Source organism: Schistosoma haematobium, chromosome 1 (genome assembly GCF_000699445.3).
Source record: "Schistosoma haematobium chromosome 1, whole genome shotgun sequence".
NCBI classification, from domain to species: Eukaryota; Metazoa; Platyhelminthes; class Trematoda; order Strigeidida; family Schistosomatidae; genus Schistosoma; species Schistosoma haematobium.
Genome location: NC_067196.1, coordinates 91,536,543 through 91,608,631, shown reverse-complemented (window position 1 = coordinate 91,608,631; position 72,089 = coordinate 91,536,543). Strand labels below are relative to the sequence as shown.

The window sequence follows — 72,089 nt, the reverse complement described above, 5'->3', positions numbered from 1 at the left end:
CAGTCATTGTTACTTTGGTTGTTGTTGTTGTTGCTGCTGTTGTTGTTGTTCTACATCCATCTCAATGATTTTCATTTAGTCCTAAAGAGATGATAAAGTTGTTGGATTAGTTGAACTTAGACATTAACACCATTAGATGCCGGCCGGCTCAATGGTCTAGAGGTTAAGCGTTCGCGTGCGCAAGACCGATAGGTCCTGGATTCGAATCTCGCGAGGTGAGATCATGGACAGGCACTGTTGAGAAGTCCCACAATAGGAGGAAACGGCTATCCAATACTTTCAGGTTTTCCACAGTAATGTAGCTTCAATTGACTCATGATCTCAACTATTAAAATTACTATAATACTCACAAAACTCCTTCTGATATTAGTATAGTTGGCAATTCAAGTATCATCATTACTTTCACGTAGATTCTTCGCATAATAATGTAGAATCGATTACTTATTAATTGTTAGAACATATATATATGGATGTTTATGTTTGCCTAACTACATATTCAATCCGATTAAACTACGACTGAATATTAAAAATTGATAAGAGTTTGTTCTAATAAAAAACAATTAAATCTATAGTATCGGTTACTATGTTAAGCCCACACAGCTTATTCTGGCTTCTCGATGAACCAATTTATTGATTCTAACAGTTGAGATCACGAGTCAATTAAAGCTAGACCACCAAGGAAAACCCGGAAGCACTGGACGGCCGTTTCATTCTATCTTTGGAATCGTCGACATTGCGCATCCACGACCCCGCCACGCGAGGTTCGAACACAAGACCTACTGGTTTCGCGCGCGAGCATTTATCCACTAGACCAGTGAGCCGGCATTCAACGATGTTATTATCTAATTTCAATCGATTCATGACCTTGCTCTGCCTTTCATCCCTGATCTCAATAACTCATGAATTCAAGTGTTAAAATGCTACAATCTCCCCACAAACACATAACCGTATACTCATAATAGAATTATGTTTTTAATTGTAAATTATTATTGAACTTTTAATTGGTTGTTTCTAAGCGAAGTGGATAGCGGTTAACAGTGGAATCCAGTTCGACGCGCGTTTTGTCCTATTTGGGGCTCGTCAGATAGATGTACGAGCATCCGAGTTGATGTTCACCCCGAGACTCGAACCCAGTACTGTTCGCTTCGAACGCTATTGCGTTCTATACTTAATTACTGGCTCCTGATAGCCACTTGCTTGTGCAGTGTGGTGTAGTTTAAATTCACTTGGTGTTGTTTCACTCGTATCTTATTTATGACGGCAATTGATCAGTCTCATGTTGGCATACATGCATCCTGTGCGAATTGCTTCGATATACCCTTAAGTCAAAAGTCACAGTCCTAAATAACAATCGGAAGTTACAAGTAAAACAACAATTCAATTTTAATTGATTGATTCGTAAAAAAATTACTCTGCTTTATCAACCACCAGGTATAGACAAATCATTAGAATTCATTCGTCTCATGTGTATATCCCAGATACAAATAAAGGAAGATGAAGTCATGCTTAAGTAAATACCATAATTGACTTCGCTTTCCATTTATAAAATAAATTGTTTACTGTATAGTCAATAGAGAAAGAATTACCGCTACTACTACTACTACTACTACTACTACTACTACTACTACTACTACTACTGCTGCTGCTGCTGCTGCTGCTGCTGCTGCTGCTGCTGCTGCTGCTGCTGCTGCTGCTGCTGCTGCTGCTGCTGCTGCTGCTGCTGCTGCTGCTGCTGCTGCTGCTGCTGCTGCTGCTGCTGCTGCTGCTGCTGCTGCTGCTGCTGCTGCTGCTGCTGCTGCTGCTGCTGCTGCTGCTGCTGCTGCTGCTGCTGCTGCTGCTGCTGCTGCTGCTGCTGCTGCTGCTGCTGCTGCTGCTGCTGCTGCTGCTGCTGCTGCTGCTGCTGCTGCTGCTGCTGCTGCTGCTGCTGCTGCTGCTGCTGCTGCTGCTGCTGCTGCTGCTGCTGCTGCTGCTGCTGCTGCTGCTGCTGCTGCTGCTGCTGCTGCTGCTGCTGCTGCTGCTGCTGCTGCTGCTGCTGCTGCTGCTGCTGCTGCTGCTGCTGCTGCTGCTGCTGCTGCTGCTGCTGCTGCTGCTGCTGCTGCTGCTGCTGCTGCTGCTGCTGCTGCTGCTGCTGCTGCTGCTGCTGCTGCTGCTGCTGCTGCTGCTGCTGCTGCTGCTGCTGCTGCTGCTGCTGCTGCTGCTGCTGCTGCTGCTGCTGCTGCTGCTGCTGCTGCTGCTGCTGCTGCTGCTGCTGCTGCTGCTGCTGCTGCTGCTGCTGCTGCTGCTGCTGCTGCTGCTGCTGCTGCTGCTGCTGCTGCTGCTGCTGCTGCTGCTGCTGCTGCTGCTGCTGCTGCTGCTGCTGCTGCTGCTGCTGCTGCTGCTGCTGCTGCTGCTGCTGCTGCTGCTGCTGCTGCTGCTGCTGCTGCTGCTGCTGCTGCTGCTGCTGCTGCTGCTGCTGCTGCTGCTGCTGCTGCTGCTGCTGCTGCTGCTGCTGCTGCTGCTGCTGCTGCTGCTGCTGCTGCTGCTGCTGCTGCTGCTGCTGCTGCTGCTGCTGCTGCTGCTGCTGCTGCTGCTGCTGCTGCTGCTGCTGCTGCTGCTGCTGCTGCTGCTGCTGCTGCTGCTGCTGCTGCTGCTGCTGCTGCTGCTGCTGCTGCTGCTGCTGCTGCTGCTGCTGCTGCTGCTGCTGCTGCTGCTGCTGCTGCTGCTGCTGCTGCTGCTGCTGCTGCTGCTGCTGCTGCTGCTGCTGCTGCTGCTGCTGCTGCTGCTGCTGCTGCTGCTGCTGCTGCTGCTGCTGCTGCTGCTGCTGCTGCTGCTGCTGCTGCTGCTGCTGCTGCTGCTGCTGCTGCTGCTGCTGCTGCTGCTGCTGCTGCTGCTGCTGCTGCTGCTGCTGCTGCTGCTGCTGCTGCTGCTGCTGCTGCTGCTGCTGCTGCTGCTGCTGCTGCTGCTGCTGCTGCTGCTGCTGCTGCTGCTGCTGCTGCTGCTGCTGCTGCTGCTGCTGCTGCTGCTGCTGCTGCTGCTGCTGCTGCTGCTGCTGCTGCTGCTGCTGCTGCTGCTGCTGCTGCTGCTGCTGCTGCTGCTGCTGCTGCTGCTGCTGCTGCTGCTGCTGCTGCTGCTGCTGCTGCTGCTGCTGCTGCTGCTGCTGCTGCTGCTGCTGCTGCTGCTGCTGCTGCTGCTGCTGCTGCTGCTGCTGCTGCTGCTGCTGCTGCTGCTGCTGCTGCTGCTGCTGCTGCTGCTGCTGCTGCTGCTGCTGCTGCTGCTGCTGCTGCTGCTGCTGCTGCTGCTGCTGCTGCTGCTGCTGCTGCTGCTGCTGCTGCTGCTGCTGCTGCTGCTGCTGCTGCTGCTGCTGCTGCTGCTGCTGCTGCTGCTGCTGCTGCTGCTGCTGCTGCTGCTGCTGCTGCTGCTGCTGCTGCTGCTGCTGCTGCTGCTGCTGCTGCTGCTGCTGCTGCTGCTGCTGCTGCTGCTGCTGCTGCTGCTGCTGCTGCTGCTGCTGCTGCTGCTGCTGCTGCTGCTGCTGCTGCTGCTGCTGCTGCTGCTGCTGCTGCTGCTGCTGCTGCTGCTGCTGCTGCTGCTGCTGCTGCTGCTGCTGCTGCTGCTGCTGCTGCTGCTGCTGCTGCTGCTGCTGCTGCTGCTGCTGCTGCTGCTGCTGCTGCTGCTGCTGCTGCTGCTGCTGCTGCTGCTGCTGCTGCTGCTGCTGCTGCTGCTGCTGCTGCTGCTGCTGCTGCTGCTGCTGCTGCTGCTGCTGCTGCTGCTGCTGCTGCTGCTGCTGCTGCTGCTGCTGCTGCTGCTGCTGCTGCTGCTGCTGCTGCTGCTGCTGCTGCTGCTGCTGCTGCTGCTGCTGCTGCTGCTGCTGCTGCTGCTGCTGCTGCTGCTGCTGCTGCTGCTGCTGCTGCTGCTGCTGCTGCTGCTGCTGCTGCTGCTGCTGCTGCTGCTGCTGCTGCTGCTGCTGCTGCTGCTGCTGCTGCTGCTGCTGCTGCTGCTGCTGCTGCTGCTGCTGCTGCTGCTGCTGCTGCTGCTGCTGCTGCTGCTGCTGCTGCTGCTGCTGCTGCTGCTGCTGCTGCTGCTGCTGCTGCTGCTGCTGCTGCTGCTGCTGCTGCTGCTGCTGCTGCTGCTGCTGCTGCTGCTGCTGCTGCTGCTGCTGCTGCTGCTGCTGCTGCTGCTGCTGCTGCTGCTGCTGCTGCTGCTGCTGCTGCTGCTGCTGCTGCTACTGCTACTACTACTCTACTACTACTGCTACTACTACTACTACTACTACTACTACTACTACTACTACTACTACTACTACTACTACTACTACTATTCACATCTAATCAACTTTTATTGAATATAAATATAAGAATCATAATAACCACATATACTACTATTAATACTACTAATCTAACTATACAGTGTTTTGTTTCCTTTTTTGTTTTGTTTTTTTCTCAAATTAATGAAATATACAATATGTCAATCAAATAAGCATTATGGAAGTTTTGTTATTACGTTTACAATTAACCATTTTTACATTTGTACTGACTACTATTGCTAGAAATAATGGTAGACATAATAGTCATTGTAATCTATGCATGATTCTTAGCATGAAATCTGTGATTAAAGTAATACAAGCAACAAATGTATGTATCTATGTATGTATGTATGTGTGTGTGTGTGCCTGTATGTGTATTACACTGATGTACACAGACGGATAGGCAACTAGTTTTCTTTATATTTTGTCCTTTCGTATTTAAAAGGTTTCACGCTCTATAAGACATACAGAGGCGTGTACTACTATTATTATTATTATTATTATTATTATTAGTAGTAGTAGTAGTAGTAGTAGTAGTAGTAGTAGTAGTAGTAGTAGTAGTATCATTCAAAGTAATGAAACAGTTTTAGTCGGAAATGGTAGTTTTATTCATTTACCCATGTTTGTTTGTTTTTCATGTAAAAATACAATTCTAAATGCACACCAGGATATGAGTAACAAAATATTGTTTTTGTGTGTGTGTGTGAACTAGAAGGAAGAGGTAAATCAAACATGGCGACTGTTACAGAAAACTTCTATTGTAACAAATAAAAATGAAATATAAGTAACATCATACTTTATAGTTAATCATTTATAGTTATTATTTTTGCTTACTTACTTAAACCTGTTACTCCTCGTGAAGAAGCATAGGCCTCTCACCGGCATTCTCCATCCAACCCTGTCCTGGGCAATCCATTCCAGATGTTTCCAGTTGTTATTCATCTGTTTCATACCTGCTTCAATATCCAGACGTATTGTGTTCCTTGGTTTTCCTATTTTCCGATTCCTTCCAGGACTGCCAGGTTAGGGCTTGTCTGGTGATGCAGTTTGATGATTTCTGTAATGTATATTCTATTCATTTCCATCGTCATTTCATAACTTCTTCTTCAGCCTGTAGCTCTTCTAGAGTTAGTGCAGGTCCTAAGCCCGGGTAAAGGATGAGAGTTGGGCATGCGGTTAGCGACCCCATCCTGTAGAAAACTAACTCTTTAAAAAACACTAACCAGAAAAAATTATTGTTTCAACATTGAATAACTAATAAGAAGAATTGTCTTTATGTTCAATACAGTTAAATAACAGTTGGTTCTCTATTAGCGCTTGACTTCTTTAAAAGTATATACTGATGATTATGGTATGGGAAAAAAGGAAAATCGCGATACCGTATTACAGAACCATTCAGCACAAAGAATACAATACTTTTAAGATCCTTCTCTGACACAATAAATATTCTTCATGACACCTATCTCATTCTTCCAAATGAATGAATAACATTTTATTGATGTTGTGTTATCTGAATTGGATAGTCTAATGTTGAATAAGTCATTTACGATGGAGTTTTGTTCTCTGAGCTAGATGGTTTGGTCGTGGAGCTTTCATCGTTCTTCTGAACGACATCATCAGCATAAACTTCAGATAAGTCATTTTCTTTTGGAATAGCACCATCAGCACATACTTCAATAATAATTATACTTTCACTTTACTTTTTGTCAACTAAAGCGATAAGCAAAATATATTTCATATTTAACATCACTATTAAAAGCCAGAAAGCATTGAACAACTGTTTCGTCTTAACATGAGATTCCTCAGCAGAGAACATTCAGAAATCCATAAGAAAAACAGACAATTCAGATTGATCTTAAGACAATACAGTATGTACAAGGTCTTATTGGTTAAAATTGCTGATATCTGAGGGCGTAAAAGCATATTTTATCTTATTGAAAATAAATAAACGTTATGGTGAGGTAGGTAACCCTCACATTGTTTCCTATTAAGCAGCAAAAAAAAACCATGTCACTATAATAAATCAATATATATAGAGTAGAAAACAATAAATAGACTTCAGTATATTCATTCAGAAACAAACCTAATGAATGTACCACACCCTGTCTTAATGTTCAATATTATACACAAATACCAATAGTCAAAACAATGATGATAATAATAATAACCATAACAAGGTTAATCATATGTAACTGACAATAGTTTTCAGGATTTTGATACAAATACACTACCATTATTTTACATCCATCTATTCTGAAATATGTAACAATCATTGACAGCAAACATCATAGAATGATTTTAGTTAAACAACCATGCGATAATCAGGAAGCAATGGATAACTGTTTTATCTTAGTATGTGACTCCACGGAAGTGTGCATCTGTAATGTCTGGTCTTGTATCGAGCCTACTAGCTTCTGGACAAATAAATTTATTCAAGCTACTCAAGCTACATGTCGACCTTGTTAATCATTCACTTATCAATCTTGACTGTTATTATATGAACAAATGTGTATGTACATCTTATCCTACTCATCACACATCTATAGCTTATTTTTATGTGACTATAAATATCGATTAACGTTTGATTAAATCGAGTTGGCTCACATGTATTCTCCACTGCGCATCGTTTCGCATCACTCTCTTCTCTTCCGTTTCTTCGCTTCCTCCCTCTGATTGCCTGTCCAGATCACCAAGTGTAGATAATATATGTATTCAAAAACGCATTCTCGTCCTTGACTTCTGTGATTCCGTTATTCACTGAATCTCCCAAGTTTGGGGAAATTTTGGGGAAATTCCCAGAGCCAAATGACCTTCACCAAGATTTAAGGGAAATTTTGGGATTTTGGTGCTCTTCCCCCAAAATGGGTAGATCGGGTCACTAACGTAATTTAAGTCGATAATTATATACGACGATAACCGACATATGTATTTCAGTAGAAATAATTCGTACGATCTACTTGGAGTCGAATGCGGGGCCACTAAACACCCATGATGTGATAATAACAGATCGAATCCAGAACGTTTAGTCTTTCTCATCAACGCTTGACCTCGAGACCACTGAGCACTGTATTTCATACATGTATTGGATTTAACAGAAGACGACGCAAGTCATGTGAATTCATTAGAATGAATTCGAAAGACTAATGGTGGACAACACAATACTTTGTCTGTAAGATAGTACACACTATCTTCAAGCCAACATAAATCAGTAAAGTGAGGCTTCGTTAATAAAAGATCAAATGCCACATTTGTGTAGACGAAATTTCGGATCTAATAACACCGATGAGATTTCGATCCAGCCTATATAAATGATTTTACATCGCAAGTATTATATCTTGATATATAACGGTCTGTATCAGTTGGCTGATTTCGTACTAGTTCGAACTTCTTAGAAGAATATGTATAATGCCTCACATAAACCTCAAACAACTGATTGCCATCCTTTTTATGAAATGATCAACTAAATATTCGACCGTAGCTTCTGCATTGACAAACCAATCAAATTCACTAAAGCCATTACCTTAGCTTACCATACAAACTAGACCCATTGTTTTTTATATATTACCACTCTAGACTGGTCGATTGTAGAACTCAAGCTTAACAGTGAACCCCCAGTATACTAGTAAGCTGTTTTCCATGAATAATCGGTATCACTATATATGTATATGTACAGAGAGAGAATTTGAAACTTTTGGTCACTAATTTACTTTGTTGTTTTGTTTTAGCTACTTATGAGTAGTCTAATCACCGTAACCGATTTTTACTCAGAAGTACTCGGATAAGTGGAACATTAGGACTTATGTTGGATCAAGGTTAACTTTCTAGGAAACTCAGCTAAAGAAAGAATAGTAGACGGAATATATAGAAAAATTTATAAACAGAATCCTGGTTTGTGAAATCAGCACATTATATTGATAAACACCTCATGTCATAACAACTATAATGATTAACAACTCACGAACAAGAAATACGTAATTCTGTAAAGGAAATCTCCTCTTCCATAAAGTCATGTACCGAAACTCTACAACCCACCGACAGACCATTGTTTAATGACCTAAAGATTAGTTAAGAACAGGAAGATGAAAATAATTTACCGGTCAGAAACACCATAGACACTTGTCCACTCTACTGATATGAAGATATGACAATTGTAAAGACGATAATTACAGTGAAATTATGATGATTATAGAAAATTATAACCGGTCAATTATATTAACTGATAATTGATTAAAGAAGTACAACACTAAACCAAAGCAAATTACACAAACACATTGGAAGGACTATCAGGGTCATGAATGAATCAAAGATTTCATTTGATATATTTGTACACAGAGCTCATACTTTTATTGTTAAATTTTCACAGTCACACTAATCCTAACATTTCTGATTTGATTTCCCTTCGATGCTGTTCATTTGGTTGTGTAGATTATTTTTTTTAGAGAATATTCTGATGAAACAACATGCTCAAAGTCGATGAGATGTTCGTGATATGTCTTGCCGACTGAACGCTATATTCGTCTCCTAAGCTATTCTGTAACCTACAAGCTAGAACTATACAGCGACCTGAACACGAGAGAGAAGACTCAAAGTATGCGAGAAGTAGTTTACTCCAAGGTTCATTTCAACACAGAAAATATAGGGTTTTTATAATATTTTTAGATGTCCTTGGGTTGATAGAAGATTTTGGAATGCTACTCAACATAGTAGCAGTGTAGCAACCAGCCAATCAGAACCTCTACATGTGACGTTTCACTTCCTTGACATTTTTGGCAAAAACTTCAAATGGACGCTGATTGGACGAAACGCATCTTAGTGATTCCTGATGCCTGCTTGTCTTTTGCAAGCAATTTTCTGGATCACTCCAACAGTTTGTGTATTCATATACTGATTGTTTGACATGCTTCTTCGAGATGCATGTAGAAAGTATTGAGTTTACGTGTTCGAAGTAAACTACTCCCATAACTGCAAGGAAACTCATTGATTTACATCAGTTTAACCCAAAATTGAATTTTATCTCCTACATATCTATGAATGATAGACTAGTTGTAGAGGACAATATGACATACAATGTATATCATAACGAATTCAAGTGTTGAATTTTTAGAATTTCTGTTGCACTATTGCGCTGTTTTCATGAAACCAGTTTTCTTTTGAAGTACAGGTGTTATTTCAAATTGTAGTTTTGAATTGAGGATGGTGTTAAATGAGCCTGAATGGATATCTACTTTTGGGGTGTATATAGTGTTGGTCAGTATGTTAACCCCACACAGCTTATTCTAGTTTCACAACAAACCAATTTATCCACTCTTCTACAGTCACGTTGTGACCTAGTTAATTATTCACTTATCAACGTTGTGTGACTATAAATATCGATTCACGATTAATTAAATGGAATTGGCGTACGCGCATTCTCCACTACACGTCGTTTCGCTTTGCTCTCTTCCCTTCACTTCATTTCTTGATTGCCTGTTCAAATAAATGTGTGCATGAAATATACATATTCGAAATCCGTTCTCGTATTTGACTTATTTAATTCCGTTATTCCCTAACGCAATCTAAGTCGATAAGTATATACAAGGATTGGCGATATATATATTTCGACAACTATATCTTGATAACGATCAATCATTCTATCTAATTGGAGTTAGATCTTTGGCCACTCAAATGGCAAACCCGTCAATAACATTGTCCGATCTAATTGATGTCAAAATAAAGCGCCACACATCATAAGTACTTCTTTGAATCGGAATAATTCATCGTTCACTAAGTTTTCGAAGAATGCCAGGAATGACTAAGGAAAATCATTGTTTCTTGTCAATTTCTAGAATATTATGACCTTGGACCAATTCATTAAAAAAATTCGTTTTCAATTAACAAACACTTTCCTACATAAATTCATGCTCTTTCAATCAGTAAAACTGTTATTTTGATAATAAAACGAGGTTGAGCGTTCACACTCGAGACTGAAGGCCCTGGGTTCCAATCCTGCAATCGGGATCATGGATGCACACCAATGAAGAGTCCCACAATAGGACGAAACGGCTTCTCAGTGCTTCCAGGTTTTCAATGGTGATCTAACATCAGTCGATTCATGATCTCAATCAGAAACTCAATAATCTCTATAACTCTATACTGATAACTTCACTTCTATTTACAGTTTGTATTGATGATGTCATTCAGAAAAACAATGAAAGCTTCGCGACAAAACCATCCATCTCAGAGAACAAATATCAAAAATTCCTATTACAGAAAATATAACACAACGAATTCTACCCCTTCTGTTACCAATTCAATTCAATCGATTTGTCTGTAACCAGAAGAACAATCTAAATATTTAAATATTTACTGGTTAGCGTTTTTTTTAGCGAGTTAGTTTTCTACAGGATGTGGTCGCTAACCCCTATGCCCAATCCTTCTCCTTTCCCCGGGTTTGAGACTGACAGTAACTGTAGAAGAACTACAGTCGGAGTTATTTAATACAATTCAGATTAGATGGTGGTTGGAGGCAGTCGGCAGGAAACCCTTGACTCGGATTTCGTGCTACTTGGCACTCGTCAGCAAGGTGTACCTATAATATTTGAGGAAACTGATGCTCCCTGACGGATTCGATACCGTATCACCCAGCTTCACAGTCAGAGACGTTACCACTGAGCTATCTGAGCCACGATCAACCTCCTGTAAGATTGAGATGTAATCACAATTGATTGATCACCACCCAGTGATCAATCAATTGTTAATACAATTCAATCTAACCGTATTATTTTATATAGCTCAACATATCTCTTACAAATATCATCATATAAAAACAATAATCGTTTGTATAATCACAAAGGGTACACAATCTACATGAAAAACAATATTCAAGTGGATTTTCAAAGTATCATTACATATTCAATTATCTGAATAAAGGTCATTATATAATCATAAAAGAAACTGTATATAATCATATTCGTTTTTATACTATACATTAGTGAATAAGAACAATGAAAGTGTTTCTATTATTGAACATTATTACCATTGTTACTATTGCTCAACACTTAAATAGCCAATATGATGAGATATGGAAACAATGGAAACTAAAATATAATAAAACTTATTCCATAAATGATGAAATGAAAAGAAAAATCATCTTTATGAAATATGTGACAAAGATTCATCAACACAATCTACTTTATGATTTAGGTTTAAAAAGTTATACAATGGGTTTAAATCAATTTTGTGATATGGATTGGAATGAATTAAAAACAATCTTATTTCCTAATGGATTTATCAATCATCATCCTTTATGGAATGATAACAATGAAGAATTACCATTATTATCTCATAAATCATTACCATTAAAATGGGATTGGCGGGATTATGGTTTAGTGACATCAGTTAAAGATCAAGTTAGTTAATAATTAAATCATAATCAATTTTTAAAAGGGTATGTGTGGATCATGTTGGGCATTTTCAACAACTGGTGCAATTGAAGGTCAATTTATAAAAAAATATAAAAAATCAATAAGTTTATCTGAACAACAATTAATTGATTGTAGTTATTCATTTGGTAATCATGGTTGTCATGGTGGTACAATGGATCAATCATTTAATTATATAAAAAAATATCCAATTGAATCGGAAAAAAATTATCCATATCAAGGTGTAGTAAGTTTCTATGATGTTTAAAATATTAAAAAAAAAAATTATTGAATAGGAATCATCATGTCATTTTCATTTATCAAAAGGGATTATAAAAATAAAAAAATTTATTGATTTACCAACAAAAAATGAAAAAATTTTACAAAAAGCAGTTTATCACTATGGACCAATTTCAGTTGCTATAGATGCATCAATTGATTTTGTATTATATAAGTAAGTTATTATTTATGATATATGAAGTTATTTTATGAAATATATGAAATGTAGACATTAACACCGTTGGATGCCCGCTCAGTGGTCTGGTGGTTAAGTGCTCGAGCGCGAAGCTAGTAGGTCATGGATTCGAGTCCTGCGGAGGGCGGGTTCGTGGATGCGCACTGCTGAGGAGTCCCATACTAGGACGAAACGGCTGTCCAGTGTTTCCAGGTTTTCCATGGTGGTCTAGCTTCAATTGGCTCATGATTTCAACTTGTGAAATATGAAATGTAATTGAAGTACGATTAGTTACCATGTGATTTATTCATCAAGTTGGAATATAACTTACAAAAATCTTAGTATTATTACTTACTTACTTGCTTACTTACATCTGTTACTCCTGATGGAGCATAGGCCGCCAGCCAGCATTCTCCAATCCACTCTGTCCTGGGCTTTCTTTTCTAGTTCCATTTAATTCTTGTTCATTTTTCTCATGTCTATTTCCATTTCGTGGCTTAATGTGTTCTTTGGTCTTCCTCTCCTCCCCATTCGATCTTGAAGATTCCATATGAAGGCTTAGCTTGTGACTCAATTGAGTGCCTTCCTCAATGTGTGTCCTATTCACTTCCAGCACTTCTTCTTGATTTCTTCCTCCACTGGGATCTGACTTGTTTTCTCTCACAAAAGGTTTTTGTTCATAGTGTTTGGCCAACGGATCCGAAGTATTTTGTGTAGACAACTATTAATCAATACTTGTGTCTTCTGGATGATGGCTTCCGTGGTTCTCGAAGTTTCCGCCTCATGCAGTAGAACTGTCTGGACATTTTTATTGAAAATCCTGACCTTGGTATTGGGTGACAATTGTTTTGAGTTTCCGTATGGTAGAACCGTCTCGACGTTCGTATTGAAGATCCTGACTTTGATATTAATTGAGAAACAGTTGTTTTGAGTTCCTTATATTCTTCAATTGTAGGAATGCGGCCCTTGCTTTGCCAATCCTTGCCTTGATGAAAACTCTAGACACTGAATAGTTTTTTTTGTAAATAAAGGACAACTTCACTGTTGAAATTCAAAGACAACCGCTACCTTCCAACTTGAAACACATAGAATATATATATCAAGTAAACATATGGAAATAAGGGATAAAACCTTGAGAAATCAATTCTATTCAAGAAATGAGGTAAGACTATTATAAAACTCTAATAATACAATAAATAGACCTAGTTCATTCATATGTCAAAACTATAATTTGTAATCTTTTACATTTTAGGAGTGGAATATTTGAATCAAAATATTGTTCATCATCTTTACTCAATCATGCTGTATTAGTTGTTGGTTATGGTACAGAACATAATAAAGATTATTGGCTTATTAAAAATAGTTGGGGTGATAAATGGGGAATGAATGGATATATTAAATTAAGGAGGAATAAACATAATATGTGTGGTATTGCAACAAATGCCAGTTTCCCAATATTGTAATCTATGTATTACATGTTTATTTTAAATAAAAATAAACATTCATTATATTTTTGTTGTTGTTTAAATTGAAGTAGTTACAATGGTCAGTACAGGGTTGTGGAGATTATTAAGTTTGGATTGAGATCATGAACCGATTGATGTTAGACCACCATTAAAAAACCTGCAAACACTGTATGGCCATCTCATCCCATTGTGGGACTCCTCAGTAGTGCGTGTCCACGACCCTGCTCACGGGATTCGAACCCAGGGCCTTCAGTCTCGCGAGCCAACTCTTAATCTCTAGACCACTGAGCTGGCGTCCAACGGTGTTAATGTCTAACTTGAACCAACCCACGAAATTGCGCGACACTCTTCCACGTGATCACCAATGACTAGTTTCGTGAGGGAATTCTCGTAGTTCTAATGAGAAGCCGTGATTAGTAGAGCTAATCCGTGTCGAATAGAGACAGGTATCTACCTCAGTAAAATGGATGATGGTCGAGAAATCTTGTGGATTGGTTGAGGTTAGACATTAACACCGTTTGATGCCGACTTAGTGGTCTAGGTGTTAAGCGCTCAAGAGCGAGCGGGATCGTGGATGCACACTGCCGAGGAGCCCCACAATAGGACGAAACGGCCTTCCAGTGTTTTCAGGTCCTCAATGATTATCTAAAATCAATCGGTTCATGATCTCAATGAAAAAAATTTACAATGGGTTCATAGGATTTACTAAGTGAAGTTAACTGAAGTAAACATAAGGATGTGATGAAATTTCATTAGATTGGTCAATGCATTCTAAAATCATATCACATTCACATCCATTTTTAGTGATAACAACGATTACCACGATGCGCAATACTGACCAGTGTTGGGGATAGTTGGAAGAAAGTTAGGAGCGGCCAAACCAAAACGTGGCATCAATGTTTGAAGCCATTAACTTCTAGTCTGACCCATGTTGGTAGATGCAGACTACTTGGTTGGGGTCCGTGTGACTATCGTAACCAACAGAGGACATAGTTGAGAATCGATCTCAATGGCGTCGGCGTGTACACTTTCTGTCTTTCCTTAAACTAAGAGATTAAAATCACTTCATATCTTTCTTTCTACCAACTAATTCTTTCTCCCTGTACTATATCCTTATATTCAATCTCTCTTTTATATATTACCACCACTGAATTAACTACTTCTATAAATCCAGTGTTTATCATGTTTTGCTAATGAGGTGTGGCAACTTGGACCGATGCATATATGTGCCTACGTTGTAGCTGACTGATTGAATAGTTGATTCATATCAATTTCGAAAGTGACAATGAAGCGAATGTTTAATGAATCAGATTTAATGTTGTTCATAGTAGATTGATGTAGTTCTTACTGGAATAGTTCTAATTGTCTTTCTGAATTTAGAGTTCGACTTTGAGATGAATTTATGAGTGCATAAAGTGTTGAAGTCAATATCATTAAGGTAGAATAATCAGTGGAGAAGATTTGTAGCTTGGATGGATGATTTTGATGGAGTTTTGTTCTCTGAACTATGAACAAACAACATCGAGGTGTACAAGAGAAGCTGTGAACCACATGTGGAGACATACGAACGCTTCACTTCTATCTGAGGTTTATGCTGATAATGTTGTTCAGAAGAACAATGAAAGCTCCACGACTAAACCATCCAGTTCAGAGAACAAAACCCCATCAATATAACCATTAAAAAGGTTTTACAATTCAGAATAACTAGTTGACTATTCATGAATTATGTTGTTCAACCAATATTTACACATAGATCAAATGAAAGATGATCTAGTTAATTATAGTGTATAAGGTAAGCTACTAAAGAGAATAGTCCAAAATGAAAGTATTCAATGGATATGTGATGTATAGTTTGAAGAAATTTTAGAAAATATATCTAAAGTTTAACATATACAATATTCAATATAGTTGCTATGACTATAGTGTATAAATTTAGATTACATCATCTTGGATATTCATCAAATCATTGACAATAAAAGAAACAGTTGAAATAATCAAGAAAATAGAGCCTGGTTTAATCTCTATCCTTAAAAACAAAAACGATAACTTTATTCAACTGACTGTCTATACTGTGTGATAACTAGTTTCAAATCAACATCTCTTGGAAACTACTATTTTTTTTAAATGATTAATAGGAGAGATGGAATACAATTAGATGTCCCATGACAACTAATAATCAATAAGTAAACCTGAACTCTCTTTATTCCATTTAATCCATCACTTATTATTTGAATAACAACAAAACACAGTCAACTGTTCTAACCAGTTATCTTATCTGAGGTGGGATTGTGGATGTGCACTGCTGAAGAGTTCCATACGAGGATGAAACAGCCGACTAGTATTTCGAGGTTTTCATTGTGATTTGGCTTCAATTGAGTCATGAATTCAAATATTAAATTGTCTGAATATGCTGAACACTTAAATGGAACAGAAAAAGTAATACAACATATTTGATTCATATCACATACGAAAATTGTATGTTTTCTTCAAAAATTCACTGATCAAATACGATAAATAGTTGATGAAATGTGTTCTCACACCTCACATTCACTTACAAATACACACAATCTGTCATTGTTACACACCACAAATCTCTTACACACTAAACCAATTACCTACTTTAAACATTGTTATCGTTGATTGGCTAACACTTGATGTTTGATTCTATATTTTCTTGAAAAAGCTTGGAACAGAATACCAAGCAAAACATTGGATCTACTTCAAAGTCAATCACCGAGATTTTACAAATACATTCCTCCTCTTGAATGTTTCACATCAACTCAGCGCCCAACTACTATGAAACTATTCGATCAAACATAGACTCTGAGTGACATAGCTCAGAATTGATTACAATGGCGTCGGTGTATACAGTCTCTGTCTCCCCTTAAACTATGAGATTGAAATCCCTTCATGTCTTTCTCTCTACGTACTAAATCTTTCTTCCTGTACTATATAATTACATGCAATCTTTCTTTTATATATTACCACCACTGAATTAAAGGCGGCCAAACCAAAATGTGGCATCAGTGATTGAAGTCACTAACTTCTAGTCTGAGCCATGTTGGGAGATGAAGACTACTTGGTTGAGGTTCTCGTAAATATCAGAACCAATGGTTGGAGGTTGTGGGTGATATGGCTCAGAATCGATCACAGTGGCATCGGTGTATACAGTCTCTGTCTTTCCTTAAACTTCATATCTTTCTTTCTACGAACTAATTCTTTCTTCCTGTACTATGTCCTTATATGCAATCTTTCTTTTATATATTACTACAACTGAATTAACTGCTTCTATGAATTTGGTGTTTATCTTGTTGTGCTAATGAGGTATGGCAACTTGGACCGATGCATATATGTGCCTGGTCCTACGTTGTAGCTGACTGACTTAGACGAAAGTTCTTAATATGGAATTTGATGACTTTATATATAATGTTGAAGGAAACCGCTTGATTCAATAAACTTTCATACATGACATTATAACTTTTAAATGTTTCAAGTTTGACTATTCTATACTAATTGGTTTCATGAGTAGTGTTTTGAGTGAAATAAGGATTATGATCATTCTGGTTGATTATTATATCGAATTTCATAAATATCAAAAGGTATTCAAATTATTCAAAATTTTTTCAGATTCCAATCGTCATTGATGTATTTCACCAACAACTTCTGACCGCAAAGATGGATAGTGGTTAGTAGTGGAATCCAGTTTGACACGTGTTTCGTCCTATTTGGGACTCGTCGGCTAGGTCAATAGGAAGATTAAAGTAAATAATACCAAGAGAATTCAAAATTCACCCCATTACACAAGCAAGTGGCTATCAGAATTCAGTAGTTAAGTGGATAACGAGATGGCGTTTGAAACGAACAGTATGGGGTTCGAGTCCCGGAGTGAACATCAACTCTGAGATGCAGGAAAATCCAGTTGACAAGTCCCAAATAGGACAGAACGTGTGACAAACTGAATTCCACTGCTAACCACTATTCATCTTTACTTAAAATGCTTGTGACTTAAGGGAATATCGAGGCAATCCGCACAGTATACACATATGCCACTAAGAAAGAGACTGATCAATTGCAGTCCTAAATAAAAATCAGAAGATACAAGTAAAAAAACACCAAGTGAATTCAAACTTTTGATCGATTTCAATTCAGATAGATTCAAATAAAGATTTCTGTGAATGCTTAACTACAAATTGCCTTTAAGTGTTAGTTTAATGTAAAGATGTTTTGGACGTTAGATCCCCAGAAATCACTTGGGAAAGGACCTAATTTTGTAATTTTATTTAGAAAATTGGAATTTCTTTGTTTTCGCGCCAAAGGCGTTATTGTCACATTCATGTCGTATTTCCCACTGGAAAATATCTTAAATGCTATTGGTCCGTTGCGTTTTTTAGTATGCTATTTGGTACTCTCCCCAAGGATGGTTTTGTACTGTATATAAACGTTTTGAATTGTGTTTGTTGTGATCGCACGTTTCTGGCTGTTTGCAGAATATACTTCCCCATTCCAAGCCTGGACTTCTCCCTCTAGTTAGCGAGGCTGGGACGTATCGAATGGCTAGCTTATTGATCTTTGGTCACCGAGTCTTGTTTCTCGTTCGCAGATTAAGTAAACTCGTGATGGCTTCAAACCTAGCAAAAGGTTATCAATCTTCACTAGAAATGTCGATATGGTAAAAATCATCTAATTATTGATAGTAAAGATACCATAAGTATTCAGAGTTTGACAACACCTTAAACAGTAACAACAAAATATATCAACTCAGTCAAATCAGAAATGAAGCAGACGAAAGATATATATGAAAGGCTATCAGTATATCGAGGAACGTTTGGTCTATATTGGTTAGTAGTTTAAAAAGATGAGTAGCACAGCGTAATCACTCGTGATTTGGTACGGGCTTATGACCAAGTGCCTTCAGCTAAGTGAGTCTAGTAAAACTAATACGGTCAGCATAAAATGTCATGAACATACAGAGTTATTTATTTCAGGGATTTATTTACCGCTACAATAGTGAATCAAGTCAATTTTGCGTGTGTGTGAGACAGAGAGAGAGAGTTCATCTGTGATTTAACTAAGTGTACTATGAAACTAAACCAACTTTAAAGTTTGAAAAATTCTTTATGGTAAGTGTTTGTGTAAAAATAAAGATAATGATCATCCGATAAACTGATACTTCGTAAAGTTGAAGAACTTTGATCTTGTTATTAATAATACAAGCCAAATTGTAGTAACAAAGATCAAATTGTATGAAAAATTATCAGTTACCATGTCATACAATAGTTTGAATAAAAATTTTTTTCTGGTTAGCGTTTCTTTAGCGGGTTAGTTTTCAACGGGATGGAGTCTCTAAACCCTAGCCCAACCCTCCTCCTTCATCCGAGCTTGGGACCGACAGTAGCCACAGAGGGGCTCCAGTGGAGTTAATGAACACAGTGGATCTGATGCAAATGTGGAGGGGCGGATCAAAAAAGCAGCATATCTACAAAGGAACAATATCTAGAACTCAAAACAACTATCCACAATCCAACATCAATGTCAGGATGTTCAATACAAATGTCAAGACAGTTCTACTGTCTTGCACATCCATGATCTCGCCCCGTGGGACTCAAATCCAGTACCTCTGGTCTCATTTGTTAGCGCTTAACCTCAAGATCACTGAGCTGATGTCCAATGGTGTTAATATCTAACATTAACCAATCGATGATGTTTTGTAACTTTCCACCATTGTCTTCAATGAGTAACTGCTTCAAAATAGACACAGTTGAACTCAACTGGTCACAGCTGGTACGAATAATTACGAAGGATATAATAGATGAATTCCGACATCATTGTTATTCTTATCAATGAAATCAGTGGTGAAATTATTATTCTGATCACAAATTATTAGTTATTTGCTACGATATACTTTCATGCACCTGATTATAGAATCATATAGATAATGTCAGGTTGATTGTATTACTCAGTGGTATTGTAAGACCACTGTTCAGATGAGTCAGTGATCAAACTCTACTATAAGACATAATTGACAACGATGAAAGGTCGAACAAAAACTTCATCTGCATGATGTTGTGGGGCCCTTTATTTTGTCGTCATTTATATCGAGCGATGTTGTCGAAAAGGCTCTCCACTTTAGTGATTCGTGATCTGACACCAATTTAGACAGTATAAATGTTTGTTATCGCCTATCCTCGTACATAATCATCGACTTAAATCACGTTAGTCAATAACAGATTTATATAAGTCGAATGACGAGAATGGACTTGTGAATACATATATTTTGTATATGAAGCGAATGGAATAGAAAGAAGCGAAACGACTCGCAGTGAAGATGGAGGATAAGCCAACTCCCATTTAACCAAGAGTTAATCAATAGTTATAGTTACATAAATGTAAGTTACAGACATGTGATGAGTAATGGGATAAGAAGTGTACACACACCTACCAGGATCATATAAAAACAGTCAAGATTGATAAGCGAATAAATAACAAGGTCGGAATGTGACTCGAGTAGAATGAATAGATTGAGCTGTCCGAAAGCTAGAATAAGGTATATGGGGTTAACTTAATAACAGACACTACAAGAGTATGTGTGTATACATCTTGTCCTACAGATCACATGTCTATAACTTATTTTTATGTGACTGTAAATATCGATTCACGTTTGTCTAAAGTGAATTGAATCGCACACCTTTCCCATAGCGAATCATTTCGTTTCGCTTCGTTCTCTCTTCTTTACTTTAATCACTGCGATTCACTGATTTTGTGTTCCGATCAACGAGTGTACAAAATATACGTATTCAAACATCCATTTTCGTATTTGACTTAGCTGAATCCGTTATTCACCAACGTGGTTTAAGTGTTACGTAATCATCTGTAATCGAATGTACCGTCACATTTTCAATCAATTCCACATTAAACTGTATGATGAAAATATATTTGAACAACACATATAAGCGAACAATATTGTTTTCAATTAGATCGTCATCAGGCTTTACTCTAATATACATGAATATTTATACGAAAATTTTTTTAAACCAATCAAGGCAATATGGATCAATCATCACAATGAAATAGAGTTTTGTTATTGTAGTTTATTATTCTTACCACTATCAGTTCACCTGTCTTCCTACTACTATCAACTTGTACTTTTACCTATTATGTGTAGAGACTAATTCTATTTCATTGTGATGATTGACTCATATTGCCTTGATTGGTTTAAAGAAAATTTCGTATAAATATTCATGTATATTAGAGTAAAGCCTGATGACGATCTAATTGAAAACAATATTGTTCGCTTATTTGTGTTGTTCTAATTTTCACAATGGGAATCTTTAATATTCGAAAATATATTTTACAAATTTGAGATTAGTATGAACTGCGCAAGTTACATACTACACTTGGTATCCATTTATCTTAGCTTATAGCATACCAAGACTTACGATGCCATATTTTAGGGGATATTCAGCTGAGTTTCCTAGATTTGATCAAGTATACACCTTTACCTAAACAATTAACCTTGATCCAACGTAATTTACAGTCCTATTGTCCCACTTATCCGAGTACTTCTGTGTAAACATCGGTTACAATTATTAGACTACTCGTAAGTAGCTCAATTAGAAAGACAAAATAAATTAGTGACCAATAATTTCAATTTCTCCACAGTAATATTATTTTGTAAACACTTCGAAATATTCGACTGGTAAATATTGAATAGTTCAGTTCGATGAACAAAATGAAAACTATCGTCTTATATTACAGACTCCAACTCATAAACATCCTCGTTACATATTTGAAGTAACACATTCACAGAGGAGTAAGTTGTTCCCAAGTCGTACATTACTATATTTATATCGCTGACGTCTATGTTTGAACCAATTAAACCTTATTTATACCTTTCCCGCATTTCATTTAACAGCCTACAATAAGATTCAATCATGTTTGATCGAGTTTTCCAGTGTTTGTTCATTCTTGAATATCACAGTATGATTTGGACGGATCTTTCCATTCTAGTATCACATATATCTAACGGTTATATTAGTCAATTTATACTGATTACATAGAGTAGTACATAGGCAAGAAAGTGGATTGTTTTGAGAAGTAAAATGTCCGTTAAACCTTATTTGGTAACAAAAATATCAGGTCAATTCAGAAATGTTCATCAGTGTTGTCTGAACACTGAATCAATTTTAAATTCTGAAAACCGTAAAAGGGTTTAAATTCCTCTCAATCATTGAAATGTGTGTAGTCAAGAAAAATAAGCATTTACAAACCATGGATGGAATAATCAAATATTAAACAGTGTTGGTTGGAGATAGATGAATAATCGATACAACTAAATATGGTGCTGTGTGCTACTGATGTCAACCGATATAATGAGTGAAATGTCTGGAGGCAGAAGGTTAAGAAGTTCAAAGAAAAGAGAAGAAGAACAAAGAATGATTGATGTGGAAATGAAGAAACAGTGAAGTTTGAAACAATTGATTGACTCTTTACAAATGAAGTATTTACGGTATGTTTCACAGATTTTACTAAGATGTTTTGTGTTGTTTGTGTTGAGCTACATTCAATTGTTCTCACTTGTGTTCTCGTTCACCACAATAGTTAACGGGAAATACTATTCTAAAAAAACTATTAAAAGTTTGTCACATCATGTTGTTGACCCTATAATATTGTCTACTAAATCGGCTGGTGTATGATAATTAGTAAGAGAAATGATTTAAAATTAAGGTTAGTTCAAATCCAAACGTAGTGTGAACTGACTAAAGGTTATATAAAGTCAATCTCTAACTCGATTTTATTACATTCTATTGATAATGTCATTAACATGTACAGTGTTAGAATACTAAGGACTTGTATGGATGTTACACAGTGAATTCCAAACCCATATTATTTTTATATAACACCAATGTTTTACTTGTATCTTCTGATTGTTATTTAGGACTGCAATTGATCAGTCTCTCTCTTAGTGGCATATGTGCATACTGTGCGGATTGCCTCGATATAGCCTTAAGTCACAAGCTTTTTAAGTAAAGATGGACGGTGGCCATGGAAGTCGGAAGCCGCTAAGGAGTGTGTAACAACTCACCTGCCGAATCAACCAGCCCTGAAAATGGATGGCGCTCGAGCGTTGGACCTATACCGGACCGTTGCTGTAAGCTGGGCCTATGCTGTGTGAGGGCAAGCTGCACTTGGTCCAGGCATGGAGTAACGGCAACGAGTAGGAGGGTCGCTGTGGCTAGCAGGAAGCCTCAGGCGTGAGCCTAGGTGAAACAACCACAGGCGCAGATCTGTGCTGAGAATTCTATATTGTACCAAAAAGATAATATTGAATAAAGCCATTAATAATAATAATAATAATAATAATAATAATAATAATAATAACAATAATAATAATAATAATAATAATAGATAGTGTCTAGCAGTGGAATCCAGTTTGACGCGCATTACGTCATATTTGGGACTGGTCAGCTGAATGTACCTGCATCTCAGAGTTGATGTTCATCTGGGACTCGAACCCAATACCATTCGCTTCAAACGCAATCGCATTATCCATTTAACTACTGAATTCTGATATCCATTTACTTATGCAATGGTCACATTTGAAAAATGTTTTTTATACATCTATCCTATGCTGTGACCATGTAAATATTCCTCTTAATTTTGAATATGTGAATGGCATTTATTATACATTTTTGATAAATGAAATATATCCAATGAGACCTGAGAATCAGAAAGATTGCTTCACAATTATACAAAAAGTCATGCTATCGCAAATGACCACTTTTATGGACTTTTATCAGTTTATCTGCTCTTGAGGAGATAAGTATATAGGCCATTTGATGCACTTTCTATCTAAGAGAATTCAAAACTCTTATCCTCCTTGACATGGAAGAAGTGACCAAACCAGACATGGCAATTAAAATCATCTATAAGGTAAATAGAAACCTGCCAAATCAGTGGACTTTCTTCTGCTTATCATTACTGAATCATTTGTTATAAATCCCCCCCAAATGCCCTGGTAGGGCTAAGAGTGGGGATAGTCAGATCTCCCTCCCTAAAAAATACTCTCACACGGCCACGCGTATATAGTCTCTGCCAAGGAAGTCCTACTCACTGCCTTCTCGTGGCCAGCGTGTTCTTTACGAAATTGAGAGGAAGAAAAGCGAATGTTCGGCGCTTTAACCGGGTTGGTGGACATGGAGAGTCCACCTAGGCGGTGTGGGAAACCAATCGTGCACATAATCTCCAGGGTCCTGAAGGAACAAATGGAGTTTAAACCAATCGTTGGTCACCTGCTACCATGGGACTGCATCTCCTTACGATGCTCCACTGACTTGTGGATCAGACTTTTAGGTCGAAGGCTCAGGGTGTGGCCCTCTAGGAAAACCAGCTGCTTCGGTTTGGGCACCCGGGCAGTATCACAGCCCTCACACGAATAAAATGGGATTCGTGTGGTGCATATGTCTCTGGTGCCCCCTTGTACCAGTATTTATGTGTTCAAATAAATAAAAAATAAAAAAATGTTATACATCTGAAAAACTAGAAGTATGTACATAGAAGAAAATTATCTATCCTCTTCTTCAACCGCCTTGGTCTTAAACTTCTCACTTTTCTTCTAAAGTCATCACCTTTCTTCCTATCTACCTTTTCTGTTTACCATTTACACCCAATAGACGTATTTCTGTTTTCATACTCTTTCTGATTATAGTTCATCTTAACTTTAATATTTCACTTTTTCACGACATCCAACCTTTCTTTCATGATCATTGGCCGTTATCAATTATCATGATACACACTCGAGTTCATAACAACTACCATTTCAGTTTCTTATTAAGAACAATATTTTTGCGTATTTATTTACTTTACCAGTTGCTATGCTAAACAGATCTGTTACCATTAGTTTAAATCACAAACTAATCTTACCCAGACCACCACTGAAAACCTGATACCACTGGGCGGTCATTTCACACAGTATTCTCCAGCAGTGCTGATTCAAAACCTCAAAATCAGGAATCACACCTAGGACAGACGGTCTCATGACGAACGCTCAACCTTCAGGTTATTGAGCCAACATCCAATGGTGTAAATGTCTAACTTCAATCAATTCATGATACTGCGTAACCCATATCTTTTGCCTACAGTGGATAACAGTCTCACATCCAACAAGACTGAACTTCACTGATCACGACTTCTCACTACATCTTTAAGAGTTGCATAATGAGTGGTAATGTAGCTGAAGTCAATTTATAATTTAAACTATTAGTATTCTACAATCTGTCTCATAGACTGAGTTCGAGTCTCACGAGGCGGGATAGTGGAAACGCACTTCTGTGGACTCCCATAATAGGACGAAACGGCTTCCCAATCCCCACAGGTTTTCCATAGTGGTCTAGCTTCAGTTGATTCATCATCTCAACTATTCAAATTACTATAATATCCACAAAACCCCTTCTGATAATAATAGAATAAATGAATTCATCATATTCTACAAATTGTATTATTTCTTTTGTTGAAGGGAATTAACTAACTGTATAATAAAATGACTTTATTCCTTTGGTTAGTCTTATTTTATTTGGGGGTATTAAGCCTGTCGTATGCCTTTCGGTTTGCCTGGTCTGTCAAGGGCGATAGGACAGTGCATGACAGTATTGTTGTGTGCTACTTTCAAAGAGGATTGTATGCTAGATGTATGCAATCTTGCCCCGTTATTGTTCCTATTGTTACTTATTTTATTTCGAGTATTAAATTAAGTTTAATACTTTAATTGTATTAATGTATGACCTACAATTAAAATTATAACGTTCTATCTCATATACTTAACGAGCGAAGATGGTTAGTGGCTAGCAGTAAAATCCAGGACGTGCGTTTCATCATATTTGGCCACTATCCATCTTTGCATATAATGCTTGTAAATTAACGCTATATCGAGGCAATTCGAACCGGATACACATATGTTAATAATAGTATGATCAATTGCAGTCCTAAACACCAATGGGAAGATTCAAACAAACAACACCAAGTAAATTTAAACTTCACCCCATTGCACAAGCAAGTGGATACCAGGACTTATTTGCTAAGTGGATAGGGCGAGGAAGTTTGAAATGAACGGTACTGGTTTCGAGTCCTAGAGTGAATATCAACTCTGAGATGCAGGTATATTCAGCTGTTGAATCCGAAATTGGACGAAACGCGCATCCTTGATTCCACTACGTGCCTCGATATAGCCTTAATTCATAAGCTTTTTAAGCAAATATGAATAGTGGCCACTAGTGGAATCCAGTTTAATGCGTGTTTCGTCCTATTTGGGACTAATCAGCTAGATGTAACTGCATCCCAGAGTTGATATTCACTCCAATATAAGAAACCTTAGTCATTCCAATTCTTTACATTCACTTACGTCAATTGTTCCACAATACATCTTACCTCAATATAAAATTGTAATACATATCAGTAATTTTAGATGGTGGTTGGAGGTAGTCAACAGGAAACCCTGGACCCGGGTTTCGTGCTACTTGGCACTCGTCAGCAAGGTGTACCTGTAATCTTGAGGGAACTGGTGCTCCCTGGCGGATCCGATCTCGTGTCACCTAGCTTCACAGTCAGAGACGTTACCACTGAGCTATCCGAACCGTAATCGATAGCATTCGATCTGCACTAATAAGGACTAGACAAGCATGACATTGATCACCACCCAGTGATCAATCAATTGGGATTACATATCAGTAGTTGTAAGCACTTCATGAGAAACCACGAAAATATAATAAATTCACATAATTCTGAATCGATATTTGTTCTGACTTTATTTACTTACATAAAGGGAACTAATCGCATGAAATTAATAATTAAGAGTTGAGATTATACTACTACATTATCATACTACTATTAATACTAGTTCTACTACTTCTACTACTGTAGTGAACAGAACACCAGTAGGAACAATCGAATGTATTTGACACAACATTACAGGACTTATTAGTGAAATCTAACAATCATAAAGTAAATACGTAATTAGCAAAATGTCCATCAATTGCCTCAAAATGACTCAGACTTCATTCTTTTTGCATTTTCATACAAATTGCATTCTGTTTCCATTCTTTACTGTTCGATCCTCTTGTCTCTATGTTGCCAGACCTTCTGTTCACGACTAACATCATCTACTACTTATGTCAATATAAGTAGCACACTCCACACTACTACTAATACTACTACAACAACTATTATTATTATTATTATCATTACAATTCTCATCAGATTTGTAAGATATTTACTATTCAATCTAATTCAAATGATCTAATTGTAAATGTATATGATTTGCATAAATGTTCTTGATTTTTGTGTTTTTCAGTAAAATATTAAATATTATGCATATGAAATGAGAACGGATCTCTGGAGTAAACGATATCTATATCTCATAAGTCTTAGTTACTAACCAAATAGCTTATTTAAATATTAAATAAAAAAACGTATAAAACATGACATTCAACAAAAGGATCTCTTTATTATCAAGCTGTACAATCATATATAGATATGAAAATTTTCTTTTGTTTAAAGTACTAGTTCCATGAGGGAATGTGAACAAGGAATTATCAAGATGATGTAACAGAAAGATTATAATACTAGATTACTTACTTACTTACATACTCACGCCTGTTACTTTCAATGGAGCATAGGCCGACGACCAGCATTCTACAACTCATTCTGTCCTTGGCCTTCTTTTCTAGTTCCATCTAATTCTTGTGCATTTTTCTCACGTCTGTATCCATTTCTTGGCGTAATTTGTTCTTTGGTCTTCCTCTCCTCCCCATTTGGCCTTGAGGATTCCATATGAGGGCTTGTCTTGTGATGCAGTTGGGTGTTTTCCTCAATGTGTGACGTATCCACTTCCAGCGATTCTTTCTGATTTCTTCTTCCACTGGGATCTGGTTTGTTCTCTTCAACAGTAGGTTATTGCTAATAGTGTCCGGCCAACAGATGTGAAGTATTTTGTGTAGACAACTATTAATCAGCACTTGTGTCTTCTGGATGATTGCTTCCGTGGTTCTCGAAGTTTCTGCCCCATACAGTAGAACTGTCTTGACATTTGTATTGAAAATCCTGACTTTGATGTTGGCTTGTGGAAAGTTGTTTTGAGTTCCGGATATTCTTTGTTTGTAGATATACTACTCTTGCTTTTCCGATCCGCGCCTCTATATCTGCATCAGATCCACCGCGCTCATCAATAATGCTGCTCAGATATGTAAAGGTTTTTACATCTTCTAAATGTTCTCCGTCAAGTGTGATTCAATTGGTGCACTCTTTTCCTTATGCGTATTTTGAGACCTACTGCTTCTGAGCCTGTTGCTAATACCAGATTACGTAATACGAATAATATCAATAGATTAAGTGAATGCAATAAAATGATTAAAATGGTTTCGTTACTACTCGGATACGGTAACACGTCACAGTTTGGTTCTACAAGGGTAAGAGGAAGTATGTAAGTAAGTAAGTAATCTAGTATTATAATCATTCTATTACATCATCTTGGTTATTGCTTGTTCACATTCCCTCATGGAACTAGTACTTTAAACAAAAGAAAGTTTTCATATCTATATGCGATTGTACAGTTTGATAATAAATTCGTTGAAAAGAGAGAGATCCCTTCGTTGAACTTCGTGTTTTTAACCAAATATCTAATGAAATGTTGGTTTAATTTGGGTTAATTCTTGATTGTAAACATTATTCAATATGGATTAAATAATGACTGAAATATAAGGGTTCAATTGTAATATACATCATGTCCTATCACGTATACAGAAATTCTCAATTTTTTGCAAAAAACAAACACAGATGGTTTATCATCAGAAAGAGTTTAGTGGAGATTGTAGCAATTTCAATAGTTGAGATCATGAGTCAGTTTAAGACAAACCACCATAGAAAACCTCCACTAGTCAGTGCTTCTCACTAGATGCCGGCTCAATGGTTTAATGGTTAAGCGCTCACGCGCGAGACTGATAGGTCTTGTGTTCGGATCCCGCGAGGCTTGGTCGTGGATGCGTACTTCTGGGGAGTCCCACCATATGACGAAACAGCCGTCCAGTGTTTCCAGGGTTTGCCTGGTGATCTAGCTTCAATTGGCTCATGATCACAACAATTGAAATAGATGGTTTATGTTCAAAAATATGTACATTTCTCTTTTTATAGTATGGTAAATAAGTTTATTTGACTAGGATAGGAAGACCTCGACATTTGAGAGGAAACGCAGAATACAATCGATAGCTTACATGCAACTAGACGATTTGGACTTCACAGATGACGTAGCCGCTGTATTCCATACATACCAAAATAAATGCAGGTTGGGACAACCAGTGTAGTAGCAGCAGCCTCTACATAGGTAGAGTTCAACGTATAAAAGGGCAAAAACAACATCCTCAAATACAACACGGTGAACACTAACCAAACCAATCACACTTGGAGTAGAAACACTGGAAAATGTGGAGTCTCACGTACATATGAAGCAGCATCGATGAACAAGGAGGATCTGATGCAGATGTAAAACTAAGGACTGGTAAAGTAAGGACAGAATTCCTACCGTTGAAGAACACATGGAAATCAAAACAATTATCAACCAATGTTAGTCAGAATCTTTAATACGAACGTCAAGACGGTTTTGATGTATGGAGCTGAAACATGGAGAACTACTACAACCATCATCAAACGTTTACAAGTATTTATAAACTATTGTCTACACATGATACTCAATGTCTGTTGACCGAATACCGTCAGTGACAAAATAATGTTGAGCAGAACAAACTAGATTCCACCTGAAGAGGAAGTTAAGAAAAGATGTTAGAAGTGGATATGACACAAATTGAGGAAATCATCAAACTGCATCACGAAGTAACCGTTAACTTGGAATGCTGAAGGGAAAACAGAAAGAATAAGGAAGACACTGAGTTTAAAAAAATGGGGGTAGACATGAAAAGTATGAATAGCAATTGGAAATAACCGGAAAGAATTACCTAGGACAGATTTGGATGGCGAAAGCTGATGGAGGGCTTCTACTTCTTCACGAAGGGTAATAAACTTGTTCAATTAGGATAAATTTATTTCATCAAAATATTAACATATGCCGTTAGATTCAAATCATTTATTCACTGACTCAAATTTAAGTATGTTGTCCGCTAAGCTATTGAGTTACATCTAGTGGGAAAATTTGCAAAAAATATACTTTATTCATTAATATCTGCATGAGGTTTTATTCTATCATAGTTAATAATCATGATTTAACCTGATCAGTCATTTTCAAATATATCACAATCGTAGAGAATATACAAAATATTAATGAACAAATGGTTAGATACAAGGAATGTTGAGATATCTGTTCCTTAGACTTATTATTTTAATCATATAACCTTATCAAATATACTCCAGGATATTTTGAGTGTTGGTCAAAAAAAATTGTACAATGAAGTAACGACGATGTACATGTTGGGAATCAAAAACTGTTTGTTCATTATCATGGGGTACAAACCCATGAAGTCACTGATCAGTGGACTGTATGAGCCATGTTCGTAGGTGTAAACTACCTGGTTGGGATGCGCGAGATGATAGCAACCGATGGTTGGAGACCTTGAATGACATGACTCAAAATCATTTGCAGTGGTTCAGGTGCATACACTCTTTGTATTCTCCCAAATTCCAGTCTTCTGAATTCTTCATGTTGCTTTTCTTTTTCTCTTTCTAAATTTATCCCACTGGATTATACTCCCTGAAAACCATCTTCAAACCCTAATGTTTCCGCTTACTGCTTATACTTTTACATCCTCTACCACTACGGGATTTGAATCGACAAATGCATGTGTGTGATAATGTGGTATGGCAACTTGAACTGATGTACGTACGTACGTATGAAGTTCTACGTTGTTAATGACTGATTCACTAACTTCATTATCTTAACCTACTGAATTATATTAATATAATACATTAAATATAAACACATATACTGATGTTTGGCGAAGATGATAATGAATAGTTGTTTGCTTAATCAAAGTTATAGATAATCTGACAAGCATTAGATGAGTGATATATTCTCCTATCCTTATCATTATTACCACAACTGATTGACCACTGGGTGGTGATCAATGTCATGCTTGTCTAGTCATTATTAGTGCAGATCGAATGTTATCGATCATGTTGCAATAAGGCCACCAGTCTAGGTGACTAGACACTGCGGGCACTATGTATTGAGATTTAGATGGTTGTTGGAGGTAGTCAACAGGATACCCTGGACCCGGGTTTCCTGTTGACTACCTCCAACCACCATCTTATCATTATTATTATTGTTTGTTCATTGTTTTTGGATTGTGTCGATGATTTTTGATATGGAAATATAATTACATTCTAGTTAGACTAATCACATATTCTTAATCTGAGTTGTATTGAAGTCCTTTAGAATGAACATTGGGAGAGCGTCTAATGTAGATATTTGTCTCAGATAAATTCATATCGCATTTGTTCCAACAAAGAACTTTAAGCGTTATAACATATACATAATATTCAATTATTATACTGTAGTGTTGGTTATTATGTTAAGCCCATATAGTTTATTCTGGCTTTCGGACAGCCCATTCCATTCATTCTACTCGAGTCACATTCCGACCTTGTTATTTATTCGCTTATCAATCTTGACTGTTTTTATATGATCCTGGTAGGTGTGTGTACACTTCTTATCCCATTACTCATCACATGTCTGTAACTTATTTTTGTGTGCCTATAAATATTGATTAACGCTTGGTTGAATGGGTGATGGCTTACCTGCCATCTGCACTCTGAGTCCTTTCTCTTCACTCTGTTCCATTCGCTTCATATATGAAATATATGTATTCACAAGTCCATTCTTGTTATTCGACTTATCTAAATCTGTTATTGACTAACGCGTTTTAAGTCGATGGATTATATAAGAGGATAGGCGACATATATATTTCGATAACAAACATTCATACGATCTCCTTGGAGTCAGATCTCGAGCCACTAAAGTGGAGAGCCTTTTCGACAACATCGTTCCATCTAAACGACAACAAAATAATGGGCCCCACAATACAATTAAAAACTCTAAGACTCAACACTAAATCACCATTAATTTCAAAGATAATTTATTCCAATGAAATAACAATATAACATGATTACACCGAGATCACAAAAAAAAATTTTTTTTTCTTTTTTTTCAAAAAAAAGAAAAAAAAGTAAAGAAAAAGAAAAAAATTAATTGAATACGTAATGAGAAACAAGATTTTCTCTATAGATTTTATGAAATTTCTTTTTTTTTTTGATTTTTTCTCTTTAATTTTTTTTCATCAAATAATAAATAAGATAGGACACACATTGAGGAAAGCACCCAACTGCATCACAAGACAAGCCCTCACATGGAATCCTTAAGGCTAAAGGAGGAGAAGTGGAAGACCAAAGAACAAGTTACGCCAAGAAATGGATATAGGCATGAGAAAAATGCACAAGAATTAGATGGAACTAGAAAAGAAGGCCCAGGACAGAGTGAGTCTGAGGCCTATGCTCCATCAGAAGTAACAGGCGCAGGTAAGTAAATAATAATAAAAATGAAATATTGTTTGTTTGTTTTTTTTAAAAAAAAGAAAAAAATTCAAAATAAAAATCAATAATATTATTTACCTAGAAAATTCTCTCTTCTATATACGAACTCTACTATTCACATAATTCATAATTATTGATTATCCAATATGAAATAATAAAAAAATGAAGAAAAAAAATCAATAAATCAATCAATTCAAATTTTATAATTTTTCATTATTATTATTATTATTGATCGAATTGATTTGTTTATTGAATTTCGATTGAATCACTTTTGATCTTGGTAATATGGTTATAGGAGATGTATTATTATCATTATCATTATTATTATTAGTAGTAGTAGTAGTATTAGTAGTATTAGTGTTAATAGTATTAGTAGTGTATTGATTATTTTCATTGATTGATTCATTCATTGTATCAATGATAATATGATTTAAATGTTTAAATCGATTACCAATATGTAATAAACTGAATATTAATATAATAGATGTAATCAATAATAATAATGATGTACTAGTTACTAAATATGGAAATATCATTTGTCCATATTGATGTATTAAATAACCAGTAATAAATTGTAATAATGTAGCACCAAATGAACTACCAAAATTGACTATAATAATTAAAAAACCATTAATTTCATATGAATAATTAATAGTTGCTAAGGTAATTGGAAATAATGGACTTTTAAATAAACCAAATAATATTGTACATAAATAAAACCATAATTTTTCATAAGGTAATATAATTAAACCAATGGAACTACATAATGTACCAATACATAATACTAATAATAATATAGTAGCTTTAATCCATAGTGCTAATAGAAATAATAAAATACGTCCTATACAAAAACATAACCAATATATAAGATTAATTAGATAACTATCTTTAATATTTAATTGTATAGGACCATATAATGCATAAGTAAACATAAATTTACCAAATACACGTTCATTACCAACAATTGTAAAGAATGCTATAAATGTACAACTAATAATGATTAAATGAATCTTTTTAATTGTATGACATTTTTGACAAATGATAGATTGAATGAATTTAATAGAATGGAATAAATGTTTCTTAGTAAAAAATTGTTTCCATGATGATGAGGTAATCTATAAAAAAAACAAAAAAAAACAAAGAAAGACAAAAGTGAGAGTGTTAATGGGACATAAACTAGATTAAAGTATGCTCAATGAACGATTGCTTTGCTGCACACTGATTGGATAAGAATTAACCAATCAGCGTTAGTCAATACTTGGAGTATACTCTAGAAATCTTCTCATGTGAAAAAAAACCTAGAAATATACTAACGTTTTCTGTATTGTACTTCTTACTTCCATCTAATCTTGTTATTTGGAATATTATCTATTTTCCTGTTCAATCGTGTTCTGGTTTGGGGGACTTGTCGAGTGAATTGGTGTCCGAGAATACTAAGCAATAGGAATAGCTGGGTTATAACCGTAAGAGAAAAGTATAACAGAGAGAAAAACAATAAGTATCGTTCCATTTCGTGGATTAATTGAAGTTAGACATTAACACAGTTGGAAATCGTACGGCTCAGTGGTCTGTCTAGTGGTTAAGTGTTCGCGCACGTAACCAGTAGGTTCTGGGTTCGAATCTCATAGGGAGTGAGGTCGTGGATGTGCACGGTTGAGGAGTCCCACAATAGGATGAAACGGCCGTTCAGCGCTTCTAGGTTTTTCATGGTTGTCTAGCTTCAACTGATTCATGATCATAACCATTGAAAATACTATAATATCGAGAAACCCATCTGATATTAAATAATAATAATAATAAATCAGAAGATTTTATTAATTCCAATAGTTGAAACTATGAGTTCATCGAAGTTAGATCATTATCGAAAATCTGAAAGCAGTGAATGACCGCTTCTCCCTATTGTGAGACTCTTCAACAGTGCACATCCATGATCCCATGATCTATCAGTCTTGCGTGAGAGAGCTTAACCACTAGATCACTGAGGTGACCGACATTCAACGGTGTTAATGTCTAACTTTAAATAATAATAATAATAATAATAAATATTATTTTAGTAGTTGTGATCATAGAAAATTTGAAAGTACTGGATAGTTGTTTTGTCCTATTGTGAGACTGATAGGTTCTTGGTTTGAATCTCACAAGCGGGCTTATGGACTAGCACTGCTGAGGAGCCCCATACTAGAATGAAACGGCCGTTCAATGCTTCCAGGTTTTCCATGCTGATCTGGCTTCAATCGACTCATGATCTTAACTATTGACATTACTATAATATCCACAAATATACCCCTTATGATATGAATTTTTTTATTTATTTTTCATTCATATCTGTCATTTGACATTCTTAATTTTAATCCACTTAAATTACATTCCTTATTTATTTATTTTGATAAATATTTGGCATGTCAACTATTTTATCGAATCATCTATTTAATATTGTTGTCATGTCAACAATATTTTCTTCTCTTTTTTTCAAACGAAATTGATGACGTAAACAATAGAACTCATAAATTTTATTACGTTGATTCTATTTACAAAAAGAGAAATATTTATTTACCATTATAAACATTGACAGGATAGTGAAAGAAAAACAAAACACAGAAATGTTATCGGTTCAATTGATTTGTCTCTTTGATCAAATTGATTGTTTAACATTCCAATGGATAATGAATAATAATAATAAAGTAAAAGAAAAAGATCAGTTATAGTTTGAGCTGAATGATTTAGTCGTGGAGTTTTCATCGTTCTTCTTCTGAACGACATCATCAGCACAAACTTCAGATAGAAGTGAAGTGTTCGAATTTCTCCATATGTGGTTCATAGATTGTTCTGAACACCTTGACGTTGATTGGTTCTTGTTAACCTTAAACCTGCCATTGTTTACTTCTTTGTTTTGGTTGTATCTCCCATTGACTTGATTTTTGTTCCTATATTTGTGCATAATTTTCCTGATTCGTTGATAAATTGGATCGATATCAATGTGCTTGTTGATTGCTGATTGACCTGAGTGCCAGGCTTTTAAAAATCCTCTGGTGTGTTTTGGAATTTCCTCTGTCCAAGATTTCCACATTTTTCCAATCGAATGAGTGTCCGCAATTGTCCACGTGTATTGATATAAGCGAGGAAGTATCATGGTGTATGCTACTGTTATCGATAGATATAAGTAGTATGCATCATGAATTGAAATCGAAATGTCTGGTTTGCAGAAAGTTCTCAGATTTTATTAAAAGATTTTATAATTTTGTTGCAACTTGTGATCTCATACATCACACTTGAACTTTTCAAGTTATTTCAATCAAGGAGAGGTTATGAACAATAAAGTTCATATATGTCAATGTATGACAGGTACTCAATGAGAATGATGAAAGATAGTTGTGTAATGTTACGAATCAGCTAAAGTTAAGTGTTTCTACAGTTGTATCCCAGTTCTATACTCGAGAAGATAAGAGTTCGTCGAGAGACTAAAGACCCTTAGTTCGATCGTTGGTGGGAGATTGGTGAATGTCCGCTGTTGAGGGGTCGCAAACTACGATGAACTAGCTATCTAATGTTACCTGATTTACAATAGATATCTAATTCAGGGAGATTCGTGATACTGGTAACAATCAATAACCTGCACATATCTCTGTACTGATAATTAGGAAAGAATTCGTATAAATTATAAATATTTTACTAAAGAAATTAAGAAACGTTTCAGGATAGAGTGGCTTTGATATTTTCATTACTTTCTAGAGTTTTACTATCGGTATTTTGATGCTATTAGTGGAGAAGTGCTGCTATGTAAGAAGTATAATGGAATAGAAACTGTTATTATCACTCAGTGTTGGTAAAATTGGAATTTTTCGTACTATATATTAACTATCTAAACACTGCGAAAGTATTTCCATTGTGATATTCATGTAAATTTGTATTGTTTGTTTAAATCTTCTTATTGATGTTTAGGACTGCAAATGATCACTCCCTTATTGGCAAATGTGCATCCCATATGGATTGTCTCGATATTTCTTTGAGTTACAAACATTCTAAGTAAAGATAGATGATGCTTAGCAGTAGAATTCAGAACGCGCGTTTCGTCCTATTTAAGGGTCGTCAGCTGGATTTGCCTACATCTTAGAGTCGATATTCACTCGCGGACTCGAACCCATTGGTGTTCTCTTCAAGCGGCATCACGTTATCTACTTAGCTACTGAGTCTAGATAGCCACTGCTTTGCAGAATGGGGTGAAGTTTAATTCATTTTCTATTGGTTATTCAAGTTTTCCCATTGATATTTAGGATGTGCATCCTGTCAAGTGAATAATCCGATGAGGTTTGATATAAAAAGTACTAGGTTCGAGTCGCGTAGTAAACATCAACTCGAATACATTTACATCCAGTGGACGAACGCCAAATAGAAGGAAACACGCGTCCTAGTTTCCACTGCTAGTTACCATCAATCTTTACGTATAATACTTGAGATATTCATATTATAAGAAATAAAAATCATCTAATTTTCTAAATAATCATTTACAGTTTTTTTCTTCAATTTTCATCATTTTTATGATTGACATAAAAATCAATCGATATGGTTGTTCGTCTTTTTTTATTTTTTTTAACTAGACAATAAACTGTCTAGAAATTTTGTCTGGGTAATATGTATCCTAATAATGTATACGGCTTCTCACATGAACTCTGAGAATTCCGTCACGGAGCTAGACACTTGTGACCAGTGGAGCTAATCCTTATCAGGTAGAGACAAGTATCTATCTCAGTTAAATGGAAGATGGTTGCGCAATTTCGCGGATCGGTTGATGTTGGACACTATCACCACTGGATGCCAGCTCAGTGGTCTAGAGATTAAGCGTTTGCGCATTAGACCAAAGTACCTGGGGTCGAATCCCACGGGGCGGTGTCGTGAATGCCCACTAGTGAGGAGTCCCACAATAGGACGAAATGGCTGTTCAGTGTTTCCAGGTTTTCCATAGTGGTCTAATATCAATCGGTCCATGATCCCAGTCGAAAAATTGAAAATTGCAAGTTGATGCTTTCAAAAATATTCACTTGAATTTGTTTTCTCAAACTGGTAGAAAATATCACTTGGTATTGTTTTACTTGAATCTACCCATTGATGTTTAGGACTGCAACTGATCAGTCTCTTATTGGCATGTGTGCATATAATGCTTGTAGATCAAGGTAATATCGAGGCAATACGAACATTATGCACATATTCCAATAAGATACTGATCAATTGCAGTCCTAAACATCAATGGTTAGATTCAAGTAAAACAATACCAAGTGAAATGAACTTCATCCCATTGCACAAGCAAGTGGCTATCAGGACTCAGTAGTTAAGTGGATATCGTGATGGCGTTTAGAGCGAAAGGTACTGGGTTCGAGTCCCAGAGTGTACAACAACTCTGAGATGCAGGTACATCCAGTTGACGAGTCCCAAATAGGACGGAACGCGCATCAAACTGGATTCCACTGCTAGCCACTATCCATACTTGGTAGAAAATATGTTGATATTTATTTCGTGCCTCTATGCCTACAATTACTTGATTACTTAATCAGCTTTCTAAGATGATAGCTAAATAGATACTACACTTGTTCTAAAGTCATTATGTTACAGATATGAACTGGGCCATGTTTCATTCGTTTTAAACAGTAGGGTAGTTTTCATACTTACACAAGCGTATTTTTACAAACAACTGTATACAATTATTATCCTGATATACTCTATCAATAAAACTATTTCCGAATCTCCATGTCACGTGTATCTAATATGTAGTTATTTGTGCAGCTCATCTACAGATGATGGATAATAATTATAGCTTGACTTTAGGATGTTAAAGGTGTTGTGGTCTTTGAACTGGATGAATTGGTTTTAAAGCATTTATTGTTCTTCAGAATCAAATTTCAGGTCAACAAAATAAGTTGTCAGTTATTCGTACGGGTGCATTTAGAATGTATAAATAATTCTGTGAAGATGCTTATGATCTCATGTTACCAATCAATGGCTGAAGGCAACCCTCAATGATCATGTTTGATAGTTATCAACTGATAGAATGTGAACAGTAGACTGGTATACTTACCACATGATAGACTGTCAAACATTTCAAGATGGAGGTGAGATTTTAAGCTTAAGATGATGATTTCAATAAAGTTATGTTCTGTGATCTAGGCGATTTTCCAAGAAGTTTTCGTTGTCATTCTAATTAACATCATCACCATAAACTTCAAGACAGAGAATAAATTGCTTATAACAACTAATCGGAGCTTGTAGTGATAGTGATGTTGTCTAGAAAGGTAGAAAAAAAGTTCACTTCTCAAACCGCCTAGCTCAGAGAACTTGACTGTATCAAAGTCAGATAAGTGTTGGAAATTAGTGACAATCAAGTGGGCTTTCAGTTTATGTACCACTGTTCCATTTACTATCTAGGCTGATGAACCTCCCCTAAAAATTAACTGAAGTACAACGATGAAAATATCTTCGTTCGTAATCTATTTTCCAGTTTACAAGGTTGTACGTTATGTATCTGTTCAACAGCATATTCCAGATCATTAGAATCAACCGACATGATAAAACTTAATCTTCCTAGACAAAAACGATTAATCTGACCCACAATAAACGATGATAAGTACACTAACTTTGAAACAAAGTCAACAGTTGTATCATCACACTTTTCAGTCAGTCAGTCAGTTAGTCAGCTACAACGTAGAATCAGGCACATAAATGCATAGATACAAATTGCCATACCTCATTAGCACAACAAAATGAACACTGAATTCATAGAAGTAGTTAATTCAGTGGTGGTAATATATAAAAAAAAGATTGCATATAAGAACATAGTACAGGAAGAAAGATTTAGTAAGTAGAAAGAAAGAAAGATATGAAGCGATTTCAATCTCATAGTTTAGGAGAAGATAAAGACTGTACCCACCGATGCGATTGTGATTGATTCTGAGCGATGTCACCCACAGTCTCCAACCATTAGTTATGATATTCACACGGAACCCAACCAAGTGGTCTTCATCTGCCAACATGGTTAAGACTAAAAGTTAGTGACTTCAAGCACTGATGCTACCATTTGGTTTGGCCGCACCTAAGCATAGAACGAGTTTGAGTAGTCTATAATCTTATTAATTGTCCACTTATAATAATATCAATCTTATCATTAGTTATTACGATACCCAAAGTCTAGGCTAAAAAGTTAGGTTTCCATTGATTAGAGAATGAGTAACTTACAAGATAATTTGCTCCGATCGCCTATGACATCTTATTATGTTTTTTTGTTTGTTTTGTGTTCATATTCTGTATAGGAACATGGAAAATTATTCATCTGACTAATGGTATGATCTTTAATTTCGAAAAACTTATAGTGGAGGAGGTCTAAGTCACTAGTACAATCTCATGTATATGCATCACTCAACCAATTGATGATATCATTTCATTAATCTGTTGATTAACATTTTATTAATTGATCTTAATAATCAAAAATTTCTTCTAATCAAATCACAGAAATCCTCCTGTATAATATGAGTATAACAACTAACAAGTTAAATTCCATTTTGTATTGTTTACTTTAAACAAGTAAACAATACAATACATTAAGAGTAGAAGATACTCGTAAGCTACTAGTATTTGATCACAGATACCTTAGGAATATTGCTTGCATCTGCTGGGATCACCGGGTAAGTAATAGTGAAGTTAGATGCAGGGTATTAAGGAATGATGGTAAATCAGTTGGTGGGGTTGTGAATCTTCATTGACTGAGATAGTTGGGTCACATGTTGCGTATGCCTGAACACCGATTATTATGAAGCGCAATGCAGATTAATGTTGGGATTGGTTGAAAGGAAATTAGAGGCGGCCAAATCAATATGTGGCATCAGTACTTGAAGTCACTAACTTCTAGTCGGAACCATGTTGGTTGATACAGACTACTTGGTTGGGTTCCGTGTGAATATCATAACTAATGGTTGGAGACTGTGGGTGACATCGCTCAGAATCAATCACAATCGCATCGGTGGGTACAGTCTTTATCTTCTCCTAAACTATGAGATTGAAATCGCTTCATATCTTTCTTTCTACCAACTAATTCTTTCCTCCTGTATCATATCCTTATATGCAATCTTATTTTTGTATATTAAAATATTAAATAAACTACTACTTCTATGAATTCGGTGTTCATCTTGTTATGCTAATGAGGTACGGAAACTATGCATATATGTGCCTGATTCTACGTTGTAGCTGACAGACTGACTGACTGTTTACTTGTATTTTCCTTTTGATGTTTAGGACTGCAATTGACGAGTCTCTTATTGACATATATACAACGTGTGAAGATTGGATCAAATATGCCTTAAATCATACACCTTTTCTGGATTTCACTTCTACTCATCATTCATTTCTTACTTACTTACGCCTGTTACTCCTCGTGGAGGAGCTGCTCACCAGCATTCTCTATCTAACTCAGTCCTGAGCGATCCTCTCCAGCTCTTTCCAGTTGTTATTCATCTTTTTCATATCTGATTCTAGTTTAGTTTTAATAAACATTACACGAATAGAGAAATACACTGTGAAACAAAACAATTTACCTTGGAATTGTTATTATTTCTTAATGACATAATTCCATTGTGTTCTGGATTTGTTGAATGATCAATACACATAATTATTAAAAAATAAAATACACAAAATAATACAATTCCAGCAACGATTGAATAAGGTATCACAGCATTGACAATCACTAATTCAGTTGAATTATCTTGTTTAGTAGCAATATTTGTTGCTAAGGAATGATTATTATTTGTAATATTATTAACTGAAGTTGAAGGAATTGTAAATGGTTTCACTAATAAAGGAGCTAATGCTGCTCCCATACCATAACCGGAATGCATTAAACTAAATGGTCCAGCTGCTTTTTCTTCCCAAACAGAAGCAAGTAGTGGATTACCGCCTACAATATAAAAAAAACAAAGAAACACAGACACACACACACAAACAACAAATCCCATGTGAATTACAGGAAATAAGAGAAAAGTTTGAATAACATTATTGTTTTACGTCTTCGTTAAGGAGAATGGGTTGTAAAGAACAAGATGATCTAACAAATGAAATCTTCGAGACAAAAAAAGAAACAAGATTTCCTGATTAACCAGATAACAGCAGTGATCATAATTTTTAAAATTGATAACTTGGTAACTATAATTTATTTTTGTTACCGTAGATTATGAAGGGAAGCACGGGATACAATGGACATCTAAGATGCAGTTGGACGGTCTAGACTTCGCAGATGATCTGGCCCTTCTATACCAAATGCAACAACATGTGCAGGAGAAGACGAACAATGTGGCAGCAGCCTCAGCAGCAGTAGGTGTCAATATACACAAAGGGAAAAGCAGGATTCTCCGATACAACACAGAATGCACCAATCCAATCACAATTGACGGAGAAGATTTGGAAGATGTAAGAACCTTTACGTATTTGGGCAGCATCATTGATGAACAGGGTGGATCTGATGCAGATGTGAAGGCGCGGATCGACAAAGCAAGAGCAGCATATTTACAGCTGAGGAACATCTGGAACTCAAAGCAACTGTCAACCAACACCAAGGTCAGGATTTTCAATACAAATGTCAAGACAGTTCTACTGTATGGGGCAGAAACCTGGAGAACTATGAAAGTTATCATCCAGAAGATACAAGTGTTTATAAATAGTTGTCTATGCAAAATACTTCGGATCCGTTTGCCAAACACTATCAGCAACAACCTATTGTGGGAGAGAACAAACCAGATTCTAGTGGAAGAAGAAATCAGGAAGAAGTGCTGGAAGTGGATAGGACACACATTGAGGAAAGCACTCAACTGTGTCACAAGGCAAGCCGTCACATGGAATCCTCAAGGCCAAAGGAGGAGAAGTGGAAGACCAAAGAACACATTACGCCGGCAAATGGAAATAGACATGACAAAAATGAACAAGAATTGGATGGAATTAGAAAAGAAGTCCCAGGACAGAGTGGGTTGAAGAATGCTGGTCGGCGGCCTATGCTCCATTGAGAGTAACAGGAGTAAGTAATTAAGTAAGTAACCGTAGATTATACAATGAATTATTTTTCCTGGTTAACAACTTCCAACCAATATCAAAGTCAAAATCTTCAATACAAAGGTCAGGACAGTCAGTCATACTGTACAGAGATGGAACATGGAGAACTACAACAACCATCATCAAACATGCACAAATATTTATAAATAGTTGTCTACGCAAGATACTCAACATCCATTATTAACCTGATACCATCAGTAACAGCATTCAGTGGGAAAGAACAAACCAGATTCCAGCTGAAGAGGAAACCAGGTAAAGACGATGAAAATGGATAGAACATACAAACTGCATCACGAGGTAAGTGCTAACTTGGGATCGTGAAGAGATGTGGAAAAGAGGAAGGCCAAAGAACACATTACGTCAGGAAATAGAAGTAGATATGAAAAGGATGAATAACAACTGGAAATAGCTGGAAATGAATGCCCAGAACAGGTTTGTATGGAGAGTGCTGGTGGGCGGCTTATGCTCCTCCATGAGGAGTAACAGGCGTAAGTAAGTAAGTAAGTAAGAAATGGATGATGACTAGAAGTGAAATTCAGAAAGTGCGTATGATATATCTATCAGAAAAATAAAATATTAACATTTAACATTCCCGAATATTGGAAATCAATGATTGACAGAAAATCTAGTGCTTATTCATACAGATGTATGTATAGATTGTAGCACATGACAAGTCGGTGAGAATAACCAATTTATTGTTTCATGCACAATTATATAGTCGTTTAGTAAAATGTGAAAATTATACAACAAATACATTATTTCTATATCTGGCGAGATTATAATTTATGAACTAACCAATTAGATTCAGGATAACAAGTCTTGGTCAAATAGCGTCTTGGCATTTTAGCTGATGTCAGTTTGTGATGAAAAACCGTAAATCTAATTCCTAACCTTAATCATCAATTGTAAATTAGAACTTTAATTCCTCATACAGGTTTACAACCCTCATTTAGCTCTAGACACTTCCAAGGTCACAAATCCATGAAGTCAATGACTAGTGGACTGTGTAAGCCATGTCGATAGGTGTAGACTACATGGTTGAGATCAGCGAGACGATAACAACCGATGGTTAGAAACCTTGAATGACATGGATCAAAATCGTTTGCAATGGCGCAGGCGTATCCACTTCTCAGCAGTGCGCAATCACGATCCCACCCGCTGGGTTCGAACCAAGGAGCTATCGACCTCGCACAAGAGCGCTTAACCACTAGATCACTGAGCCGGTATGCAACGATGTTAATGTCTAATCTCAACCAATTCACGAAACTGTGCCACCGTTTATCATTATTTACATACTACTTATATATGCAAACATTAGTAACATACATCGTATATGTACATCGCTTACTTACAATGCAACTCAACATTCTCTTTTTATCTTTTGACAGTACTAACGGTATAATTTCACTGATTATTCTTTTATATATTTTTTTCCGAAATTCAATCATATTGACATCATTCATTACGAATACAATATGATAATCGTGAATGTATGTATCAATATACAATGAAAACGTTTAGTTAACGTCATGAAATGTAATTTTTAGAAAGAAAGAACGAAAAAATTATAATCAGTACCAAATATCAAGCATAGTACAGTTACAGTATCGAGATTGATCATTTGAAGAGTTATTCACCATTCTCCTAATCTTGAAATCATACTATTCTTAACGTACATTCTCACAAACAATTTAAATGATCAAATTATATTAAGAAAATTAGTGTTAATGAGTTGCTTAGGACAGAGTTCGATAGACGTTAGACATTAAGACCATTGGATACCGGTTCAATGGTCTAATAGGTTAAGTGTTCGCATGCGAGATTGAAGGCCCTGGATTCAAATCCCGCTAAGCGGGATCGTAAATGAGCATTACTGAGGAGCCCCACAATAGGACGAAACCTAACTGCAATGCTTCCAGTTTTCAATGGTAGTCCAATATCAATCGGTTCAAGATTTCAATTAGTAAATAAATAAGTTGGATACAAACTATTTGATATTGTGTTTATCTCACTTATAATTGTTTATGAAATCCATTCAATTAATCCTCTTAATATCTTCATATTTAATGAATAAATGAGGTATAGAAACAAGCAAGAATGGTTACAAGATAAATGTTTATTCTTTAATGAATTAAGCTGTAAAACTGTAGATATATTGTGATATTCTGATGAGAATAATAAAGGGTAACTTTTGGGATCCATTTATGGATTAATATTTTTATCGTATAATTGTCACATAACTAAACTATGCATATTCATGTCCCTCTAATTATAAGCTTTAATTTGACCCATAGACTATTATAATACGATTTACCATTCTTGAGTTATGCCCAGTCTATCAATTACTATCTCCTACATTCACACCCACATTTGGCTAAATCTTGTACAAATGTTGTTTCCTATTTTGTGGTGCGATGTGGTTTGTTTGGTTGATATATAAACCTCGTATGTTTGAAATAAATGATTCATATCACAGACCATGGACTTAACAGACAGGGTTAGGCGGGAAGCAGAACCGATAAGGGCTCTGGACTGCTCGTACGGGTTTTGTGTCATTGGTCCGGTCGATAAAACACTGTTCTCTAATTGGCGGTATCATTACGTTATGCATTAATAGAACACAGGGCACAAGTTATAGCATATAAAACTCTTTTTACTATAACGACAATTAGTAATACGTTTATTAATGTGAATATAATCTGTCTGAAGATAGTAATAAGAATACAGTATAGAAGAAAGTATTTCACTTGATCATTGATTTCAAAGATGACAAAACTGTAGATATCTGTAAGAATAAGACTTCTAACTTCCGTAAAACAACATTCTTCTCAACAACATTGTTATTGTTCTTCAGTCGACCAATATTTAACAGTAAATTAAACGACAAGCTATTTCATTTAACTTGCCTCTATCAAGCTAGGCAAATAAGTGGCTCAATGTGAAGAGGATTCTAGAACATCCAGTACAGCTGGATCGATATATCAATGAATTCATGAGATGTTTCATAAATGAAAACATTTTGAATGCTGGTCTCCATCAAAACACATTCAGAGTTTAATTCATCATCTGACAATCAAACCCAGATAGTTCGATCTCATGGCGAACGCCTAAGCTCTAGAGGATTGGTTAGGCCCTCAACGGTCGTTTTTGTTGAATTTCATGTTTGGTTTCTAAAGGTGAATTATAAATGGTATTCAGTAAATATTGATGCCAATTAAAATGCCATTGAAAACACAAAAACACTGAATAGCTATCTTTTAGTACAATATAACAGTAAGTACACATGATTCCATCAGGGACTTAATAAAATATATGAACTAAAATAACCCCCCAAAAAACAGCTCCAGTAAAACTATAATCGTGTACACAACAGTGATTTAAATATAGATATGTTCTCTGAGTTCATTTGGCAAGCGTTAATCGATGAAATTCAAACATATGAGAAATTAAACGATTATGAAGTGAACGAATTTGGGAATATGTACTTCTGGATTTCAACTAAATGGTTTCATGATTAAGCCCTCGTCCCATGTTAATCAATGCCTGGTGAGGTCTTGGAAGTGAACAACTGAAGTGTTCAACACTAAGACATAGAGTTTTTTCAATCCTGTCTAGTTTTCAAAGGTATTTATATATTACTGAGTTAATCATGGATATACCATAATAGAGATGAATAGATCCTTTACCGAATTAAAATTTACTACCGAAGTGAATAAACTACTATCAAATGTTTATATCTCAAAAAGAGTAATCATAAACTGTAAGATAATATATGCAAAATGAAGACTATTCAATCGAATAAATATTATCAATAACTTCATTATCACGCTCTACGGTTATAAGTCCATAAGTATTGTGATGTTTTACAAAGGCTAATATAAGGTTGTGAACACGAAACCCTGGAGATAGGTTTCGTGCTACTTGGCACTCGTCAGAATGGTGCGCCTGTAATCGTGAGGGAACTGATGCTCTCTAATGGATTCGATCCCGTGTCGCCCAGCTTCACAGTCAGAGCAGTTACCACTGAGCTATCCAGGCCGCAAAGGCCAAATTAGGCGTGTATTAATGAAATGGACAATGTTATCTGTTGAAAATGGTAAACGTTTGCATGTGTTACGACACATATACTTCAATTCATGTGAATTAGGGATGACGGATGTGAAGATTAAGGTAGAAGTAATAAAAAAAGGAAGGGGGTAAAAGGTTTATAATACTCAATTTAGGTATCCGGTGATCCAATCGTAGGCCAAGGTAAACATACAGGCTGGATACATAAGTTTGGTTTTCTGGAATTGATCCAGATGGTTTAGGCTATGTAGAGTAACCGTAACCTAGCTTTTTAAGATACATTTTTTGGAACTTGATATAAAACAGAGAAAGCTTCCTCTATTTTGATATGATGTTCACTATGTATCAAGTTATAAAGAATAGTGCTGTTGATCGATTTAGTAACTCCTTTTCCCAACTATACTGGTACATGTTCACAAACATGCAAGGACAAAGCCCTCTGGGTACAACCTATGCAACTAGCTCCACAGGAGCAGTTGAATTGGTATACACACATGAGGGAGCCCATCATCAGTAACCTATCATTGATTAGTTGTGTAAATACTGATTTAGTTGGGAAAATTATATGCAGCTTGGCGGCATGAAACGTCCTTTTGACAGATCTTTTGAGTCGATGTGTTAGAATATCACCCTCTATATCCCCTTTTAAATTCCAGTCTCAGATATAAAGTATTTTTTACTGACTGAGTCATAATTTCTTGTTTTTTAAAGTAACCTGAAGTAATTTATCCAGAATCTTTAATACGGACGTCAAGACAGTCAGTCATACTGTACAGAGATGGAACATGGAGAACTACAACAACCATCATCAAACATGCACAAATATTTATAAATAGTTGTCTACGCAAGATACTCAACATCCATTATTAACCGGATACCATCAGTAACAGCATTCAGTGGGAAAGAACAAACCAGATTCCAGCTGAAGAGGAAACCAGGTAAAGACGATGAAAATGGATAGAACATACAAACTGCATCACGAGGTAAGTGCTAACTTGGGATCGTGAAGAGATGTGGAAAAGAGGAAGGCCAAAGAACACATTACGTCAGGAAATAGAAGTAGATATGAAAAGGATGAATAACAACTGGAAATAGCTGGAAATGAATGCCCAGAACAGGTTTGTATGGAGAGTGCTGGTGGGCGGCTTATGCCCCTCCATGAGGAGTAACAGGCGTAAGTAAGTAAGTAAGTAATTCATTTTTATATTAAACTACATTATGAATTTACCTAACAATTGATCATAATATAACTACTTACTTGTTGTTAAGAAACCATGTGAGAATCCAGCTATAAATAATATAATTGTTAATATAATTATATTTATACACCATGGTATAATTAGGGTTGTTATAGCACCAATTATTAATGATAACATGATAAATAGACTACGTAATGATTTATAACGATCAGATAATATTCCACCAATTAATGAACCAAATAATAAACCAATTCCTCTTGTTGATAATGCCATACCAATTTGTTCATAATTCGATTTTGTATTATACATAAGAGTAGGTAATGTTGGACCTAATATTTCACTATATAATCCCTAAAAAATAATAATAATAATAATGGTATAAAATATTGATTAGTTTTTTTTACCACAACAACAACAACAACAAAAAGGATGATCGTAAAATATTTAGGTTTCTTTTCATCGAAAGGATCAGTTGAGTATCTAAGATACTGATATGTTGCATTATCGATTTCTTTTGGTATAAAAATGAATACATATCACAATATGTCAGTCAGTTAACTACAATGTAGGACTAGGCACATTTATATGGATTGGTTCAAGTTGTCATACTTTATTAGCATAATATAATGAACATTGAATTCATAGAAATAGTTACTTCAATGGTCAGTCAGTAACAACGTAGAACTTTGTACGTACGTACATGAGTTCGAGTTGCCATAACACATTAGCACAGAGATGCAGTTGTCAATTCAAATCCCGTAGTGGTAGAGGCGGTAAGAGTATAAGCAGTAATCGGAAAGATTAGGGTTTGAAGATGTTATTTAAAGAGTATAACCCAGTGAAATAAATTTGGGAAGAGAAAAAAAAGAGACAAAGAGGAATCAGGAGATTAGAATTTGGGAGAATACAAAGAGTATATGCACCTGCGCCATTGCAAACGATTTTGAGCCATGTCACTCAACGTCTCTAACCATCGGTTGCTATCATCTCGTGGATCCCGACCAGGTTGTCTACACCTAACAACATGGCTCATGCAGTCCACTAGTCAGTGACTTCATGGATTTGTGCCATGTTTTGGTCTGGCCACCCCTAGCTTTCTTTCATCCTCGTCCTACACCATGAAACATCGCATGTCGGGGAACTCGGTGGTTGGGCATACGTTACAGGTTTCCAAGCCATCTCAACTGGTGAAGTTTCACTACTTCACTTATTGATTTGCCATCTTTGCATAGTACCCATTTCCTAACAACTGCATTAGTTATTTGGTTTCACTGCCGTAAAGTAGGACGGAACGAACTGCTGCTCAGTAAAGCCGTCCTTTTGTTGGTAGATGGATGTCTCGCCTACGCCATAAATGACGCAAGTTGGCAAAAGCTAGTCGAGGCCCCTGTATCGATGCTGAGATTTCGTCACATACATATAATTTTGTTTGGATGTGCATGGTGCAATAATAAACTTAACACTTCGTATTCACTTTCTGAATAATACACGACTGGGGTGTCATCTAGTGATGGTTATCAGGACGAACATTTGACGAAGTTTAAGGATTATATTGAATACCGATCACAACACTACTTTGAGTTTAGAAGATGTAACACCATAAAAATACTCCTCTTAAACCAAAAACCTTGGAAAAAAAAGACTGACATAATGGTCTAGCTGTAATCGACTCATGACTGAAATTACTAGGATCTCCACAAAACCCCTTCTGAGATTAACATACTCTTGGTTTGCCGAAAAAAAGTTTGATGAAGTATTATTCAAACTTATTTCGTAAATACAAGAAGTTTAGTGATTAAATCCCTAATTGTATATTATTTTGTGAACCACTGAAGATTAAAGAGTATCAGAAAATTGTTTTCTTATAGTTTGAAACACTATAAATCTGTATAGCCATTGGTCACTGAATAGTGATCAACATCATATTTGTTTAGTTTTAAGGGTTGATCGAATTCTATCAATCAGACTTCTGTAAATCCAAGTGATAAATCATTATCGATATCGCTGTACTACAGACGGTCATTTGCTGACTGAATAACTAAACGGTAATATCCCAGACCATGAAAATGAATAGCTTCAGATCAAATCTCATAGAGAGTATCAGTCTCTCCAAGATACTAAGTACATTTTGTTGACAAGTGAGAACTGACACGAAATCCATATTCAGGGTTTTCTGTTGAGAGTTATGAATTAATGTAAGGAATTAGGATTAAGATTTAAAGTTAGAATTAAATCTCATAAATTAGAGTTATGGTTTTCATTATCAACTGACAATCTATTTATAATGTCAAATTGTTGAGTCGGCTTCCGAGAACTACAACGAAGGCTCCAGAGGCCCTAAAGTAGTCAAAGAGTTTCCAGCCAATCAGATAGTGATGGAGCTTTCTAAAATATAAACCTGGCATGCTACTAGTGGACAGTAGCATAATATGTCTCTTTGCGGATTGGTCGAAATATAATGTTGATTTAACAAATGCTAATATCCATAAATACCCGTGATTTACTGTACATTTTGATTCATACCAAATAAACACTTCTTCAGCTTTTCTTCTGATTTACAACACTGAAGTTCTAACGTTCAAATGTCGTAGTTGTAACCGTATTCTGCATTAATCAAGTAGTGAACCTAACACAAATTATGAATGAGTGAACTACGTGACAACATTTAAATCTTTCCATCTTTCATTCTATTGATTCATCTATAAATTATAGGTCTCTTCATTAAATTTACCTGAATTACAAGAAATCAATCTGATTAACAGATACTTAATTATCAGAAGGGGTTTTATAGAGATTTTAGAAATTTCACTGGTTCAAATCATGAATCAATTGAAGCTAGATCACCATGGAAAACCTGGAAGGACTGGACGGCTGTTTCTTCCTAGTACACGACAAAGCTCTAATGATTTGAATATATTCATATATTTGTAGTTATATACCTAATGGGGTAATAGTATTAGATTTTCCGCAGTAAAATTATTATAGTACAAACAAATGTTATACAATAATACATCTATCTAAATTCATTTGGTATTGTTTACTTGTATCTTTTCATTGATGTGCATATATGTGTGTATTACAAGCATGGGATGTAGGTACTTTCAGCTGACGAGTCTGAAATAGGACGAAACGTGCATCCTGGATTCCATTGCTAATTATTATCCATATTTGTTTATAATACATCTATCTGTAGAAAAAGTTATTCTTTAACATTTAACCTACTGAAGATAAGCTATAATGAAACTATTATTAACCAAGGCACGAATAACTCTATCATCATCATCATCATCATCATCACAATATATTCACATAATTACATGATATGTATACTATAATCAATAAAAAATGATATTATCATTTTTCTCGGGTCACATGGCATTTGTGAATTATCGGATCAAAATAAATGGATCAATGTTTTTGTTGTTGTTGTTGTTTGATAATAGATCATTTGACCTAACCACTTTTCTCTATATGTTTACAATATTTTGAATACTGTAAAATACATTTTTTAAATATTCAGTGTTAAAAAGATGAATATCTTCAATCACTTCTCCGCCTATGGTCAACCTCTAGACTAATTAATCAATAGTTCTAGTGAGAAGTCGTGACCAATAGGAGTTAATCCATATTAGATAGAGACAGGTATTTACCTCAGTACAATGGAAGATGGTCTCACAATTTCATGGACTGGTTGAGGTTAGACATTAACACTGTTGGATACCGGATCAGTGGTCTAAAGGTTAAGCGTTCACGTACGATACCGATAGCTTCTGAGTTCGAATCTCGCAAGCAGGGTCGTGGATGCCCACTACTGAGGAGTCCTATGATAGGACGCAACGGCCATCCAGTTCTCCCAGGTTTTCAATGGTAGTCTAACATTAATGTATTCATAGTCTTAATCAGAAAGTAATCTTAGCTATAGAATGACTTAATTTAACCATTGTACTTACGACCTTTTGCAGTCAAACGTAATTGTCTCAGTTATCTTTATTCACAAATCTTTGTATGATTATTATTAATTCACTCTATTATTCAAGTATTTCCGTTGAATTCAAATATTTTAATCGTTCAATTCATGAGTTAATTAAAGCTAGATCACCATGGAAAATCTGGAAGCACTAGATAGCCGTTTCGTCCTCTCATAGGATTCCTCAGCACTGAGAATCCACGAACGTGGATGTTGGTCTAGTTTCAATTGACTCATGAATTCAACTATTACATTACTATAATATCCACAAAAAGCCTCTCTGATTAGTCAACAGACTAAATGTGTGTTTTTTTTTGTAAAAGATAACCATTATTTTTGGATTGTATATGAAATGATACTTTGAATATGATAGAAAACTCGAAAAGACAAGAAGAAAAAGTCTAGATGTAAGAATAGTAGAACTCAAGATCTGGAGTAATATATAAAAAATAACGAATGCTCATTGATCAATGTGATTAACTATAAGCCATGTCATCTAACATCTTAAACTACTGACCCCATTCGAACTTGGACCGATGCACATATATGCCTAGTTCTACGTTGTAACTGACTGACTGACTGACTGACAGCTCTTATGCAGTTCAATACAATATCCAATGACTTCTTAAACTGATATCAAATCTTGTTTTGTCCACTTCTGGCTTTCTTCAAACTTACATCATCTAAATCTATTTTATACATTATCAAGAAGTGTGATACATTGTTCTTCATCTACTAGTCAAAGAAATTAAAACGACAACCTGTAAGTGAACAATATTGCTTTCAAGTAGATCTTCATTAGGCTTTATAAATATATGTAAATATTAGACTAATCAATGCAATTTATGAATCAATGATCCAAATGAAACAAATATTTACATATATCTATATCTACAAATGTCAAAACAGTTCTACTGTATGGAGCGGAAACCTGGAGAACTATGAAAGCCATCATCCAGAAGATACAAGTGTTTATAAATAGTTGTCTATGCAAAATACTTCGGATCCGTTTGCCAAACACTATCAGCAACAACCTATTGTGGGAGAGAACAAACCAGATTCTAGTGGAAGAAGAAATCAGGAAGAAGTGCTGGAAGTGGATAGGACACACATTGAGGAAAGCACTCAACTGTGTCACAAGGCAAGCCGTCACATGGAATCCTCAAGGCCAAAGGAGGAGAAGGAGGAGAGGAAGACTAAAGAACACATTACTCCGAGAAATGGAGACAGACATGAGAAAAATGAACAAAACTGGATAGAACTGGAAAGGAAGGCAGAGTGGGACAGAGTGGGTTGGAGAATACCGGTCGGTGACCTATACTCTATTAGGAGTAACACACATAAGTAAGTCAAGTAATAAATCTATATAAATATTCCTATGAATTAGAGCAAAATCTAATGAACATATGATTGAAAATAATAATATACATCCTTTGTGGAAGAGAACAAACCAGCTTCCAGTTGAAGAGAAAATTCGAAAAAGACATTGGTAGTGGATATGACATACATACCAGAAATCATCGAACTGTATCACCAGACAAGCCCTAACTTGAAATCCTGAAGGTTAATGGAAAAGAGGAAGACCGAAGAATACATGACGTTGCGAAATTGAAGCAAATATGAAAAGGATGAATAACAACTAGAAATAGCTTGAAAGGATCACTCAGAACTATGATAGCAACTCACGTGCAATTGAGTTTGTTCTCATTTAACTCGGTTAAGCCTCTTTGTTAACTTATTTAGCGGACAAAGTCATGCGTACTATAACAACTTATTGTACCTTTACTATTGTTGTGCTTGTATGAAATATGTATGCTTGAACATAGCTTACCGACTACTCATACATTCATTCTTCTAACTTTATTATTAACTGCTTAATTGATTCGATGTCCATTCATTTCCCTATATATCTATATACATGTACATTTAATCCTATATACACCCTCGATTTGCTGACTCATTCATTTGTCTCTCTGGTTTGTGGTCTGTGTTATCTGCTAATAAAACTGTAGTCGCTGCTTCTCTTTGCCTTCTGATTTCAAACACCGTTGAGGATCATATAGTAACAGTTACGAGGGTGATTGGTTAACAAAGCACAGCCACTACACTATTTTGGATGAAGAATGATTATGGTTGATCTATTCTCCTTCATCAGGAGTTGTTAGGACCCGATAAATATAATGAATGGTAACTTTGGGATCCTTTTATGGGCCAATACTAATCGTATATTTTTATTGTATAATTGTGATGTGATGGAAAGAAAAGTCAATTTTCGATTGATCTACTCATTATGAATTTTATTCAACATTCAACATCCGTTTTGATTCAACATGAGGATCATTCAGTGTAGTATTTGTTACTGTTTTCCCAGTGTGATATTTTCTTCTGTATAACATACGATATTCTTGTATTCAGTTGACATGAACTATGCTCAGTAAGTAATTTGTTATAACTGAGTATGTGATTTAATCCTAATTATGAATCAAAATGGGTGTACAATCAATATATAAACCAGTGTATTTTAGACTATATTTGATTCGTCGTTATCATAGTGTTTTGGGGGTTAATAAATCTTCACTTATACCAGTCTTGTGTGTTCTTACTTTCGTATCATGGGAATTGCCGAAGTCCCTCGTCACGAGTATAAGTGATCAGCGTTTTCCCACACAACATCAGTGACGACTCCATATAACAGGAGTAACAGGCGTAAGTTAGTAAGTAAGTATACAAGATGAGAACTTCACAACTTATTCATACATAATAATAATAATGGAATAAACTTAGATCATTTCAACTTACTAAAGAAATCCATGTATAACATAAAGCGCTTGTTTTAGCTATTTGTACATGAAATGGTTTATGAAAACGTAGATAATTTGATTTCTGTTGATTAGTTGTTAAGGATTCGTCTAATTCATTCATTACAACAATAAAATTAGATTGAATAATTTGCCAAATTGATAATCCTTTTAAATGGATTCGTTTTTGTTTTTTTGTTTTTTTCTTTTTTCGAAAAAAGAATACAAAAAAAAAACAAACAACAGTTATCTACTGTACAAGATCATCCATTCAATCATTCCATCAATCAATCATTTGAAATCCCATAGATATTCAAGGTTATATTACTATGAGTAGTACCGTGTTACAATAACCAATCATAGATCTAGTCAATAGTCTATTGGTTTTTGTAAATGAACCAATCATGAAACAATAATAATAATATTGATATGATCAGTATAGGGGGTTGTGAAGATGGTTAAGTTTTCTTTTTTTTTTTTGGTTGAGATCATGAACCGTGTTTCTAGGTTTTCAATGATGATCTAACATTAATCGGTTCATGAACTCAATCACAAAAATTATCGATAATATAAAACATTTGAATTAGCTAGTAATTGATTCAAGTGAGATAATCATGAAAAACTTGAAAGTATTGAATAGTTGTTTCATTCTATTATGGGACTTCTTAGTAGTGTGTATTCATGATCTCTTCTCGTCAAGAGATTCGAACTTAGGATTTACCAATCTGGTGTGTGAATACTTAACCTCGAAATCATTGAGCTGGTCAGCATCCAACGGTGTTAATGTTTAACTTTAACTAATTCATGAAATTGAGCTAGATATTCACCATCGTCTTCAGTGAATTACTATATCACGACAGACATGGTCACGGTTTCTCATTAGAATCCCAGGAAATACCACTTGAAACTAGTCACTAGTGAGCATATGTTGATTAATATCAGAAGAGGTTTTTGTGGATATTATAGTCATTTTAATAGTAGAGATCATGATTCAATTGAAGCTAGACCACCATGGAAAACCTGGGAGTACTGAATGGACGTTTCGTTCTAGTATGGGACTTCTCATTAGTGTACATCTTTGATCTTGCTTGCGGGATTCGAACCTATGATCAGTTGATTTGATAACATAAAATCAATAGAAATACTTTTATTTACCTAAACAGTACTGAAGTGGATTACCATGAGAAAAATGAAATAATTAGTTATAAGCAAGGATGGATAGTGGTTAACAGTGGAATCCAGGACGTGTGTTTCGTCCTATTTGGGACTCGTCGGCTGGATTTAGCGATGGGACTATAATTTATGAATGACCTTTGAGCGATACCAAATTGATCTTGAGAATGTTCACCTAATGACTAGGGCTCATTGAGGGTTTTAAACTTGTGTGAAGGTCTTCATGTTCCTGTACTCATGAAAGAGATGTACCGTCGATAGTATACTGGTAAATATTACCGTGCCCGATGTGGGTGGTCACACTTGCTCTGGAATTAGTGTCTAAGCCCCAACTATGTGACCATTTGACTAATTTGTCTAGTTCGAGTTGGAAATCAAGATGAACAACCTCACTACTTGTAGTTCTCTGACTTTTGACTGTATCTGCAAACAATAATGTCAACAACTCGAGCAGTCGTGGCAATTCATTGACGTAGACAAGGAAAAGTAGGGGATTTAAGATGGTACCATGGGGTATGCGACTTTTAACCGGCTTCAGATAGTCCAATTTACCCTCACTCTCTGACTCCGGTCATATATGACGTTTCTTATGCATTCCAGTACAGCACCTGCTATTTCGAAGCTCGAGAGCTTCTGTATAAGACCTAGATAAGAAACCTTGTCAAATGCTTTGCCAAAGACTATGAATATTACATCAACAGACAGACCATTATCTATGGCTGCTTTACAATCCTCTCTCTCAATAAGTGAGATGGTCAAGCATGAGTTCTTGTTTCGAAACCCGTGTTGCATGAGGCTCAACAGATTATATGATTATATGTGACCTGGTAACTTAACCTGAAGTATCTTTTCAAGTAACTTAACAGGTTGGTAGTTAGATACGATCTTTCTCTGACTATTTTTAAATATAGGGCTAACTATAGCATCTTTCCAGTCCCTAAGGAATTGAGTATGAGAAAGGTACATGTCGAAGAGCATCGAGAGTGGCATTGAAATAATGTCCGAGAGAGATTACAGCAATCGTAGATGTAACCCATCAGGTCTCGGTATCCTACTAGATTTGAGGTTAATGATCAATTAAAAAACCGTTTCCTTAGCCACATGTACAGGTCCCATAGCTGACATCTCAATGGTGTGATCGTGTTTAGTATTGTTAATAATACCCATAGCGTAGACTTCGATGAAACAGTTTGATAAATTCTCAGCTCTTGCCAGGTATGATTCAACTAGTATATCTGAATTTTCGTGCAACAGTAATGGAGGAATACTACCACTACGCTTTGTTCTTCGTTTAAAGCACGAAAACAATCGTTTCAGGCAAGTAAGGCTACAATATGCCAACTGTCTAGAAAGTATAGATTTCATTTTCCAGGTAAGTGGAAAGTTTCACATGAAGACGATTATTTGCATATATTAGAACCATTGAGCGAGTGATAATCAAGTCGGACTTAGGGTGATCGGCAAAGATGATTATTCGAATGATGAGAATATGAATAATCAATAATTACGGTGTCTGGGATATGTATAAAATATGTCTAGTCATCAATTACATAGACACCTAATATCGCATGCGTAGAAGTAGGTTTAAAGAAAACTATGTCCACCTAGACCAAGACAATATTAGTCCGTGAAGTCATTGAGTGTTAATAGATGTACGCCTTTTTTTAATCTGTGCAAATATAGTAACTATTGACCGATACAACTTAGAACTAGTCCGTCATATTTTCATTCAACTTCAGACGATGCATACTATGCGTATTGCCTTGATATTACCTTAATTTACAAGCATTATATGCACACATGCCAATAAGAGACTGATCAATTGCAGTCCTAAACATCAATGGGTAGATTCAAGTAAAACAATACCAAGTGATATTTTCTACCAGTTTGAAAAAACAAATTCAAGTGAATATTTTTAAAAGCATCAACTTACAATTTCCAACATTTTGACTGAGATCATGAACCGATTGATATTAGACCACTATGGAAAACCTGGAATCACTGAACAGCCGTTTCGTTCTATTGTGGGACTCCCCAGCAGTGCTCATCCATGACCTTGCTCGCGAAATTCGAACTCAAGGCCTTTAGTCTTGCAGGCAAACGCTTAACCTCTAAACCATTCAGTCGACATCCAACGAAGCTAATATCTAACATCAACCGATCCGCGAAATTGCACGATGATCTTCCATTGTACTGAAGTAAATACCTGTCTCTACTTGACACGGATTAGCTACGCTGGTCACAGATTCTCACTAGAACTCCGAGAATTCCCTCACGAAGCTAGTCACTAGTGACCATATGGTAATCATCAGTATGTATATATATATGTATATATCAGTCATGGTTTCACCTACAATCAATGATTGTATTCATTGAATTTTAATGAATTTCAACAGAAAAAATCGATAATTTTCTTAATAATGTTTTATCATATGATTATCAAGTATGTAGTTGAAAGAATAGTTACTCACATAGACAAATACGTATGGAAAGTGGAATGAAGAGAACTTATAAATGGATATACATAATCTGGAAACAAAATTATTGAATCAGTCATAAGTCAATATTCTAATATAATGACATCTTATTCATTAAAAGATTGAGTTACTTTGATACATCTATGTATCTAGGTAACCATGTATATTGAAATAGCATAATAGATTAGATCAATTTATGAATTAGGAAAACTAGAGTATATTATCCTAGTCTCTACTGTAGAATGCTGGTCGGCGGCCTGTGCTCCATTGGGAGCAACAGGCATAAGTAAGTAAGATACATGTCACTTTGATTATCCGATCAATAGATAAATTGGAATTAATCGAACTGGTGGCGAGACTATAATTCATGAACAAACCAATCCGGGATAAGATAACAGGTCTCGGATTTTGGCCCGAATTTTATTCACCCATTTGTATAAATAGAGTTTTGGCATGATAGCCGATATCAGTTCATGATGAAAACCCCCCAAATCTAATTCCTAACCTTAACCATCAACTGTAAATTATAATCAGGTTTATAACCCTCATTTGGTCCTGGTTATTAATTGGCCACTCTCGAGGTCAGTCTAGTGTCGCACAAATGTCATCCATAAATTATAGTTTCACCTCTAACTGAAAAATAACTAATTACTGTATTACATAATTATTTACTATTAGGCAATTTCGCTTAACGAATTAAGTATTTGGCATAGATAAGATGATAAGTTTATCACGTTTAAGCATAATGAATGATAGTTATACAGAGCTAATATAACTTCCGGGTTAGGACCCTCAAGATTATGAGAACATGAGAATTTACTATACATGACTCATATTAGAATACATTGACGATTCTAATGTCACTTTCAATCATATTCTTCATAGAAGTAAAATGAACAGTCTGAACTGAACAAAGTGGATTTTGATCTTATTTCTTAAATAAAGTGTTTTTTTTTAATGAACATTATTCTCAGAAAGGGGTTTTGTGGAGAATTCATGAGTCAACTGAAATTGAACAATCATAGAAAACCTGAAAGCATTAGACTTTAATTTCTTCCTAGTATAGGACTCCTCAGTAATGCGCATCCACGATTTCACTCGCGGGATTCTAACCCAGGATCTATCGGTCTTGTGAGCGAACGCAAGAACATTATTTATTTTCACTGATTTATTGATTCGCAGTCACTTTCAAATCTATTGTTTTCTTCATACTATTAACAATTTCATTGGGTGCAATTCATCTTCCAAGTTGTCTAAATTTGACAAATCTTTTTTTATCAGTATAGTGGTTGTGGAGATTATTAAGTTTTTTGATTGAGATCATAAACCGATTGATGTTAGACCACCATTGAAAACCTGGAAGCACTGGACGGCCGTTTCATCCTGTTGTGGGGCTCCTCAGCAGCACTCATCCACGATCCCGCTCGCGGGATTCGAATCCAGGGCTTTCGATCTCGCGCGCGAACGCTTAACCTACTGGAACAATGAGCCGGCATCCAATGGTGTTAATGTCTAACCTCAACCAAAAATGTTTTTACTATTTCAAAGAATAAACCATAAAAGCATCCTTTATACGACTAGACAAAGCTAATAGACTGATATAGTTATATTTCATAGACAGAATATTCATTGACACAAATTAAATCCTTCACAGAACATTTTGTACAAAATATATGGCGGGTAAAACAAAAAGAAAAGAAAAAGAGGCTGTTTAACAACATGTAAGATTAATCGATTAACACATTTCATATACATGTCTGTATCGGTTCAATAATCTGGTCGATAGGGATGAAATGAACAATGCATATATGTGTATACATAAACATATGCATATATATATATATATATATATATATATATACTTACGCCTGTCACCCCTCATGGAGGAGCATAGGACATCCACCACCATTCTTTATCCAACTGTGTCCTGGGCAATCCTTTTCAGTTCTTTACACTTGCTAGTCATACTTTCTATGTCTGCTTCAGATTCTCAATGCAATGTGTTCTTTGGTTTTCTTCTTTTCTGTATCTCTTCAGCATTCTAAGTTAGTGCATGCTTCGTGATAGTTTTATGATATCCTCAATGTGTGTCCTATCCACTTCCAACGTCTCTTTTTATTTTCCTCTTCAGATGGAGCGTGGTTTGTTCTCTACCACAGTAGTCTTTTGCTGATGGTATCTGGTCGATGGACATTCAGTATATTACGTATACAATTGTTTACAGCTGTTTATCACCGTACAGTAGGATTGTATTGATGTTCGTATTAAAGATATTGGTTGACAGATGTTTTGAGTTCCATATATATATGCTATGGCCTGTCATTTGATGAGGTACTTGTTGTTCACATAACTAGGTGCAGACTTTAAAGTTTACTTACCCAAAATGAAAGATTTATGAGATGCATTTGAACTCGAAAATCATATGATTGACTGGAACTAATCTAATGATCAGGTCAAAATTCAAGGGAAAATGAGTAACTTTTAATACTGGTTCCCTCCAGTTACCTATGTCACCTAATCATTATTCTTCTGCTAATAGCTTTTGATAAATTTTACCAAAAAAGTGTTCTTTTGAGCAATGGTGTTGTCCTTGGTATCGGTTTTGAAATCAATAGTCCAGACTCATGAGGAGTCACTACTCAAAGACATCGTATCATAGTATATCATCTATCGCCCATCATTCTATCCATTCGTTTTAATAATCTGGTTTATATTGAGATCTCGAGTTGATCAATGTCAAAACAACATTGAAAACCTAGAAGCACTGGACGGCCATTTAATCTTAATATGGACCTCTTCAGTAGTGTACATTCACTCGAGCCCAAAACCTTCAGTCCGACATGATCGCTTGACCTCCAGACCGCTGAGCTGGGATCCGATGGTATTAATGTCTGACTTTCATTAGTCCACGATATTGCATGACGATCTTCCGAAGCTTTCGGCTGAACTCCACTGGGTGATAAGTTCTCACTAGAACTCCGAGATTTACCTCTCGAAGTTAGTCACTAGTGAGTACATAATAATTATAAGTATAGAGTTGTGGAGATTATTGAATTCTGAGTGAGATCAAGAACCAATCAATGTTAGACCACCATTGAAAACTTGCAATTCGAAGTTTTCTTACTCATCATACTCCTCTCTTTTAACAAGTAATTTCGTTTATCGACCAGAATTACTACTATAAAGGTGAAAATCAGTAGTACCTTGATGACTCATGAAAACTGATCCAATGAGTTGAAAATTCTACAACCATTATAATATTATAAGTCGAAATTATCAGCTAATAAATGTCGTTTGATTAAACATGTAGTCAACGAGAAGAAACTGACTCATTATGGATATGAGCGATATCTATTCATATGAACTAGAATAGCTTTTGTTGTATATAAAATGAAAACTCTTGAAGACTGGATCAAGTTAGATGAGATTCTGTAAATAAGCTTGAAAGCTGCCTCTCTAATAATTTGGTGAACAGTATCAACCAAAAAATCTGCACAAATAGAGCGTTCTATTTTCTTTATGAACTCATTTATTAAGTAATGATATATAGTTAAATTCACTTGGTATTGTTTTACTTGTATCTTCCCATTGTTATTTAGGACTGAAATTGCACAAGAAGGTGACTATCAGGACTCATTAGCTAAGTGGATAACGCGATGGCATTTGGAGCGAACGCTACTGGATTCGAGTCCCGGAGTAAACATCAACTCTGGTATGTAGGTACGTCCATCTGACGAGTCCCAAATAGGAGGAAACGCGCGTCACACTGGATTCCACTGCCAGACACTATCCATCTTTACTTAAAATGATATATGGTGTTCAGAAATGAAAGTTGTATGTATACACAGAGTGCGGATAACAGTACATGAGTGGTTAAATAAACCGTTGATGGTGATGAAATATTAGTCCACATACATGAGATAACATTTAGTTAGTTGTTACAATCCCTAATGCTTGTAGACTGCAAGTATAGATGGGTGGTGATGTATGATAATCCTTCAATTGGGAGGTCATCTTTACAGGATAAAAAATAATTAGTCCTACTTATCAGTTTGATAACTGAATACCGAATACATAATCAGAACATGAGTCATAATCACAAGAGTATGAAACCTAACACATATCAATCATAATAATGTGAACCGTTATCAATGTTGGAGTACAATGACGGTTGGAAAAAAGTTAGGGGTGGCCAAACCAAAATGTGGCATCAGTGTCCGAAGTCACTAACTTCTGGTTTGAGCCATGTTGGTAGATGCAGACTACTTGGTTTGTGTCCGCGTGACTATCGTAACCACTGGTTTGAGACTCTTAGTGACATGACTCAGAATCGATCACAATAGCGTAGGTTTGTAAATTCTCTATCTTCCTTTAAACTATGAGATTAAAATCGCTTCATATCTTTCTTTCTACCAACTAATTCTTTCTTCCTGTATTATATCTTTATATATAGTCTTTCTTTTATATATTACCACCATTGAGTTAACTGCTTCTATGAATTTGATGGTCATCTCACTATGCTAATTATATGTGACAACTTGTATCGATGCATATATATGCCTGATTCTACGTTGTTGCTGGTTGACTGACTGACATGTGACGGTATTCCTTTCAATATACAGAGGATCTACGCAACTAAAAAAATTAATGACTACTTGTGTCAATAAACGGATAATCAAAGTGAAAACTTTCTAAGCTATTTAAGAGTATTTGATATATACACTAATATTATCTAACAAATACGAGAGTCCTGACACATCATTAGTGTGTCTAAAACACCTAATCCTATCTTAGATAATTTGAACTAGTAAAAACTGTCGCTCACCTTATAAGGAAAATAGAGTAAAAGTAAGGGTGTCCACAGACCCCGTACTACAAAAAGTGGAAATCTCTTTGTTTCCATACAAATTCGAAACAATGAAGAACAATACGAAGTAACAATTAGAAAATTAATTTAACAATATAGATAAAATAATAATATGATTTTAAATAACCTGATTGGATTCTGTAAGGATCGGTTGTGCACAGACCAAATTGCGACACTACGGATCATCGTCGAACAATCAGTTGAGTGGAACTCGTCACTGTACATCAACTTCATTGATTATGAAAAAAGTATTTGACAGTTTAGATAGGAGGACGTTATGGAAACTTCTTCGACACTACGGAGTCTCTGAGGAGATTGTCAATATTATCCGGAACTCATACGACGGACTACAGTGCAAAGTAGTGCATGGAGGACAGCTGACAGATGAATTCCAAGTAAGGACTGGAGTCAGACAAGGCTGTTTACTCTCTCCCTTCATCTTTCTTCTGGTGGTCGACTGGATTATAGGACCTCGACATCTGAAGGAAAACACGAAAGACAATGGACAGCTCAGAATCAATTAGACGATTTGGACTTCGCAGATGACCTAGCCCTCCTATCACGTACACACGAACAGATGCAGATGAAGACAGCCAGTGTAGCAGCAGTCTCTGCATCAGTAGGCCTCAGCATACACAAGGGGAAAACCAAGGTCCTCAAATTCAAAGCGGAGAACAGGAACCCAATCACTCTTGATGGCAAAACCCTGGAAGATGTAGAATCTTTCACATACCTGGGAAGCATCATCGATGAACAAGGAGGTTCAGATACAGACGTAAAGGTGAGGATTGGCAAAGCAAGGGTCGCATTCCTACAACTGAAGAACATATAAAACTCAAAGTAAGTAAATAACCTGATAAAAAATGAAACAGACCTACTTACTTACGCCTGTTGCCCCTCATCAAGGAGCATGGGCCACCCATCAGCATTCTCCATTCAACTCTGTCCTGAGCAAACAGACCTACTGGATGTATAGAAATGTGTTTGTCAAAGCAATATAAATTAATTTAATCTAATAAGTGGAATGTGATGCCGCAATATATCTGGAAACTTTTGTGGGAGAAAATAAATTCAGACTGTGTATAGTAGCAATCCATATATGCTCATGTCGTGATCATAGGTTTGTATAGTTCAGTTTAAATGTACCTGAATTTCCTCATAGGCTTGCTTTAGAATATATATCCAATGTACAATGTGGAATTGGTTTGAGTCTGTTATAAATTAATCAATAAAATTCCACTTCTAACTTCTATCACTTTAATTCAGTCTAATCTTGATGTAACTTGTCATCATTCCACTATTGATCAATGAAAAGTTCACTCAACCTAGAAGCAAGTCTGTTATTCATTTCTATTTACTGTTCGATTGTTTGTGCGTGCGTTGCACCCACTTACAATATCCTTTTTTGTGTATCTTATCATACTACTTACTATTTATTAAGTAGCTTGTTTGTTTTAGCTATTTTTAAGGAGTGTATACCTGAAAGAAGTGCTGTCGAACTTTACTGGTGGGTTTTGTAACTTATCAGCTTATCCTTCTATTTCACATGAATTGATCTAAGCTCTTCATCTACAAAATGTTTTTGTATTCTGAAAATTCTATGTTGTACTAGGCGAATAATATTGAAGAGAGAAAACCATTATTATAATTATAATTATAATTATAATTATTATCATTATTATTATTATTATTATTATTATTATTATTATTATTATTATTATTATTATTATTATTAGTAGTAGTAGTAGTAGTAGTAGTAGTAGTAGTAGTAGTAGTAGTAGTAGTAGTAGTAGTAGTAGTAGTAGTAGTAGTAGTAGTAGTAGTAGTAGTAGTAGTAGTAGTAGTAGTAGTAGTAGTAGTAGTAGTAGTAGTAGTAGTAGTAGTAGTAGTAGTAGTAGTAGTAGTAGTAGTAGTAGTAGTAGTAGTAGTAGTAGTAGTAGTAGTAGTAGTAGTAGTAGTAGTAGTAGTAGTAGTAGTAGTAGTAGTAGTAGTAGTAGTAGTAGTAGTAGTAGTAGTAGTAGTAGTAGTAGTAGTAGTAGTAGTAGTAGTAGTAGTAGTAGTAGTAGTAGTAGTAGTAGTAGTTTCTTAGTTCTTTCTTAGTTTGACTTCTTAACGTATTGTTTATTTTTTGGGAGATTATGTTCTCTAAACTGGGTGATTTATTCACAAAGGACTCTAGGCTGTTCGTACAGGTTTTATGCGTCATTGGTCCGGTCGATAACTCACTGTTCTGGAATTGGAGGTATCATTACGTAATACATTAATAGGGTCACGAACCCACAAGTTATAACAGTTTCCACCGTACACAGCATCATGAATATTGAAAGCTTCAAACAGTGAACTGTGATATTATTAGAATTACTTCATAAAGAAATAACAGTATCCAATTTTCAACAGTGAACTTAATAAGTTGTCTATAAAGATTACTCCTTTAAATATCTTCATATTTCACTTGGTATTGTTTGGCTTCATCTTCCAATTGAGGTTTAAGACTGCGATTGATCAGTCTGTTATTGGCATATGTGCATACTGTGCGTATGCCTCGATATTGCCTTAATTCACAAGCTTTTTGTAAGCAATGATGGATAGTGGCTAGCAGTGGAATCCAGTTTGACGCGCGTTTCGTCCTATTCGGGACTCGTCATATTCGTTTGGATTATCATTCACTTTGATCCGAGACTTGTTCTTTACTATCGTTTTGATTGGTTGGTATTTCAAGAAATATTGATCAATCTTTTACTGATAGTTATTTCGAGTTTAAAATGAATTCTCTGATTTTTCTTAGGTTGTCATTGATTTTTGCCTTAAAACGTGCAACAATATGTTTTCTTTAATTTGTAATAACTTTTTTTATTCTATGGAGCTGAAAATTGGAGAACTACCAAAACCATCATCAAACATGTACAAGTATTTATAAACAATCGTCTACGTAGGAAAATGAATGTCCGTTGATTGGATAGCATCAGCAACAAACTATTGTGGGAGAGAACAAACCAGACTCTATTTGAAGAGGAAATTAAGAAAAGACGATGGAGGTGATTGATGAGACATGTATTATGGAAATCATCAGACTGCATCATGAAGCAAGTGCTAACTTGGAATGATGAAGGATACACTGCACCGTATATATAGTTCTATAATTTCAGTAGTCCTATGTGTAAGTAAATTGTCGAGTGAGAATCCTTTGCTATCCTTTCTATACTATGTTTTTCATAAATTCAGAGATTCCAATTATCTTTGTTGAATTGGTCTCACTTTCCATTTGTATGTTATTTTTCGTCAACTGGGCTTTCAAAAATATTACGTCGAGTTATAATAATCTATTAAAATGGCTATCACTTCCAACTTACAAATACCGTTGAAATATATTTTTTCATAAAGAACCTAAAATAAGATTTGGTTAAGGGTGGTCGTGAAGATCCAGGATAATGACAGTAAACTCCAAGGGAAAACTGCTTATAGTCGATTAAACATAGCTGTTTCTGGGTAGTTTTTGATGTATTAACCAAGTAATTTTCAACTCTTACTACCTGGATTTGAAATCCATGGAGCCGAATGTGATGTTCTACTTTCAAGAAAGAATTTTTTTATATTCTTCATCCGTTAGAACAAGGCAGAATCACCGCAGATGATAGTTTTATGAGAGAAGCACATTATAGCCACCACATCCTAGTATAGTCGGTATTCGGACTTCGACATCGAACCTTAGACCTAAGGGAATATCTAGGCATTCCGCACAGGTTGCACATATACCAACAAGAGACTGATCAATTTCAGTGTTAAACATCAATGGGAAGATTCAAGTAAACAATGCTAAGTGGATTTAAACTTCACCCTATTGTACAAGCAGGTGCTTATCAGGACTTAGTAGCTAAGCGTATAGCGCGATGGCATTCGAAATGAACGTGCTGGTTTCGAGTCCCAGAGTAAACATCAAGGTTCATCCAGTTGACATGTCCCAAGTAGGACGAAACGCGTGTCAAACTGGATTCCACTGCTAACCACTATCCATCTTTGCATAAAAAGTTTGTGACTGGATTCCAGTGTTAGCCACTATCCACCTTTGCTTATGAACTACAATATCTTTTAAATTATTGAACTTTCAATATGTTGAGGATCTTTGTTTAAAATTTAATGAATCTATTATGGTGTGAAAATATTGTTACTTGGATAATCTTCCATGTGTAATTTAAATCTCATTGCTATATAAATTGATTTAAAGTATGTCAGTATACTTTGGAATTAAATGATAACTGCTTCTAATACCCTCAAGCAGCGAAGCATCATAAGACCCTACATTACAGTCTATGGCCATATCGACGAAGTCTATAGTTCCGATTAAACATAATATTCACATGCATAACCAATTTTATATTCCTTTTTGTTCTCATTTGTTTACTGATAACATCGTTATGTTACCGTCATCTAGTAAAAATCTTGGGAATTATGAATAGATTATCCGGAAATTAGCTAAGTGATAAATTATGAACTGAAGATTGATGAAACTTTAACTGTCTTTGATATTAATCACAAAGTTTATCTTCAAAATCTTATCTATATAAATGAAAGTTTCAATGGTTATATTTTATTTTCAAGTAGGAAGTGTACAGGTCTGTTGAGGACGTTAGATCCCCAGAACTCACTTGGGAAAGGACCTAATTTTGTAATTTTATTTTGAAAATTGGAATTTCTTTGTTCTCGCGCCAAAGGCGCTCTTGTCACCTTCATGTCGTACTTCCCACTGGGAACTATCTTAAATGCCATTGGTCCGTTTCGTCTTTTAGTATGCTATTTGGTACTCTCCCCAAGGATGGTTTTGTACTGTATATAAACGTTTTGAATTGTGTTTGTTGTGATCGCACGTTTCTGGCTGTTTGCAGAATATACTTCCCCATTCCAAGCCTGGACTTCTCCCTCTAGTTAGCGAGGCTGGGACGTATCGAATGGCTAGCTTATTGATCTTTGGTCACCGAGTCTTGTTTCTCGTTCGCAGATTAAGTGAACTCGTGATAGCTTCAAACCTAGCATGGTCATAAACTATTAACTACGTTAATAAATAAAGCTAAGCATTTGTTGCTACTTGCAACTTTGTAAGTAGTGTAAAAGCATTAGTTAAAAGAATTCCAGGTCGTTACAAATTAGTTGTAAATGTGACTGATCTGGATAATCATGACAGTCGGAATACGTCAATAAAAAACATTATACGAATGAACAAACTATTTTAAAAATGATCACGAACATCATGGTTGAATTGAAAATTCCAAATTACTGTTGAAGAGTGTATAAGATTTTACTCGATTTATACATTGGTAAATATGTTGAAAAGATTGTATCATGAAGTGACCCAAGATAAACTTACACTAATGACTTTTTCGAACTCTGCCCCTTTGGGGCTGCTGCCGGTCCAAAGCCTGGATGAAGGATGAGGGTTGGGCACGGGGTTAACAACCCCATTCCGTAGAAAACCAACTCGCTGAAAAAACACTAACCAGAAAAAATTATTTAAACCATTTAAACTCTGTCCTGGGAGTCAGAGGGTTTTCGTTTAGAAGAGTTATGACGCCTAATGATGAAAGCCAAGTTCCTTCGTAAGTCATAAAGCTGATGCCCATTCTGACAACCAGCCAAAACATTTATTTAGGTACATTGAATACTCGTACAATGTGGAAGACTGGGAGAGTCTTCCAAATTGCTGCAATGACTCTTTCGACAGAAAAATGTGAAGACGATGTCGATCTGAAGAATGTGATGTATTTGCGCCATACATTTTGCACAATCTGGTCACACATATACTTGTCAGGGTATTTTATTTGAAAATTAACAAAGGTAGGTTAAATGAAAGTTCAAGTGAAAGACCTAACAAATGGGAGAGAAACAATTTTAGATCGTATAGAAAGAATAAGAAATTGTCGCGTTATACTAGGCCATAGAATGACTTAATGCTTACCAGGGTATATTCAAGGTTATGACAAATTGTTTTTATACACATAAGGGTGTTTTAAATTCACTTCAATGAATCTGAGAAGTCGACCTTGAAAATTTCTGCATAACGTTTTGTACCCTATTACAATTATATGTTTCAACATCGATGAATATGGATTTCTACCTCCCACGTTGATCGGATCATTTGACACAAATTGGTTTTGAAGTCATCTAGGAACATGTTCAATGACCCTTGATTGCATTGTTCGATTACTCCTCCCTATGTATATGTGTCCACACAGACATGTAAATTAGTAAATACAATGGGATGTGACGGAATCATTTGTATATTGTCTAGGTCTGTTTGGAATAACTGGCTTAGACTTTTCAATCATAACCAATTGAGCAGCATAATACGTATTCTCGATGGCTGCTTTCAATCTCTGCCTTAAAACTATACTGTTAGATTTGCCTCTATATGGTAGATTGATATAAATCTTTTTCTTTGGCACTGAATAAATTAGAGGTCTTGGTATTAACTGACTTTTGCACCTATTAATAAACTTTAGTGGATAACCATTTGCTATTAATGTGTCAGTCAGTAACTTTCCATCTTTTCCAACCGTGTCAGCAGTACAAATTCTTCAAGTCCTCTTAAAGAGATACTTGATCAAGCCTCGCTTGTATTGTAATAGACAGAAACTATGGAAATTTAAATATTGTCCTGTCCAAGTTGGTTTCCTATACACTGATCATCTTATAGTATATCTAAAAAGGCTAATTGACTATTATTTTCTGCTTCATAAGTCATCATGATATCGTTTTGAACCCCATTAAGTTTATCTAGTAACCGGAATACCTCAAAATTTTTATCACAAATAATTAGTATATATCTTTTATATAAAGTTGCCTCATTAATAAGCTCACTCGTCATATTTTCCACATATGACATAAAAACATCAGCTAAGAGAGGCCCTAAACGGCTATTCATAGCTACACCATTAACTTGTCAAAAATATTCCCCATCAAACGTGAACTGGACATTAGCAGTACATAATAAAAGTAATTCTTTCAACAATGGTAACCGAATAGGAAAAAGGGGAAATTTTGTAGAAATATAGTCATAAAAGAATTCCACAGTCTTTGTTAACGGGTACATTCGTGTAAAGAGAGTTTACATCAAAAGAATTCAAAGTCTCAACTTTAATGTTAATGTCCTGAAGAAGATCAATTAATTCAATTGTATCTTTTAAGGGGAACTTACATAGTTTAGTAAAGATTGGGTTTGACAATTTTACTAACCATTTCGCTAGTTCATGTGTAGGAGAATCACGCATAGATAAAATTGATCATAATGGATTATTAAGTTTATGAATTTTAGATAGTCCATATAAAATCGGGAGATTAGAACCTGAAGGTTTTATTATATTAAACCCATCTTTGTTTATAACATTCATTTTAAGAAGCTTCAGTAGATTGGACTTAACTCTGGATTTCAATTTTCTAACATTATTATTAGATGGAACGTCCTCCAAGAACTTACTCTGGACACCAAGTATAGATACTATTTTTTTCCTTTATAGTTACATTAATTGATAACAAACACTCCTGAACCTTTGTCAGGTCTGACTCTGACGTTAAACTGGTTCCGAATTCCTGTCCAGATTAATGACTTATGTGTCCTAGTAATTTAATTACTTACTTACGCCAAACAGCATTCTACAACTCACTCTGTCCCATTCTGCCTTCCTTTCCAGTTCTATCCAATTTATGTTCATTCTTCTCATGTCTATCTCCATTTCTCGACGTAAGGTGATCTTTGATCTTCCTCTCCTCCTCCTTTGGCCTTGAGGATTCCATGTGACGGCTTGCCTGGTGACGTAGTTGAGTGCTTTCTTCAATGTGTGTCCTATCCACTTCCATCACTTCTTTCTGGTTTCTTCCTTCTCTGAAATCTGGTTTGTTCTCCCCCACAATAGGTTGCTGTTGACAGAGTCTGGTCAATAAATCCTAAGTATTTTGTGTAGACAACTATAATAAACACTTGTATCTTCTGGATGATAGCTTTCGTAGTTCTCCAAGTTTCCATCCCATACAGTAGAACTGTCTTGACATTTGTATTGAAAATCCTGACCTTGGTGTTGGTTGACAGTCGTTTTGAGTTTCAAATGTTCTTCAGTTGTAAATGTGCTGCTCTTGCTTTTTCGATCCTCGCCTCCACATCCTCATGAAATCCACCATGTTCATCAATGATGCTGCCCAGATATGTGAAAGTTTTTACATCTTGTAAATCATCTCCGTCAAGTGTTATTGGATTGGTGCATGCTGTGTTGTATCGGAGAATCTTGCTCTTCCCTTTGTGTATGTTGAGACCTACTGCTGCTACTGAGGCCGCTGCTACAGTGGTCGTCTTCTCCTGCATTTGTTGTTGTGTGTGCGATAGAAGAGCCAGATCACCTGCGAAGTGAAGATCGTCCATTTGCATCCTACCTGTCCACTGTATCCCCGTCTTAGCATTTTATGGATACATATATCTATCCTATTAAATCTTTTCAGTTCAGTGTATTTATACTTCAAGAATATAAAACAATTAAAGTCGTTTTGTTCTCGACTAGTTACATTTGGACTTAGTGAAATTAAGTTGGACAGAACAGTTTCATATACATATCCCACTTAAATCCTAGATTATTTACGGATTAATAAAAAGATTCCTGTCAGTAAATAGTAAATTCACTTGAATATTATTTATTGGTCAGTTAGTCGGTCAATCAGTCAGTCAGTCAATCAGTCACAACGTAAAATCTGTATGTATGTACAACGGTTCAATTTGACATACACCATTAGAACAGATAGAAGAAATCGTCAGGCTTAATCCCCGAATAGTTGAGATAGTAATAGTATCAGTAGTAATAGGAAAGTTTAGGTATTGAAGGTACGATTCAAAAAGAAAATATAAATTAGTGAAACAAAAAGACAAAACGTCATGAGGAATTCAGAAGCTCAGGATTTGGGGGAAGACAAATATTGGATGAATCTGAGTCATTCCAAACGATTTTGAGCCATTTCATCCAGAGACTATAAGCATTAGTTACGATAATCATACCACAAAACATCGCCTGTCGAGGTAGGTTGAGGCTGACCATACGAGACAAATGTCCTCATCACCTCACTTGATGAATATTTACTACCTCATTATGCGATTCTCCATGGTTTCCCAGTGCCCTATTCCTAACCTAGAAATTGGTTACTTCGTGGTCCCAAAATACATGATTACTATTTCAAAGTCTTATGATCGAATACTGATAAACTAAAAATATCCCATATTCTTAATGACCATGTTTCACATCCATAAATTAGGAC

General features: G+C 36.0%; 2 protein-coding genes across 6 annotated transcripts; one reads left to right on the top strand and one right to left on the bottom strand.

Moving 5' to 3' along the window:
- Nucleotides 1-11,240: 11,240 nt before the first annotated feature.
- On the top strand, nt 11,241-13,641 carry CAT1_3 (catalase A; the record flags this gene model as incomplete). 3 transcript variants are annotated; one of them, XM_012943377.3, is made up of 4 exons in its annotated part: nt 11,241-11,667; nt 11,705-11,926; nt 11,976-12,133; nt 13,386-13,596. In XM_012943377.3, the coding sequence occupies exons 1-4, from the start codon at nt 11,263-11,265 to the stop codon at nt 13,594-13,596; spliced, it is 996 nt and encodes a 331-aa protein (XP_012798831.2). In that variant the 5' UTR covers nt 11,241-11,262. The 3 variants fall into 3 exon arrangements, with proteins under 3 accessions (XP_012798831.2, XP_051075557.1, XP_051075556.1); XM_051210068.1 differs by lacking the exon at nt 11,705-11,926 and having other exon boundaries at nt 13,386-13,641; XM_051210067.1 differs by having other exon boundaries at nt 11,241-13,295; nt 13,386-13,641.
- An 18,063-nt stretch (nt 13,642-31,704) lies between these two features.
- Nucleotides 31,705-63,334, bottom strand: MFSD4B (Sodium-dependent glucose transporter 1). Of its 3 annotated transcripts, XM_051210064.1 has the most exons (5): nt 62,935-63,334; nt 54,292-54,495; nt 47,585-47,876; nt 40,755-41,113; nt 31,705-33,296 (listed from the first exon to the last, which is right to left on the bottom strand). In XM_051210064.1, the coding sequence occupies exons 2-5, from the start codon at nt 54,412-54,414 to the stop codon at nt 32,382-32,384; spliced, it is 1,689 nt and encodes a 562-aa protein (XP_051075553.1). In that variant the 5' UTR covers nt 54,415-54,495; nt 62,935-63,334; the 3' UTR covers nt 31,705-32,381. The 3 variants fall into 3 exon arrangements, with proteins under 3 accessions (XP_051075553.1, XP_051075555.1, XP_051075554.1); XM_051210065.1 differs by lacking the exon at nt 62,935-63,334 and having other exon boundaries at nt 40,755-47,876; nt 54,292-54,577; XM_051210066.1 differs by lacking the exons at nt 31,705-33,296; nt 62,935-63,334 and having other exon boundaries at nt 40,241-45,428; nt 54,292-54,577.
- Between the last annotated feature and the right edge of the window lie 8,755 nt (nt 63,335-72,089).

Coding starts and splice junctions, on each gene's coding strand:
- MFSD4B (XM_051210064.1), bottom strand. CDS start 54,414: ATGAATGAATTAGACGAATCCTTAACAACTAATCAACAGAAATCAAAT. Junction 41,114..47,584: donor ACATGGTTTCTTAACAACAA/GTAAGTAGTTAT, acceptor TTTATATTGTAG/GCGGTAATCCACTACTTGCT. Junction 33,297..40,754: donor GAAATAATAACAATTCCAAG/GTAAATTGTTTT, acceptor TTTTTTTTATAG/ATTACCTCATCATCATGGAA.